This window comes from Cinclus cinclus, chromosome 4 (assembly GCF_963662255.1).
Source record: "Cinclus cinclus chromosome 4, bCinCin1.1, whole genome shotgun sequence".
In the NCBI taxonomy this organism is placed as follows: domain Eukaryota; kingdom Metazoa; phylum Chordata; class Aves; order Passeriformes; family Cinclidae; genus Cinclus; species Cinclus cinclus.
The window spans coordinates 52,917,697-52,989,785 of record NC_085049.1 but is presented as its reverse complement, the minus strand read 5'-3'; the positions used below and the strand labels follow the sequence as shown (position 1 = coordinate 52,989,785).

The 72,089-nt window shown below is 38.8% G+C and overlaps 1 protein-coding gene across 18 annotated transcripts; it reads left to right on the top strand.

Moving 5' to 3' along the window:
• Nucleotides 1-35,104: 35,104 nt before the first annotated feature.
• ATP2B1 (ATPase plasma membrane Ca2+ transporting 1) lies at nt 35,105-67,623 on the top strand. 18 transcript variants are annotated; one of them, XM_062492076.1, is made up of 21 exons: nt 35,105-35,440; nt 40,261-40,458; nt 41,274-41,528; nt 41,609-41,734; nt 42,179-42,322; nt 45,215-45,241; nt 45,588-45,749; nt 47,099-47,313; nt 48,510-48,752; nt 51,020-51,261; nt 53,743-53,980; nt 54,872-55,051; nt 55,139-55,226; nt 55,502-55,608; nt 57,450-57,641; nt 57,843-58,056; nt 58,188-58,399; nt 60,338-60,445; nt 62,264-62,446; nt 62,750-62,836; nt 67,031-67,623. In XM_062492076.1, the coding sequence occupies exons 1-21, from the start codon at nt 35,236-35,238 to the stop codon at nt 67,340-67,342; spliced, it is 3,738 nt and encodes a 1,245-aa protein (XP_062348060.1). In that variant the 5' UTR covers nt 35,105-35,235; the 3' UTR covers nt 67,343-67,623. The 18 variants fall into 18 exon arrangements, with proteins under 18 accessions (XP_062348060.1, XP_062348059.1, XP_062348057.1 ...); XM_062492075.1 differs by having other exon boundaries at nt 45,203-45,241; XM_062492073.1 differs by having other exon boundaries at nt 45,203-45,241; nt 62,750-62,863.
• The last annotated feature ends 4,466 nt before the right edge of the window (nt 67,624-72,089 follow it).

Here is a 72,089-nt window from a genome sequence, read left to right as displayed (position 1 = left end):
ATACCATACCATACAGATTGTGGTATACAAATGAAATATTTGTCTTAAACCCAAATAAATTATTTTTATATATAATTTAGATACATTTGGATGTATCACATCTCTTATTTCACTGATGATTCAAAATACAAACTAAAGTAATTGGAATACAGGTGAATGCATTTTATATGATTAATTATTTGTACTATTTGCTCAGTTAGTTTTTAATTCCTGTAGACTGATAAAATTCCTCTGAAGACAACCCTGAAAAATAGGAGATGGCTGGATTGCACCAGTCCACTAATGAATATCGAAGGTATAATGACTCAGGAGCTGCTTGAGATCCATTACCCCTCTAATTTTTCCCTTACTCTTAAAAATTAATAAATGTCTTTCTAAATTCTGTACTCCAATAGTTCAACATATACAAAGTGCTAGCTGACTAAGGATGTGTGGAACCAGGACTTCACTATTTAATTTTCTTCCTTCCTCCCTCCTTCCTACCACTTCATGAAAGAGGTGGGCACTCAGCAAAGTTGCTCATCTTTTTCACCCAGTGGGCCATAGGTAAAAAGTGGGGAAGCTGAACAACAAAATAAGTAGGACCTTCCTAGTGATTTCTATTTTTAAAAACACTTGCTGATCCTTGTAACCCTGATGAAAATGACACACATTGTGAGGATTCAGATCACATGTTTTTTGATGTATTTCAGTCCTGCAATAAAGTTGAAATATATTAAAACTCCAACACGCCTTTTTCTCATAAGGATGGCATTTAAGTGCACTTCTTTAAATTTTCAAAGGACAGGCTGCAGTTCTGGAAATTGCTGTTAAATATTGCACATGGAAGACAATGTCTGTACTGAGAGAGATATGGAAACTCCCTGACACAACAGAAGTAATATAATTTTGTGAGTTCCTTTAGGCAGTTTATGTCCTAAACCTGCCAAGGCATGTACAAGTTCAGGTTAATCTATATACCTGTTCTGTTTGGAGCTTGCAACAGAATGACTAAAAAAAAAAAGCCCAAACTAATACAAATATGAGATAGATGATAGATAGATAGATAGATAGATAGATAGATAGATAGATAGATAGATATTATATTCACTGATTTTTTTCACATAATTGTATTTACTTTTGTCAACCATAAACTCAAAAATATTATAAAAATGCATCCCAAAGTTGCAGAACATATTGCAGGGGAAAAGAGAAATGTTGTAGTAAACTATTAGAAAACTCTACTCCTCAACCTCTAAACAAAAATTATTCAAAGGAGGCAAAAAGTTATGTGATTTTTATCTCTCAGCCAACAGTGAGAAACTCCACACTCTAAACTGCAGTAGGGTAAGAGGACTGTTTTAGCTACATCTTTGAATTTCCTGGCATTATGGGTTTAAGAGAGGTGCTTTATCTTAGCTTTACTTGCCTGCCAATTTAATGTTTCATGGAGTTTTTTATCTAATTTGAAAAAGAGGAATAGATCAGAGGAAAAGGGAAAAAAGCCAAACAAACCTTATCTGTACAACACTATCTTTTTTCTGTCTACAGAGGTCTTAATTAACTCCTGATGATTTCATTTCTTGTGGTTAACTTACATTGTTTACCATAACAGTTTTGTTTCCTTTTTAAAACAAACAAACAAATAAATAAATAAACAAAACAAAAAACATTTTGTCTGGTTCCCATCTAAAACCATCAGATCTCCTAACTTTTTCTCTAAAATGGTTATTTTTGCTTGTCTTCACAGCAGAACTAAAATGGATAGGGATATGCATTGGGGAAAGAAATAGTAATAAGGAAAGGAAAAAATTGGCTTAAATAGCAAGGTAGTTTTTCTACTACAGACAGAATTTATGGTCATTTTACTGTTGTCTTGCAAATTTTAAATTTTTATTTGTTTTTCTAATTATAATACTATTCTAGAGTTTTAGCTGGACATCTTTTTAGATTAGAGTTTCCTTCTAAAACAAGATCTCTGTGTGTATGTATCTATTTGTACTTATTTATACATACCACCATTATCTTTGAGGGGGATTCTTGACCCTTTCCCGGTGTTTACATTTCCTTGTACTTTGACAGAGCATCATGATCTTCAACAAAACCACATAAAGGTGGGAGGCAGATAAACATGTAGTGATTACAAAGATCAAAGCTCTTGACTTTTTGAAGCAGGTTGTGATCATTCTGGCACTTCAACCCTGCAACTCAAACCTTATTCTTAAGAAATTCCAGGAACCACATCTGTTAATGGACCTACAGTCCTTTTCTTCCTAGGGCCTGCTGGTTTTGCAACCAGCTGGTTTTAATGGCCACTACGTATGCTATCAAGGACATCTCATAAAATATCTCCTAACTAATTTCAAAGAGCAGCTGTGGGCCCTTTCTGCTGTCCTGGTGGACAATCCTGACTGTATGGATTCATAAAATAAGGCACTGCCAGGGCTTGGGGACCTCAACATGTCAGGCACTGACAAGTGGTTGAACAATGAAATGGCCTAGTTTTTTTTTAACATCAAGCTGAGTGAAACAGTAAATAAACAAATTTAAGTTTTATTGTAGATCTAATATTGAATAGATATAAAAGCCCTTTACATGCATTTATTTTAAAATAACTTTTAGTAATCCAAGATATTTTTACTAAAATTGACATCAGCTTTAGCAATTACTAAGCACGTGCAGCTCTTACTCAATCCAGACAGAACTGAAGATAACAAAATTGTCAGTGTTTGGACTGCTATCATATACAAAATATTTTTCTGTCTTTTAATCCGCTTCTCTTGGAAAACAAATTGCCTTTACTGCTGCCTAACATGTTGTAGCCTGAAGATAACCTGCAGCAGTACTATTACTAGAGGTACCTATAACATGATATATTCAAGTCAAGCCTAGTTCGAGTCAAGGCTGCCATGTTCTCCTATTGACAAAAGGGAACTTAGAGGAAAATTCTATCAATTTTTTCTACTAGTACATAATAAAAATGTAGTTTATGTTACAAGAACTTGGTTAATTTTCCTCATTTTTATGAGTTGACAAGCATAATTTTGAATTATTTTTAAAGTTTGTTACTACTTACCTTAATATATATGATGCTATTGTTACCTGACAATAGAAACAACACTCAAGGCAAAACTTTCTTCTTTTAACTTCCCTTAGTCTACGTTTGAACACTGTAAGAAGATTAGATTTTATATATATACAAAGAGAAACATTTTTAAATAATTTTGCTATAATTTATACTACTGTGGAGAGTGAGTTGTTTTGAAGATTTGATACTACGTATTTTATATCCACACCTTTTCATAGATGTCCAAATGTTGACCTTGATAATCTTCAAATTTGTATTTGTAATCTGAAAAATATATTCCTGAATAAGTCATGCAAGGCTGAGCCCAGAGGTTTAAACTATTAAAAACTGCATGTGAAGTAGGTCATTAGTAATATTCTTCAAAAGCAATTTTAGGTAGGTGGGATAATTTCCTTAGTATCTTGAAACCAGACAAGATGATTTAGAGCTGTATGTGATCAACAAAGTAAACAAATCATTTATTCGGCTATGTTCTGGTAATCACTTATCATTTGGATGATTAATTCTTGACTAAGGTAGTAGAAGTAAGGTAGTGCATCTTTTCTGTTACTCCTCCTTGAAAGAAATGCAGAATGGGAACTGTTGCCTCTAATGACTGTGAAATGCTTCAAACCCATCTTGAACAATTGCCAAGGGGCAGAAATGCTAATGTTTGCTTAAGGAACCTAAAGCTTAACTGAATTATCTATTTCTTATCCAAAGGACTTTGAAGTAGCATTGCTAAGATACAATTTATTTTTTTCCTTAGGAAAATTACCCAGTACTAATGAGATCAGGGAGTGGCTACATTTATTCCTCGTAAGACAAATTTTTGTGAGTCAGGAGTGTGACTCAGATAGGTCAGTGATGTTGATCAGAGAGAGATATCTTGGTTACTCCTTTTGCTTCTTATCTTTGGGAGAGGAGGAAACATAAATAAGTCCCTTGTCACTTGATCACAGAGGAGAGGAACATAACATTATAATTTACAAACAAAATATTCAGTCAGTGTGAGCTGGAATAGGTCACAAAAAGGAGTGAAATTGATGAAGTCTCACAAACATCAGCTGAAAAGAGGCACTTAAAAGATAAGACCACAACTTCATTAGAGGAGTGAGAAGACTTAAAAAGCGTCATATCTAAAAGCACCCTCAGTATCATCAACCTAATGAACTAACATTTTTATTTCAATTCCAAATACGACAAACTCCCAGCAGGACTTTTGTAGTTTGGAAAGTATAACAGACACTTCTAACATTTTGAGGCTTGGGGTGATAGGTGAGCTGCAAGAGCAATGTGTGTCCATACCAAGGACAGGCGCTGGGGGCTGATGTCAAAAAGCAGTTCCTGGGAAATGAAAACAGTAGCTTATTTTTAACAAACCCTTCTAGTCGATTGAACAAAACTGCTTCCAGGACAGTCTTGCTTGAAACTTTGGCCATCTTTTAGGAATTCAAGAATGAATTTGCCATGGGGGAGAAACTACATATGAAAAGACACTTCTGTGGAGGTAGCTGGATGTTCAATGGATACATTTTAGTAGTTATTTACTCAGTGATAGCACACATCCATTCACCAGTCATTTCTTGCTTTCTAAGAGGCAGCCATGGTCATACTATATCATCACCATCCATTCTTTGTTCTAATGTTCATGAAAGGCGTCACAATTATTTTCTCCCTGCTCTTTATAGATGTATGAATTATAATTATCCCATCCTGCTCTATTTGCCCCTTCTATCTCATGCCTGCTCAAATTAATTTAACTGGTCAAATTCTCCATCAATTCCAGGATTTATGCTTTGTTGTTTTTTGAATTTTTTAAAAAATTTGTAGACATCCTGCCCTTGCTCAGGAAATACATTTCCACTCTTACATCTGCTTTGGGACTGTAATGTTGCTAAGCTGCAGAGGTGCTTGAAATGAACACGTAAAGAAGAAAAAGTTAATATATTAAGTACAACGTATATTTTTCAGATATATTTTATATACAATATACATGAAAATTTATTTATGCAATAACTGTTACTCACATTTCTTTGTTTATTCTTTTAATTTTTCACCCTCCCGATCCTGCAATATCACAGTAAAACACAAAACTGAATGCCAAAACACCCCAAAAACAAACAAAAAAACCAAATTATCCAAAATTGTTGAAAGGGAAATTGAATAGAGAAAATAAAACCAACTGTTTGAAATTATCACATGCATTCTCAAAGGGAAGCACTGCTACCCACAAATCCTGAGTTCCCGAACAGTCGAGAAAGAATTTTGAGCTGATAAAAATGCAAATGTTTGCAGATAGTCCTCTCTCCTTAAGGGTGGGCTGGAGGATATCAGGATGAAATGGAGATACTGTTTTGTCCACAAGGTGATTGCTGGGCTGCATGGGTGAATGACAGAGCATTTGGTCATTGTGCGGTCTAAAAGGTGCCATCTCACTCGAGTGGTCTATTGTTTACCTATCTACGTGTTTTAGGCAACAGATTGCTTTTTTAGGGTGGAGGATACTGGAACAATCACAAGATGCAGCCTCCAGGGCTTGTCAGGAAGGAGCATAAGGCATCAGCCAGAAGCATGGGAAACAGGAATCCTCTCCATGGTGGACCGAAGAGATTGGTCAAACAGTAGTACTGAATGAGAAAGAAAACTGCAAGATGTGTACCCGGTACAGACACATTTAGACACTCGTATCTCCTTGCTCCCACACAAATATTCCCCTAACATCTCGTGCTTTGTCTGTGCTCTTCACTTCCATGCAATTTAGTAAACTGAGTTTGAATAGGATCAGCACTAGCAGAACAGTAAAGAAAACAGTTTCATAAAGGTTAAGATTTATACACAAACTATGAAGCCTGTTTTCTGTCTTCTCAGATCAAGCCCATAATGAGATTTTGCCAAAAGCCCCCTAGATAATACAATATGGTGAGGTGGACACTCAGATCTTGGTCACCTTAATAATTTTTGACCAAATACTGTGATGATACAAATACTGTTATTCTTACTCTTATGTTAAAAATCTCATAGTAAGTAGATTACATACAGGCAATCCACTTATATTTCCCGTTCCACACTTTGTGTCTATTAAAATGTGAGATGCTTGTGTTGTTAGTGTGCTGGTCATGGAAGTACTGGCACTGATTCATCAAATCCAGCCTTTCCAAATGGTCTGCAAACCACTCTGAAATGGTACTGTTTCCAAAAACGTTAAAGATCTCCAGAAATATTCCTTTCTGCATCTTGTTTTTTCTTGCTTTATACCATTGGTGACCCACATTATAGGGAATGTTTTCTGTTAGTTAATGATATGTCTTAATCTTTAGAAAATATTAGATTTTTTTCACAAAAAATATTAAAATCATGAAGCATGTTGGATACTGAGGATTAATTTGGAAAATTTTTAAATCCTCAGGGAGAAGAGTCTGTGGAGATGTAAGAAATTTCTCTTTATCTTCAGTGTGTTGCATGTTTTTATGCTATCCCTGTATATCAATACAAGAGGAACATTAAGTGACTACTGTGTGCCTTGGAAAATGTATCCACTTAGAGAATTCTACCATAAAAGATAATGATGATATGTACCCCTCCCACCTTTGCTTCCTTCTTGTGAAGAAAAGAGGACATTATTCCCATTTCATAAGAAAAGTACTGAAGCACAACCTACCTACCTTCCCTCAAGACAAACGGAAGCAGGTACAGACATGTACCCAAACTGCAGTGCTTTAAACACATCATCTCCTTCTTAGCTGTACCAAAGCTAATTTTATCTGCCTGAGAGCTAGGAGCTATGACAGAACTGTGCAGAACACATCTGCCAGTCTTATAAAGCTGTATTGAGAAATGTAATTTCCAAGTGCCTGGGGAAGGAAGCCTCACTGAGCTACAGCCATAAGTGCAGAGGAGGATGCTGAACTGCAAACAGAATGCAAGAGAATATGTTTTTTGTATGTTCAGACAGTTTTATATTCTCCTTCTGGGAAGAAATGTAAGAAATCTCCTCAACAGAACATTCTGCAGGATTGCTTACCTCATTATTTTGATTTTTCAATTGACCTCTAGATATGGAGAGGTAAAGTAGTATTTTTAGCAACATTCAAAATGGGCAGGAGCCATTTACTGCTCACAGTCTCTTTTGATTGCTTCTCTTGAACAAGGAAAAAAATGTAACAGACATTCAGGTAAAAAAGAAAGAGACAATGAACCTCAGGCAAGCCGTAATAATAGCGTAGTTAGGATGATTTATTTATTTGCCAGTCCTTGTGGGCTGCTTTGTGCTGATTTCATCCTGTTGCTTTAACCCTCTAGGCTCTGCATCATCTCGGGTCTGAGACTACAGAGCTGCAAAATCTTCTCCATTCATTTCCTTTGCAGCACTATGATTTGAACGATAACGAAGGTGAAATAGGGTATTTATGACAGGCTCAAAGTACCTGACAGCCTGGGATGCAGCTGGCCAGTCACTCGAGCCAGATGTCCAACAGAGGAGAGCAGAGGATGTCAAAACACAGCTCAAAAACCCATACAAATAGGTTATAGAATGACATAATTTGTGGATGGGTATTTTTCTTTGGGAGAAGGGAGCGGTGGGAGATCTACTGCACTGGAAGAGAACTGAAATCAGGGTTTTAACTTCCAGTTTAATTCCCAGTACTGTTATTCAATTCCAACGTCTCCCCGGACAACTCACTTGGCCTCAAACGTTGATAACCCCATTTGCTTTTCTTTCTCCAATCGAAGAACCTTCGGCTGGAGACTGGGAAGCGCTGAATACCTGCGGCCCCCACACCTTTCCCGTTCTCGAGGGAGCTGCCAGGGTCCCCCGAGAGGCGGACACGCCTGACGGGAGGCTGGATCCGCAGCTCCCTAATCCCCACCGTGGGCAGCGAGCGACACGCTGGTTCGTGCCGCTCCGGACGCGCCAGCGGCCCCACGCAACAGGGACCTCCTGCCGCAGCGCACCCCGGCAGACTAAACGGAGCCTCGCCCAGGTTCCACTGTGCTCCCCGCGCCCGCTGCTCAGCAGCCGCCAACGCGGCTCCCACCGCCTGCTCTCGGGAAGGGAGGAGGCCGTGGGGCCACACCGCTCCTGCCTCGACGGGGACGGCACGGCACGGCACGGCACGGCGGCCCCGCGCCCCCTGGGGCAAGGGAGGACCGCGCCCCGGGCGCCCGGCGGTCCCTTAGGGCGCCTCTTCCGACGGCATCGCTCCCGCCCCTGGGACGGCTCCGGCACCGCGCACGGCCCCCGCCCACAGGGGCAATCGACGCGCCCCGGTCCGGACGGCGGCCACCCCTCCCTCCTGGGACCGCGGCCTCTCCCGCCGCCGGGGGATCCCCGCCCCTTCGAGGCGGCCCGCGACCCACGGGCGGAGGGACGCGACGCGACACCCCGCCTCGTTCCGCCCCCGTCCCGCCCCGCGGGAGCCGCTCGTGGCAAAGTCACCGACCCCCGAAGCCCGCCGGGCTCCATCAAACGCCGCGGCCCCGCCCGCCGACGTCATGGAAACAAGCGCGTCAGCCTCCCGCCCGCCAGTGGCGGCGGCGGCGGCGGGCGGGCAGCGGCGTGGGGCTCCGCCTCCGCGGGCGCCGTGCCTACCGGGGCCCCGCCTCCACCTCCCCCATTGAAGACTCCGCACGTCGGGACCCCCCTTCCTCGGCCGACAGAGGGGCCCCGTCACGTGTCCCGCACTCCGCAGGCGGCGAGGGAGGCGGCGGGGACCGGCGGCAGGGGCGCCGGGAGAGGAGGGGGCGGCGGGCGCGGGCAAGTGAGTGACCGCGGCGGGCGGGCGGGCGGGCGGAGGCGGGAGGCGGGCGGATCGCTGCGCTCCGCCCCGCCCAGCCCCGCCCCGCCCTGCCCGGTGGCGCCCGGCTCCTGTAGCGGTTGCTCTGCGGCGCAGGGGCTCGGCGGCGCGCTCGGCGCTGCCCGGTGCTTGCGGGGGAACGGAGGCGGGCGGGCCCCGGGGAGCGGCGGCGCCGGCGGTGGCGGTGGGAGCGCTCGCGAGGAGGGCGAATCGCTGATTCCTGCCGGTGAGGCGACGGGGGCGGGGCGGGCGGTCCGCGCCCCCCTCCTTCCTTCCCTCCCTCCCTCCCTCCCTCCTTCCTTCTCCTCCCCCGGCTCTACCCGCGCCGTTGCCCCCTCCCTCCCTTCTTCCCTCCCTCCCCAATTCGGTCGTCGCTTCAACCCCCCCGCCGCCCCCTCTCCCGCCCTCCCCGCGCGGCCGCAGGGTGGGGGCGGCGCGGCGGGGCCGGCCGGCCGTCGGCAGGGCGGGGAGCGCGGGGACCTTGCGCGCTCGGCGAGCGAACGAGCGGGCGGCGTCAGGTTCACGGGCGCCTCGTCCTGGCCCCCGGCCGGCGGCTGTGTCGGCCCCACGGCGCAGAGGTAAGCGCGGCGGCGGCGGCTCGGGGCGGCTCTCCTCCCGGCTGGCCGACCGGGGCGGACAACAGCGTGGCGGCAGGTGCAGCGGGGTTGCTCCGCTCCCGCCGCGGGGCTGCGAGCCGTGCCGGGCTCGCTCGGGGGGGGGGGGCGGCGCGGCCGGAGGGGCTGCGTGCCGAGCTCCCGGGCTTTCGCCGGTTCTCCCCGCAGGTAGCCGGAGCGTGCACCTGGCCGCCGCCGTGCAGCCGGGGCACGGCGTGACCTTGAGGGCAGCAGATGCGGGGCTGAGCCGCCGCGGGAGCGCACCGCCACGGCGTCGGGGACCCCGCGGCCGGACACGGCCGGCACGCCACGGCCCTGCAAGCTCCCGGCGGGCGGGCGCGCACACGCCGTGGATTAAGGTGGTGCTCAGCCCCCGCCGCCCGCCGGGTTAAGTAGCCGGGATTAGCCCGCTGCGGCAGCACGACACCGACATCCCGGGCACTTCGCCGCCCCGCGGGGGCTGGGAACCCGGCACCCGCGCAGTCTCGCCCGCCCGCCGCGCCCCCAGGGCGGTGTTTTTGGCCGCGGCTGAGTCGTACGCAGCTTTCCGTCGGAGCGGACGGGCCGGTTTGATTTATCGATGCCTGGCCGGGCTGCTCATCGACCGGCGCGGACGGGGAAGGCATGCGGCACCACTTCGGGTGCCGGGAGAGCGAAGCCCCGGCGGGCGTTTCGCCGGGGGTGAGCCTGTCCCCGAGCGGGGCCGCTCCGCGGTGGGAAGCGCCTCTGACGGCGGTCTCATCCTCGTCCCGGCGGTGCGTGTAACCTTTGGCTGCCGCACCACGTGAGTTCGGGAGCGGGCTGGAGCCTCCGCCGGAGATGGCTGTCCGCTGCCGAGCGCGGGAGGCAGCGCTCGCGGTGGGGCGGAGTGGGGTGGGTGTCCGCGCTGCCGTTTGCCCTGGCTTCCTGCCGAGCCCCTCGCGAAAGGCTGAAATCGGAACGACTTAAGATTTCGAGAGGAAGATCTCATGGAAAACGGGCTGTGGTCCCCGGGAGCGTTTCCTTTGAAGCGGCTGTGCGAGTGGTGTTCACCAGGGGCAGGAAGGGGCTGAGCCTGAGCCCGGGGAAACCTTTAGGAACGGAGAGCAGTGCTTGAGTCTGTCCCAGGGTTCGCAGACTGAGGGGCAGTGTATTAGTTCAGCTGTAATAGGCGTTTATGTAGTGCTGTGCATGATCCATACTCCACAAAAATCTTGTTTTACGTTTGACTTTTTAAAGTGTAGAGGCTGGTGACGAGAGACATGAACAGTAGCAATTTCGGGGGCTTTTTTTTTTTTTTTTTTTTTTGGTCATTTGAAAATCCACAATGCAGAAATCCTTAAATACCTGTTATAGATGGCATTTGTAAATTTCTAACTTCAGTTGGTGAGGCTTTCTTCTCAAGGTCTGTTTAGAAGGAACTGGTGATAATAACTTAGGCTGTGTCTGAAACCATCATTCTGAGAATGTTTGCTGGTATCTCACCTCACAGTGCTTGAGAGGTGACTATTCGAATCATGACCCTTCTTAGAAGTCAAGCCCACTGTACCTGTGAAATATCTTCCACCATTAGTGGATGGCAATCTTGATTTCCTGGGGAATGAAGTCAGTGTGCCTTTGGAAAACTACCTCGTGTAGAAAAGCTGCTGCATCTCTAAAACATTTCTGGGTCCTAACGAATTTGGGTTAAAATGTGTTTAGGTGTTTGGGAAGGTGTTGGTTAGATAGCTTGCCAATTCCTTGGTTCGTGGTACCGTGTGTTCAGAAGGGGGTAGCTGTAGCTATAGCCAGGGCCATTTTTTTCCCTCTGTTTGTTAGTGCTTTTCAAGGATTTCTTCTAAACACCACTGGTCGTGAATTCCTATAGAAGTAAACTTGTGTATCTTTAAACTATTGGCTCTTCTGTCAGGAATAGCTTCCAATGTACTAGGACTTTAATACTTATGGCATAATGAATGGAAACTCTCGGTGTCAGTGGAAAAAGTGGTCACTGAATTCAGTGAGGAAAAAAAACCTCATACACTTCAATGTGAAATTTTCGGTCTGGAAGAGCATCATTGTGTGGTTCGGTTTATTGCTGCTCCTACTGATGATCATTGTAACCAACCCAGGCTGAGTTAGCTGACAGAAACGGGAATCCTGAGTGGTGTACAGAAACTTGCAAGTTTTCTCAAACAAAGTTCCTATGTCAGTGCTAAATTGCAACATTATTACTTCTATCCACTCAAAGAAAAAAGCGTGGAAAGCCGTGTGGATCATTAAAATAATACAAGTAAAAACCAATTTTAAAGGGAATTGTGGACGTACTATTTGTAAGCACACATATTGTTGCTTTTGCATATTAAGCAAATGTTTTGGGAATTTAAAGCAGAAAATAAGACTTCTGTCGTATTAGCATTGAGTAAACTGTATCAGTTTCTTAAGAAAACTTGCATTACATACAGATAATGGTACTAGGAAGGGATCGCCATTCTTGCAGTGCATATTCAGATAGTATTTTGGGGGTAATCCCACAAATTAAAATCCACTGTAGTCTAAAGGTGGATTGCAAATTTAGAAAATTACTCTTTTGTGGACTACTATATAGAGAACTGTCAGCTGTTAAAATTGCAAACTTCTAAAGTAGTAGAAAGCCTCAAAGGAAATTGAGAGGCTTGAAAGTGTCCTGTAACAAAGGCACAAAGGTCTAGTAATTACTACTGTTATCTTTATTTGTAAATGTTTGAATTTATTTGGAAAGAAAAATGTGATAAATAGGAGGTAATCATGAGGTGATACCAAGGAAGAGGAAACATAGGCTGGCTAAAGCCACCTCAAAACCAGATGCTTTGGAAAAATTGACTTCACCAACATTTAAGATTTTTGAGCTGGGAACTTACTCTTAACTGCCAAGTTCAAAATGAAGCTGACAAAACAACAATAATCAATAACATGCCATAGCAAGCAAGTCTCCCTTGACATGAGGGTGGACAAGATAACCTTAAGTATCTTCTAACTCGAATTTCTTCCATTAAGGTAGACTAAATATTAATGGCATTCTTTACCACTGAAATGTGACCTCAGTAATGTCTTTCAGTGTTTGAACTTTTTTTTTTATATATGTTCTTCTGTTTCTAAAGAGAAAATAATACTAGTGATAAAAGGGATTCACATTTTATTTAAAGGTAAAGTCAGGTTTCAGTTAGCAAAATTTAATGCAGAATAATGGGCAGCTATGATTAGTCTTGGGCATTGAAAAGTAAATATCTTTTGAGAAATAAGGAAGACTGCTGGAATCTATAAGAGATCTCTGTTATGGAAAAGCAAGTTTACCTTATTACAAAAGGATCAATAAAATTGCAATAAAAGTCTTAAATTTGTATTCTGTAGTATTCTCTATGTGTCTTAAAATAAGTAATAATACTAATAAGACTTGTTAAAAGTTGCAGTTCTGGAGATAAGGATCTTTCTCTATAGAAGATTTTAATTAAAAACTAGATAAAATCTAGGAGTTGCAGAATTGTGTCTAAAAAGCTGGGATTAGCTCTTCCTACTGGCTTTCTAGAGTGTGTGCAATGGTCTCAAGCAGGTTTTTTTGGCTTTTCTATTTAAACCTGTTAAATTTTCTCTGAAGACATTTTTTTACTTCTTGCAAAGTTTAACAGAACAAAGAACACGGGAGGTAGGAGAGATTAGGTGATATTGTTGCTGGCTTGAAGAAGAAAAGTGAACCTATGATGCTCCATGTAAAGGATGGGTATTTCTCACAAGCATTAAGATTTACTAGTTTAATTCAAAATAGCTTGCCTTTATGAAGATAGGATTTCTTTACTTTTTGATACTTAATGTTAAAGTTCTCCTAATTTAGGCTTCTGTTAGCTGAAAAGATCATGTTCATTAATGGAACAGCGGAGTGATAAAACTGAGAATTTTTTGTTCATGAAGCCCTCGAAACATCTGTTAACACATGCAAAAATAAAAATGTGTTCAGCAGTTTCACACAGAAGATGTAAGTAATGATAATGAGCAGTATAGGAGGAGGATTTCTAGGAGGTGACATGTACAATGAAATCAACCGGCAAAATATTACAGTAACCCATTTTGGAACAGTTGCACTTATGCAGAATGCAATTTCTGCAAAAACACATGGTGTTGTCCAGTTTGTATTTTATTTTTAAATTATCAGGCTTTCAAATACAGTTAATTAAAAATAATTTATAGTTTTCATGACAGATTTCATTTGATGTGAACAGTATCTTTGAAGGATCTGTCTGTTCAATCTATTGATATTCCAGTAAACGTTATGAAAATTATTTCTGCTGCCACTTATAAATCTTACTGTAACTGACAGATGACAGCAGGAGGTGTTATTAGTTTAATTTTGGTGAATTGCAAAGTAGGTGTGAGGCTTTCTCCATTGGTATTTCAAAGGTCTTGTGGGAGAAGAAATCTAAGGAAAGTGTAGGAGGCATGTAGAAATCAGAAAAAAGAAATAAAAGAAAATAAAAAAGAAATAGCTTTGAAAATAAATATAACTTTTTTTTTTTTGTCCAATAAGAGATAATATGTAATTGCTGTTACAAAGCAGACAAATAACATCTGCTTTGCCTGTGAAAGGAAATGGACTGAGAAAGAGAATATATTACTCCTTACTGGTGTTTGCAGCTTTACTGTGCAGTTAAAGAATGCACAGATGCATTTTGAGGATGACATTTGATAACCTTTGGTGCTGGCCACTAAGTCTGGCTGGTTCTGCCACTTAGAGCATGACCAGTCTCAGCACTAGGGGTAGCCCTGGCTTCTTGCTGGCTATAATCTGATGCTGCTTTGTAGAAGAGAGTTAGGTAAGTTTCTGCATGGCCTCCTATTTACAGTGGACTTCAGTGGTTCACATGTTTCATTTTTTAAAATATTGTGTACGAGGTGGATGTTGCCTTAATTCCCAGTGAGCACAGGAAACACCATGTTCTTAAAACACACTTCTGAGAGCCTATCTCTTGTAATCTGCTACCCTTACTTGTGCCCTTATATTCACAGAAAGATAAGGTAGCAGCAGGGAAAGCAACACTATTGGTTTCTCACCACTTGGTGTATAGTGTCTGGCCAGAGGAGGCCCAGCATGTACCATACTCTGCATAGTTGATAGCAACAAACCCCAACTCAAGGCAGGAAAGATAATTCAGTCCACGCTGCTTTAAGGTACTATCTAACATCTGGGACACACCCCAAGGGTTATTGTGGTGTGTTCTTTTCATGATTATGTCTTCATTAAAACTAAAACTTCAATATTTAAAGATTTTGAATCAAAATGAACTTAATCACCTTTACATTACATACACTGGTGAAAGAAAAATCAAATGCTCTTCACTGGTGTGTTAGAGATGTGATCTTATGTAGAAATCACATAACTTTTTCTGTGCTTGGTATTTGACCAGTGACTGGTGGCTTGTCTGCATGACTGTCTCGGGATTGCTTCTGTGTCTCTGTAAGTACAAGGATGTGTTTTTTGTGGGGTGTATTTTGGCTTCTGTCTGAATTTTAAATAAAATAACTTGTCACTCCATACAGTGATAGGAGGAAGAGTCACTAGCTGTGTTTGATGGATTTTATTTTCCACTGTAGACAGAAATAACCATAGTGATCTGGTCTTTATTGAAATAAGGAACTTAGGCCATTAGCAATAAAGAAGTGTTGTTGTTACAGCACACCTTTTAAAAAGAATATCTGTAGAGTGTTCTGAAAAGTTGAAAAGTTGTGACTCTCCAAAAGCTTGGAAAACATTTGGTTTTGTATGGTAGGTGTTTCAAGAGATAGGAGTCTTTTAAGTCCCCAACAGTCACTTCTGTTAATATGTTTGACAGTTTTTGATATTCCAAAGTTTTGTCAGACTTTTATGATGGCCTTCTGAAGCTGCCGGTTGATCAGCATAATCCAAGAGAGTGAGAACAGAGAGAAGAATTTGTAGTTGCCTATTTGGCTTGTCACTTTGTGTGCAAAGTTTCATGGGCTGGCTGAGATGACCCCATGGCTACTTTCATTTCCATCTAAGGCTAACTGCAACAATTCCTCCCTCCTTTGTGCCATCTCTGCTGCTTTCAGTCTTCTCAGTGCACTACTAGGTGGTTTGTTGCACAATCTTTGTGTACAAACTGGCCTCTCCAAGGTGAGAAGTGAGGCTCATATGAGGAAAGCAACACAAATCGTTGGACTGGTGGTTGGGAATGTTCCTCCTTGTGCAGTAGTCACATGAAACCATTCCCTGGAGAGTTTTAACCTTTACACATAGGAGAGCTGGTTGTTTTGCTAGTAGATGGGAGAGTGGCTTGAGTGCCGATTTTCAACTAATGGGGTTCCATAAAAGTATATTTGGGTTAAAACACAAGAACTATATGCCTAGGTGATTTCTGATACTACAGTGGAGGAAAAGAAATTGTGTTTCTTGTGTTGAGCATCCAGACTTGCTTTCTAATGTTTTTACATAGAAAAGACTGAGTAGGTGGTAACAGTAAATGGGTAGGAAAGGTGGCAGGCATAGTTAGCCCTCAAACTGTTTAAGAAAGGGTGGTAGTTTTGAATCCTTTATAGTTTTTTAGATCTGTTAGATAGTAGATCAGGATCTTAATATGTGTATTGAACAGGAGTTTTTTCACTTCCATCCAGGTGCTACTGCTATAAGTGTTGATATTGCACTTCAAATTGCTTTACATTGCTTGGATCTGCCTTTTTTTTTCACTTGGGAGTGAAGCTGGTACAGAACTTCATGAAGCCTATGGAACATAGTGCAAATCAATACTTAAATTAGAGCAGTGTCTCCCAGCCTTACTCAGTTGAGGTTGTATGAAACATGAAATTATTTAAACTGACTGTCAGGGTCTGTGCCAGATGGCTTTCAAATATGCATAGTTGAGACTGACTGCTGGAGAGAGAAGGGAAGGTGCTTTACCACTGCTAGCACAACTCCTTTTCTTCTGCTTTATTACAGCTTGTGTTCACCTACTTCTGCTCTGAAATCCATGTAGTTAACATTGTCAGTGATTTTTCTTATTCTGCAATGAACTTGCTTTGCATGGTGAAACATCTTGACATTTTCACGTAGTCAGCTTTCAGATGCATTTTGATAATAGGTGGATCTTGTGGTGACTGCAGATCTAAGGATTTGTTCCTAAACTAGAGCTCTATTTCTAAAGTGAGTTCAAAGAGATTTGGGAGTAAAGGACTAAATTCTCCAAGATTTAAGAAAAGCATGGTATCTTTTTCTGGATTTGTGTCTGTGTCTCTTGTTTACTGGTAGTAGAGGCACTTACAGTGGAATTATCCTTCATACAGTCACCCACTCTGCAATGCATACCGGCTTATAGGAACCTTTTGAAAGAACATTGGTACAAACATGTGCATCCAAAATTAGATGACAGCATATAAAGCAGTGGTACTTGCTAGGTGTTGCTTGTGAGTAAGTAATTTGCGTATGGTTTTTTTTTTCTTGTTGATCCTGGTGTTGTTGAGCACTGGACAGCAGCTCCTCAAGCCATATTAGCAAAATGGTTTAGAATAAGTTGTCATGGTTGTGCAAAATCTGACACACTAAAACTTTATTGTGCTACTCTCTAACATGGGGAAAACTGGTTTACCAGATGGAAAAATACAAGGGATGTATGCTTGAGGGGAGTACTTCATATTTTCTGGGAAGATAACTGTAGCATTATGGATAGATGAACGTCTCATTCCAAAACTGCAACACTGAATTTGCATAGGCTCAAAGCTTTATATTTGCCTTCTATGGATAGTCAAATCTAAGGCTACAGAAGTTAATATGGAGAATAAGGTTGTATATATAACCCTGGGCAAAATGCTTTGAACTGGACAAAGTTAATACATGTTACTTTGAGGCAGCTATTGTAAAACAGGCTGGTTTCAAGCTCCTGATGGGGAGCTGCGAAAGGCCCTTCCTGAGCATTACTGAGCTGACAAAGTAAAAAACACTTCTGATGGCTTTCCTCTTCACTGTCACAGTTGGCAGTAGCTAAAAATGGTGATGTGGTTGTAGGGCTACTGCATGGCCTGTATTCCTGGAGTGAGGGTGTACAGGAGAGCTGAGGCTGGCTGGCACCTGTACCCTACCATGGGGAGGAGGATGCATGTAGGAAAGGTCTTGGCCACCCTGCAGGACAGGGAGCCTGAGCCAGCTGAAGGGCTCTCCTGTGCTGGCAAGGACTGGTCCATGCTGGGCAGCATGAGCAAGAGAGTGACCAGTGGGCTTTGCCTTTAGTTGTGCTTGTGAAGCCACATCCAAAAATGGCGCCTTGTTTTGCACCTCTCCTGACAGTCCGTGAGGGGCTGTCCTGCAGTGTATGGGAGGAATGAGGTGGCTTTGCTTGACCTGGAAGGCAGAAGGCTAAAGAGGGGGACCCTGGTGATGGCCTGTAGCGGGGCTTTGCAGGGAAGGTGCAGCTAGGCTTGTCTTTTTTCCCAGGATGAGCGTGGGGGTGTGGAGAAGAGCTTCCATGATTGACTTGAGCTGGTGGGGCCTGTGCTGGCTGGAAGGGGCAGTCCCTGTCACTGTGTGACCTTCAGGAGGAACCGCTGGTGTTGCTGCTGTCTTCCTTGTCGCCGGTTCTCATCTAGGGCTGTCCCCGACCTTGAGGTCAGGTGAGCGGCGGTGCTGGCGCAGGGCTGTACCTTCTGGCAGTAACACAGCCTTGGGTATTCCTAAACTAACTGCAAAGCCACATCCTTCCTCTTGCTCTGACATGGTAGTGCAGCTGCTTGATATGCGAGTTCAGCCCAGCCGACTGTGCTTAACTTCAGCAGAGCAATCCTGGCCACTTACATAAGCGTCTTAAAAAACTGAAACTAGTCACTCTGGGCTGCCTCTGTTGCTGAAGTGACACAAGAGCATCTAAGATGAGATTCGTGTGACTATTTTAGATCATGCCCTAGGTGGCTAAATTTAATATTTGGATATATATGTTTTAATTTATCCATTGCCTATTTACAAAAAGTGCTTGAAGTGCCTACCTTGGAGGTAGGTGTTCCGTTTGGTCAGGTGAATCTTGCATATGATGGGAGGAATGTACAGTTTTAATACACGAAATGCACACAGGCTTTGGAACTTGAGATAGACCCTTCAGGTGGTGAAAACAGGTGATGGGGAAGAGGACAATTTCAGCACTGACTTTTAAAAGAGCTCTTGCATCTGCTGCATGCTGTCTATTAACAATTATTGAAGTACTGAATCTCAGGGAGTGACTAATGGTAGAATCAGTAGTTGTTCAGCTGTGTACTAAATTGAAGGTTTTCAGGTTAAAAACTGAGACAACAACAAGCCTCTGTAGATCCTTAAAGGTAGCTGTAGTAATTCTAAAGTATACAGTTCTGTGGAATTTGCTGTAGAAACTTCACCAAGAGGAAGGATGCTCATGTTTCAAGGGGCTTTTCAGCCCTTTCCCCAACACCCTACTTACTTTATATAAATGGATCATGTGTCTTAACTTGCTGCTTAGAAGCCTAATGTCAGCCTCTCAAATGTAAAGTGTGTTATAAACATAGTTATTTGGGAGCTTAGCAAGGCTCCAGTTGCCGGATCAATTAGAATTTGTGGTATACTTCCTGCGAGTATGGTTTCATATTTGCTTCACTCAAGCAGATTCAGCGTAGTTCTGTGTCATGTTTTAAATGGACACTGTTGCTGGTTTATCTGTGTGGTGAGTCTGGTTAGATAACCATTCTTCCTGGAAAAAAAAAAAACATTTTTACTATCTATATTAGATTTTTGTGTACCTGTAGGAGCTTCACTGTTGTCATAAGAGGCTGCAATAACTTGGGGAGGTAGGGGATGATCAGAGTGGCTGGTATGCATCCTGATACTTGATCATCACCATGTTTGTGATGGAAGAAACATGACTTTCCTTGCTGTGGTTGCTCTGCATAGAAGGTATGGAGCAGCCTAGCTGGAGTCCTGGGAGCCCAGGCACAGCACACAAATGGAGAACACTGCAGGATCTCTGGGTTTTAACAGCAAAACTGTGAGATAGCTTTGTTGCATGATAGGGGTGAAACCTTTTAGTCAGCTATAAAATATCATGTAAGCTTTGTAAGATGGGAACTAGTTCAGCCCACTCTGACTTGTTAATTTTGTGAATCTGCCATGTGAAAATGAAGTTGAGAAGTGAACACCATTTTCTTGTAGATGGGGAGAAGAAAAACAGCCATCTAATTTGCTGAAGGGTGGTTCTTCTATTTTTAAAACCTGAAACAAGTGAAGGCTAAATTATGTAGCTACAGGCACATTCTTTGGTAGGTAGTAATCAAAATCTAATGATTCAAGCTGTCAAAGCTTTTTAAAGTTCATGTGAAGTTTAAGATGATGGAAATTTATCTTTTCTTTGGGAGGAGGAGTGTTTTGCTCTTCTTCTAGGGGAAACTTTGAGACAAAGGCATTTATTGCACTTGTATGAGTTTATGTCAATTTACATACTCATACTCATATACAGACTTTTAAATAGTGAAACTTACAGAGAGCCACCAAGAAAATTATATGATAAATGTGTAAGATCGGAAGAAATTTTATATGATTAGTCTTGTACCAATAAGTTAGGAAATGTGGACTTTATTTAAGAATAAAAACATCCAGTCAATTTTGTAGGCTAAAAAATGTGGGTGTCTGTGGAGTTTTTGCCATGTTTTGTCTCATGTTGGTCTAGGGTTTTGGGTTCATTCTCCATGAGATGGCAACAAGCTATCAATGTATCTGCTCAAAGCCTATTTCTATTTCCAAAACTGTTTCCACACCCGCCCCTGTGTCAACACAGTTCAGCCATAATTGTCAACTCCAAAGCAGGCTGATCAATGGAAATGCTAAATAAAGCAGCAGAGCTCTTGCCTCAGAGGCTGTGTAAAACCAGATTTGCCAGGAGGTGTGTGCCTCTGTGAATATCAGCAGAAAGGTTCACTGTTTGCTACCTTCTAGTCCAATACTGCTATGTGCCTTCCTGGCTCCTTTGCTTGAGGTGTCTTGAACTCTTGAGTTTTTCAGCTTGTCTTTCAGTTGTTCCCTTAAGAAATGGACAGCCCAAAGGGTTGGGTTTTTCAGAAACTGAGAAACAGCAGAATCCATAGGAATAAAAACTTGAATTGCAGCTATACGATGGTTTTTGTTGCTGAGCTTTTGGGGTCTTTTTTTTTCTTTCTTTTTTTTTTTTTTTAATGCATATGAAGCATCAGACCTTATGGTACTTGTTAGTACTGTTAGAGTTGCTCCTGCTATTCATCAGGTATGAGACTTTCAAGATCTGACAGCTGGTTGAGGATCAGAAACAAAACACCAACTCTACTGCCCATTGACATACATGTCTACGAAAGTCTGAGGAAGCTCTTGGCATGCTTTAAACGAAGTGCATTACATTTGCAGGCACAGCTCTTTTAGTGCTTTCTTGCAAGGTATCTTTTTCACAGCTGATAAGTAAAATGATGTCTGTACTCCCTCTGCTGGCTCTGCAAAAGTAGCTTTCATGAGCTTAAATAGCTGAGTAGCCCCTCTTATGAATACGCCTGCATCTGTTTCTGAGTTAAGAACAGTTTAATGAATAGAAGAGGAATTTTCCTGAAAAATGGGTCAACAAATAGTTGCTGAAAGCTAATCAGGTGTCTCAGATGCTATCTCCTGCTATAATGGTAAACACTGGTGTTGTATATACCTTTGTAATTGTAGTCTGATCTGTTTTTGTGTATCAACAATTGGACGGGGCTATCCATTAAAATACTTGTACATCTAGTTAGACATCTCCACTTTTATAGGTATTGTGTTCTATATGTACATGAAGAGCTATGATTAATAGCCTCACATAGGAGAAGAAAACTTACCTACTTCTATAGAACGCCATATACCTTGATTTGCTTATTCTGAGACTACTTTTTCTTTCTATGTGAAGACATACTCAACATAAAAATTCTCAGCCAGGACGGAAGAAGTTTGGGCTTGAATAAAGTCTTAGAATGTGTAGGTATTATGAACATAATCAAAACAATTGCACTTGAAAGTCAATAGACATCTTTACATGCCAGTGTAGTTAATTCTGCTGTCTTGTTTTCTGATATTATTATTCTATTATACTACTGCTCTGGTTATTTTTAGTTTGTGGAATTCATTGACAGTTTAACAGTTTCAGAGAAGCAAAAGGGTAACCCACCCTAATATACTGGTCAGTAACCGGATAAGCGAAATAATAAACCAAACTGCCTTTTTACCATTTGCGAGTTCAAAACATCTTTGAGCAAGAACCATGTGACCTGGAGTCTGGCTCCTGCTTGTGTAGTCTGAGATTTTCCAGATTTTTGACCCTGCAGGATGCATTTCCTGGAAAACAGTCTTTTGTCCAAACACTTTACTTGTATAATTCATAACTGTCAAATATTCCAGAACAGTAAAACTACTGTGCAAACTCAATTAAGAATTCTGTGCGGCCACTGTAGCTCTTCCTGTTGAATTTCTCTTTGGGTGTACCTGTGGCCATTTGCAGATGTCTTCAGACATTGCTGTACTGAGAAGGGACTGTTTGGCTGCAAAAACCAGACAGTTGCCCAGGCCTTCACACAGAGGTTAGAACAAGTCAACTTCTCACAAGATGACAAGCTCATTCCTCCTACCAAATATGCTCTTCTTATGCCTGCTATTATGATTGGAATTCAGAGTTTTACTGCCTTGCTCATTTTTTTTTTTTAATATCCAAAGTTCTATTTTAGTAATCATATAAGTTGACAAGTAAACCAAACCTTATGGACCTCCATAATATAGGCCATTTAATTAGGTTATGGAGGATTCTCCATGCGCAGGAAAATGCATCAATTTTTTAGGAACGTCTAATAGTACGTTTCAGAAATCTCCAAATTAATGAGTTGGAGAATCATGATCTTAAACTATCATAAAATAATAAAATAGCTTGGTTTAGGCTTCCTTTGGGCAATTTTGCTGTGATGCAATTGTTTAAATACTTGAAAATATTTGCTCTCTGAAAAATACTTTGTGACAGCTGCTGACTGATTTTAATAATAATTGCTCAACAACAAGGTGATGTTTTAGCAACTACCTACTTTTTCAGTTTTAAGGAAGAAAGCTGTCTTGAAAGCTGTTTAGCTTAATTATGTGTCTGAAGCATCACACGTCAAACTAGATTGTGACTTTGACAGACAGCTGTGTAACTACCTAAGATTGTTTGTTCTTTTACACTTAGTTTGATTCTGGATTCTGACTGTATACTCTGATCACATTGCTGACTTCCTTTATTAGATAACTGCACAAAATCAGTTTTTCCACCACCACCCCATCCCTCCCCCCCACACTGTCCAAAAAATAAACAACCCAAACAAACCAACCTTTCCTCAAATTTCATGCTGTGCTGGTGAGAGCAGAAGATTTCAAAGGCAGTGGATGCATGTGCAAAAATTTGACTCCTGTAGCAGGGGTTTGACACACTAAGTAGCAACGTGCAATTAGTAATCTAGAGCAAGATACTAGCTACTGGTAACAAGTCTGAGTGCAACATACAAAACTACATGCAAACATTCCCTGTTAATGCATGCTTTTTTCCTGAAGGTGAATTGGCAACATTATTTATAAGCTGTGCTGCTATGTCTGAATAAACATGGGGGTGATTTAGGAGTCCATTGGTGTGAATTTTTGTCTCTTAAAGCATCCCTCTCCTTGAGAAAAGGAGGAAATGGAAAATAAATGTTGTAAAATAATAGAAGTAAAATCAAAGCAAGAAGTTAATAGGTTTGAGACCATGGTAGAACTTGGCTGTCAATCTGCTTATCATGGTGTACAGATTTGAATTAATGTGTAACTTAAATGAGTCAAATTCGTAACAACTTTGAAATGAGGTGTATGGGTGGTTTTCACTGTGTAGGACTTTTCATTAAGTTTCACTTCATCTTCCTTACTAGTGTTTTCCTTACCTCAGGTCTGAAAGTGTGAATAACAAGTCTGCTACTTGTTACTAGCAGATTTTATACTTGCACCAGTTTTTTCTAAGTCTTGTCTATACCAGGTAGGTATTTTGTTGTTGTTGTTTGGGGTTTTTTTGTGTTTGTTTTTGTTTTGTATTTTTTTAATTTTTTTTCATTTTTGGGGGGGGGGGTTTGGTTTTGGTTTTTTTTTTATTTTTTTGGTTTGTTTTTTTTTTTTTTGAAAGGCTACTAAAATAATTCTTCATTGTAGAGGTTTACAGATGGATTCTTTCCCCTTATGTTTCCCTTGAAACAAACTAATTAAAATAAATCATCCTTAAGGGGACTGAAAAGCAGGTTTTTTGGAGACCAGTCCTAGCACAGCTGGTTCCTAGTAGTCTGGTTTCTCTTCTCCAAATGCTACATATCTTTCAGGCTTAAGGGTCTATTGAAAGTGCTGAGAAACCAACTGATGGCATCTTTTGAGGAAAGCAGGGATACAGGAGTTTGCTTAGGAAAGTAGAGCAATAGGAACAGAGAAGCAATCTCCCAAATTACCTTCAGAAAGACTGAGTCCCTAACTGTGGGAGTTTGGGTGCTTCATGTTATATTTTGCTTCATGGTGCTGCATCATTTTTCGTTTGTTTTATGATACTTGATTTTCTCATTCACCTCCCTCCACTGGGGAAACAGGCATTTCACTGAGTATTACTAGCCTCAGGCTAGAGGAAGCTCTTGTCTTCCTTAATCTGCTTTACCTGCCTGATGCATAAGAGAAATTTGTGAGTTGCATGGTTTAGATTAAAAATATAGTTGGCTTCTGACTTAACAAGGGTTAGTCTGAGCCCTTACTCATCTGTATAGTGAAATAATCTCATGCTGATCCAAGGTGTGGTACAGTCAGACGTGCAATGGCGCTGCTCTTTTGAGGCAGCCTGTTGGAAGCCATGAGCTGAACATACAAATCTTGGTTATTTAAAGAGCTTGTGCTATCAGCAGTGATTACATGCACAAATTCAGCAAGATGCTTGAAGTTTGTCACTTGAGTGGAGAAGCTGATACTGCCTTTCCCAACTCCCTTTCTTTAGAGACACTGTATGCTTTTGGTATCACTAAAAACAAAATGATTGCTAGAGTTGCACACTGTTGCAATGTGTCACTGTAAAACAAACACTTGTGGGAAGTAGCATTGTGTAGAAGGAACACATTATTATCTGACTTTGCTGAGTCAAAATGATGACCTGAAGTCTTCATGGGTATGTAGGCTCTTGGTACTGATGGTCAGCTGCAGCTGAACTGTGAGCACTTGGCTGTGCTGAATTCATTAGGGTTTCAATCTAGATACCATCTTTTGGAAGGACAAATATTAAGCTTGTTAAACTAGCAATTGCTACTGAGGATTCAGAGCTACCTTGTCAGAAGACTGACACCTTGCTGTGTATGCTGAAGGTAGTTATGCTCCAGGCATCTGAGTGCTTGCTGGTTTATCACTTTAGTTCTGCTAGCCTTGTGCTTTGATAGGGCAGGGGTGTGAAGGGAATCAAATAGCTCATCCTGAGCACCGAGTAGGTTCAGTTGGTTGCAGTGAAGTTCTTCAGGGCATGGACTTTCCCTACCTGGAGGGGTTGTGCCAGAGCTAAATTAGCTCACCTCATAATTTGAATGATTGCTGATTGCACTGGAAACAGAGCTGTCTGCAAAGTACATTAGGATCCACTGGTGCTAGCAAAGACTTAAGGCATTTGGTTTATGGAGAAGGGATTTCCTTTACTATGGCATAGGACTTAAAAATATTATAATGGAGCACGGTTTTATTTGCATTTGTCTGGAGTTACTTTGTTTTTTCTAATCATTAATCAAACACTGAAGTCTTTGTAATCTCAGAAACCTTAAGAGTTGTGCTCAATAAAGTTCTTCACAACTGAAGACTTCGGGAATGAAGCTGTGATTATGTATTGCACATAGACAGTTTGTATAGCAATTTAATATAGCCTACCAAAACTGAGAAATTAGTTAAATTTACTAAATCTGCTTGAGCCATTGTCTGACAGTCAGGTGAATTTGCTGTTCAGTCAAAACAAACAATGTCTGCCCTTCACTGAAAAGTGATGCACCATGCTATTTTTTTGGTGGCCAGTTGCTTGGCTTGTGTCCTGGGTTTGCTCAACCCACTACAAAGTGAAACATCAGAGTGAAGAAGAACCTCTCCTTGAAGGGAATTTTAATGTCTTCTTAAAGGTGGCAGCCATATAGTTCCATGACAAAGATGCTTCTAGCATCAGCTGAATGTGTGTCTTGTCTCTTGATCTGGCATGTCCACATTGCTTGTGTGACTTGTGCAAATAAAGGAGCTCCTCCTGGTGTCTTGTGGGAAAATTTGTTCAGACAGTAGAAATGCTGCTATTTAAATTTCTTCACTGAGGTGGGGAAGATCCTTTTGGGATGACAGCTTTCTGCACCACACAGCTATAAAGAGCCCACTCACAGATATAGAACCATAAAATGCATGGCTACCATCACAACTAGTGGGAGGATGGAAGCTTGGAAACATGGCAAGGTGCTTTCTTACTCCTTGGATCCTGGAAAGGGGCAGATTTCGTGGCTAGGAAAAAAAACTGTTTTAAAAGATCATAGAAGTACATCGAGAAAGCAAGAGCAGTGAGAAAAAAAAAAAAAAAAAACAAAACGAAAAGCATTAGTAAAGGTAGAAGTACCAAAACTGTTTGAAGTGCTGTATATCCCATGAGAGATGGACTTAGAGCAGGACCCAAAATGAAATACCTTCTCTCAGTGGCTGAGGTGCTGTATAGAAGAGTAGAAAAGCACACAAGAAGTGTGTGTTCCAGGCCCGGGGTTACCTGTGTGACTGTTGCAACAGCAGACTTCCCATACCCTGTTACTTCATTAATGCAGCTGGCAGAGTCCATGGCTTTTCCCACTGCAAAAGGATAAAGGTGGCAGGTGTAAGTTGCAGTGTTGTTAGTGTCAAATAATGAGAGCTGCTTCAGGACTGTTCTGAGTGGGAGTGTTACATCATGTCACTGCAGCACAGCCGTACCTTTGGTCACCTGAGGATGGGACAGACTTGGTGCTTTGTTACAGTTACAAAGTACTGTGATGGGAATCTCAGTTTTGTACTGAGGTCTACTACCACTGCTTACATATTCCCTGTCTATGTTAAAGAAACAAACTCCTGAGAGAAGTATTTATTATCTTATATTGGATGGGATTGTTGTGTGTGTGCTGATCACAGAGCAATTAATTTACCGTTATTCTGCAGGCAGGTGCCAATAGCTAAATTTCAGCCATGTGTGTAAAACTATCCCAGACCAGCAACCAACCCTGCATGGGTGATAAAGTTTGGAGTAGCTGGAAGTGTGTGACAGTGCAGGGAGCATGACAACTTAGCCTTTAAGTGGGTATCAGACTTCAGACAAATGGAAAAGTATAACCATGAGGAAAAACTAGTTTTGAAACTGGAGATGCCCCTGAGGGATGAAGCAACATGGAGCCTTACTAAATCATAAAATATGTCAGGTAATACCATGAGCTGAAACCTACTGAACGTGCTTCTTGCACTGTACCAGAAAGAGGAGGGCCAGTAGAATGGATGAGTGAGCTAAGTTCTCAGAACTTAACAAAAAGAACTAAAGGGATGAGCAGTATAATAATAATAATAATAAAGAAATTTGCAAGAGATTTCACTCTTGTGTTTCTGCAGAGCTGTACACTGGATTCTCAAATTCAAATATTGAGGTAAAAAAAACTCTTACAAACAAAAAGGACCCCTGGACCTCCTGCCATAGCCAGCAGGAGCAGCAAAGTTGTGATGTATTTCTCAGGTGTGCTGCTCAGGTGTGTATTAGTTATGGTATTTGAATTAAAAAAACCCTCTGTCTCCTTAGGAAGTGAAGATGGCAAAAATAATTTCAGTTTTTCAAAGGGATTTTCTCAGAATGACTCTTTAAACCAGTTTATTTGGTATATTTCTGGCAGACAGGAATTAATGACATTCAGGGGAAGATAGCATAGCTTTCAAAATATAGGTTTCTGAAGAAGTAAGGCTCTTTGAGGGTTAGAGGACAAGGGTATACTGTGGTCAGGTATTTCCAGAAGGTTTGTGAAAAATCTGAAGATGATGTTTCTCAAATTGACTTGTTACAGGCCAAGAGCGAAGCTTCTTAAACTTTGGCCACAAGAAGATAAAACATGTCTAATTTAGCATCACAGTGTGGTCTCATTGAGATGGGTGACCAGACCTGAGGTTTTTGTTTTATTTTTCTTGCATTCCAGACCTTTCCTTGGTTGGGATGGTGATTTTGAGGATTTTAAATTGATCCTTTACCACATAATTATAATGATTTATATATTACCTGTTTATGGTTCAATAAGCATATAGACTGTTTTGTGATACTGTTTGTACATATCAGTAAGCTACTCCAAAGTAGCAAGAAAAGCCTTAAAACTTTACCTAAGTTAATTTTACTGCCCTAACAGAAAGGAATTGATTATATACAGAGTGACTTTATGGAAGTAATTAGGCTTCATCTCATAGGCATAAATATTTCCTTGTAGTTTCAAGACTAATTTTCAATTTCTTTTGAAGTTTTCTGAATACAAGAAAAATCAGGTAAAACTGGACTTTTGCCTTTTGCCTGAAGGATCATAAATCTAAAGAGCTTTTTTGCATCTCTTTGATGTCATGAAGCATGATCACAGTCAAAAACCTACTGCTCTGCATAAATGGATACTAGCATAAAAGCATGCTTTCTGGAAGAAAAAAAATGGAGAATGTTGAAATCAGGGTGAAATGGTAAATATAAGTTCTGTGAAAAAAAAGGTGAAAAGATTTCTCAAGACAAGTCATATACCTGTAGGGATAACTGAGGAAGTCAGCTGCTGGTTTGCTGACATTGTCATCTGAATCCATTGCACTGAGCTTTAAATGCAACAAATAACTGAAATCCAGGCATCCAACTGTCTCTGTTGGATGAAATTTGGTACCATCTCACTTTTCCTTTACTTAAAACTTAGTTGCATATAGTAATGCCATATGCCTCTAACACATACCTGTCAGGGTTTGTGACCAGAACACATTTTGTACTTTGGGAATACTAGTAAAGTCTTGTAGTCTTACAATCCATCATTTTAGTGAGTTGGTTGCCATGTTACTACCCTGTCTTTTTTTATAGGGTGACCAGACATATTTGTCTTGTCATTTTTGTCTATGTGATTTTGACAAATGTTGATAAGAAAAGTGTTATTCATGAATCTAGTAAAGTGAATATTTGTTAATGGATAATTTGTTTATGGACTTTACTACATTTTTTTGAAGTACTATAAGGCTTATAGATTTACCTGTTAATATGACGGATCTGTTAAAAAAAACTTAGTTTGCAGCATAATTATCCTAAATTGTGCAGGATTAAGAAGCTTGAAATCGTCAGCCATATTATTTAGGACAGTGGATCTGAAGGAAAGGAAAATATTGATGGGCTTTGGGCAAACATGTTTTTTCTTGTATTTTAAACACCAGCAGGTTGGTCTTCAGCTGTCATCTGTCTTAGTCAAAATTTTGGCAGCTTCAAGTCACCTCAAGTTAGATGAGGAAGCTGACACACACGGTAAATGCATTTTAGGTACTTGAGCGCACTCAAAATTATTTTGGATAGGACAGAGTCATATTTAGAGGTTTAAACTTTTTTCACTGGGATTATAGTCTTAAACTGGAATAACCTTGTATAACAAACAGTCCTCTTCAATGTAGCCTTTAGTTTATAGGGTCATCATGGAGCAGAAAGTAGAAGAGCCTAGGAAAAGGAAGTACAGAAGAAGGAAGCTCCAGGGCCTGTGGGCGGCCAAGAGAGAAGCTGCCTGAGTGTTGATCAGAGGTGTGGACTGCAGAAAAGTGCTTTAAATGGTTGAAAATTTGATGTTTTTGCACAGTTTTGTTTCAAGAGTTTGTTGTCTTGTGGACAAGTCAGCAATGTAATATTATATAGGTGACTATGAAAGGCTAGTATTTCAAGCACATGGAACACCTGACACTTTCTTCATTGATCATCACAGTGGTTTTGTCCTCTGGGATTTTCCAATATGTCTCATTCTGATGTTCCTTGAAAGTGGCTATAGGTTTATCTGAGGCCCTTCTTGTGGTATCAGTCTGTCTATTTTTGGATCAGTAATATCTATCTGGTTACTTCAGAAAGCTAATGATTAGTTTAAACTCTTGATAAAATAGTTTCCTACTGAAACTTTTCTATCTAGCACTTTCTGATCTTGCTTGTTAATCCAGGTGTCACTTCAGGTGGAGCTGAGTGTTTTGTGAGTGGGGAGAGGCCATGGCTTGGACAAGGCAGGGCAATACAGGCTGTGCAGATGGTTGATAGCATAACAAAATGTCTGCTTGCTTGCTGGGCTCTTGGCAGAGGCCATGGACCATGGTGCTTTGTAAGAGAAGCTTATGTCCTTCATGCCATAATAACTCATCTTCAAGACTCATGCAATTTTTCCTTTCTGCTACGAAAATGGGACAAAAATTATGTAGAATCTGTGTGTGACCCCTGCTAATTTGTACTATTACCAAACTGACTTCAGACTACTGAAGTCCTAATTTGTTTGCTGTCATTTCTATAAGAAATAAATTTTGGGTCTTAAAGGAAAGAAACCATCAATGAGTGAAACAGTTTCTAAAAGTGTCAATCACAGTAGGCAGCAGAAATCACTTAGATTAAATGCCATAAATCACAGAATAATTTAGGTTGGAAAAGACCTTTAAATGTCATCTTGTCCAACCTCCCCGCAATGATCAAGGGCAATACCAGTGCTTAAATCCAATGTAGAATCTAGGCCAGTTTTTATTTCAGATAGGTAAGTACATCTGCTTCCCAGGAGATTAAGCTTCAGAATTAAATCAGATTTCTCTTTGAAAACTAAGCAAAAGTCGTGACCTTTGATGAATTTACTGTTTATAGCACATAAGCTGTAATAACCAAAACTTGTCATTACAACACTGTTGGACATATTTAAAGCTGAAGATGATATGCTAAAAACTTTGTGCCTTTTGCCTCTTAGTTCTTCAGTCTGCTTGTCTTTTCAAAACCAGGCTGTCTGAGATGTTTGCTTTAAAACAACAGCATGTCACTGAAATTATTTAACTCCTCTTTGTTCAGTTAGGCACATTCAACATACAGAATAGTGACTTGTAAATGCATACTGTTATGTATTAACATTTTGCTTCATTAGCATTCATTCATAGTCCTTGTGAAACAGCTGGTGAGTTTCTGTAGCCTGTCAAGTAGGTGGGAGGATCTGTCTCGTACAGGAAGAAGTTTGACCCTTCAGAGCATAATAGCTCAGTCAATTTCAATATGATTTCCAGGTTACTTTCTCAGTTACAGTTACTTTTCATTGTAATAATATTCCTTTATAATAATATTGCAGACAATTTCCCTTCTTTCTTCCCCCCATCTCTCCAATGTTATGTGATGGCTTGAAACTGTGGATCGCATAAATTGTGCAAAAGCATATTATAATTTTTTCAGTATCTTCGAAGCTGTAGGCAGGTTAAAAGGCATGACACCTGAAACATGGGGACAGTTTTTATCGCAACAGCTTCTTGGTATGCAGATCTGTCTGGTATTCTTCGAACTAATTAGATTAAACAAAGGCTTTCCTGAGATAATCACTTTGCAAGCCCTTTCCTACATTACAGGGCCCAATTTTAGTGTGTTGCTGAAGGTCAAACACTAGAAGCTAATGCTCGATATCTGAATGCATACTGTTCAAGTAGTTGTATAAATTAAATTGAGTGACAAAATTTATAATTGCTGAAGCATTGACTCTTGAGGCATGTATGTGCTTAAGTGTTTTAACGTTGATAAAGAAAATTGTGTTTCCTTGTAGGTTAGTGAAGCAAGTATTAAATGTAAATGTAATCATAGGAAAAGCTTGGATAGGGGTCTAAGTTATGCTAGGTCCTGTGCATCTGGACAGTTGTAATTGTGCCACCACAGGAACACTTACAAAAATGTGTTGCAGCTTCTAATTTGGTCAGCCAAGAATGTTCTGGTAGCATTAACAGGCAAGTAATCTATAGTCTCTTCAAGCTTTGCTAAGCATCTCTACATGCAAAGTTGTGTTTAGAGCTTTTCTTTCTCCAATCCAACTATAGAATCTTTTGATGTTTTTGAACTTCCAACATTGGTAAAGTTGTCTAACCTTTGTTTAATGGGTAAGTTGCAAGGTCTTCTCAGAGGGATTTACACAAGTATCTGAATCCTACCTGTGAGAGTATGTACTGCTACTGAAATGTGCCTCTGCAGTTCAAGTTATTTAGTCACTTGCATGTGACAGAGAATAATAGCTTTTAAAGTTATTCCTAGTCTCAGTGATATAAAGGGATAAACGAAGTGTCAGTGATAAAGGATTATTCAAAAGTTGATGTATCTATTGAAAGATAGACATCTTAATCTTTTTATATGCAGCTTGTTTAAGCTGGATGCTAACACAACTTCAACTGGATTAAACTTTAGATAGGCTGGAACTTCAGCAGTGGTGTGTAAATAAGTTTTAGCTTGATAACTGTTTCTTGAATTTATAATCTGAGATATTAACAGATTGGAAGTTTGAGGTGAGTTGCTTTAAACTATAGTGCTTCAGAGCTCATGCTATTCAGTTATTTCAAATGGCTGATGCAATAATTGAGAACTGAAAAACTGGTGAAAAAAATTAAAATATTTCATTAGTTGGGATGACAAATACTATTATATGATCTTTGTAGCTTTAAAATGCACTTTATTTTATGCTACTAAATTCCAGTCAATAATTTCATTATGCATCACCACTAATGTTACAGAAGTGGACTCTTGGTACTTGCTGTAACAGGAACTGATTGAATGTTGCGAGATTTTATATCAAAACTGCATTAAGGATATTTCTTAAAGTTAGTTTCTTTGCTGATTCCCACAGAAAAACCTGTTTTAAACCTAAGTCCATTCTATACCTGTATGACAAGGAGCCATTGTGCTCTCTGTTAAAATGTCCTGTAAAAATGGACTACTAAAGCAGATCCTGGTCTGATTTTGTGTAAAAATCGATAATGTTTAATCAAGTTTTTATGATCTGGAGCAACATTGCACTTGCTCAGTATTCAGAATTTGAAGTCTTCACACTGTTCCTTTCAATTTTCCACAGTTCTTTGCTAACTAATGGAAGTACCAAATAGTTTGTATCACTACTAGAGCTGATCTGTAGGACTACACTTTTTTCCTAGTTAATGCATGCTTATTGAATTTGCCCGTGAACCCTAGGGTTCATATGGGGTTGTTAGGATGGCATTTAGAGCATATAGAAGAGAAGCCCCTTCAGTATAAACTTATTAATGACTAATCTGGATTATTATTTATTAGTAAAAATTGATATAGATGCATAGAGAGGCTAGAACTTGAGTGTGAAGCACACAGTTATGAGTTATGACTAAGCAGAGTTACTGCTCTTAAGCTCAGCTGCATGTGAAAGCAAGTTTTGCCCACTCTATGCATATATATATATGGAGAGAGGAAGTCTTAAAAATTCTGAGGGCAAGTGAATAGTGACTAAAGCTGTAGCTTATCCTATCCTTTTTTCTTGGATTTGGGTGAACTTGGGCATCAAGTACAGGGCTCCTGCCAGAGGCTTGAACAGAGCTTTCCTTAATGAAAATTGAATCAAGTTTGATGTAATTGGTTGTGGGGCTTCTGCTGGTTCTATTTTTACCTAATTAGCAGCTGCAGCATCTTCTCCATAGCTATACAAACTCATTTGCCTGATCTGCTTCTTGTTATACTGTCATAGCCTATGATCAGATGCCAGCTGATAAATCCTTCTAGGCTGCCAGCTGGACAACAACATACAGCTTTTGGGCATTAGGTAACAATGTGATGTGTCTTTAAAGAAAACTCTTTCATACACGGTTTGCTTGAAATTCTTCACTTGCAGGATAGTCTAACAGAACTCATTAGAGTCTTAATCAAAACTACATCCTAGCATGTAGGCTAACACCATCATCATGGACTCTTCAACTGTTGCAACATTTTCTTGCAAGTAACAGAGAAAACAATGAAGATTTAAAATTAATTTTTAAATTGAGAATTTTTCTGGTATTATAGAACATTAGAAGTTTTATGCATGTGAATATTGATTGCTTTATGGTTTTGTCACTCTCTGGAAAACAGCCATGGACAGTGGTTTTCTCAGAATCTCCTGAGACAGAAAGAGAAGAGCAGTTGCAGTTGTAGAAGTTGTAGTTCTGCCAGAGATGGGCCTGTCACTTGTGGTCAGGTGACATAAATTCAGGGGCTTACAGTGTCAGCGATTGCTCCCAGTGCAAAAAAAGTACTGTGACATGGTGCTTTAAATGGTAAATTTAGTATAGCTGCAACTGATTGTTTCCAGAGCAGAAATCTGAATCTTTCCTGGAACCAGAACCTTAAATTTCTGGGAACTGTGTGTGCTTATACCTTTACTTCAACATAGACTCAGCAGTTCAGCCAAACAGCCCTCTAAGCTGGCAGGGAAGTAGCTAGAAATCTTGTTTGCTGATGCTTTGCCTTCATATTGTTGCCTTTGCTAGGCATATGACACCTGAGGATCTTGTTGGCCTGGAGCATCCAAGTTATTGTTCATCTGAGCCTGGCAGTCAAGTTTCGTGGGGGAATATGTTGTTACACATGTTCATTGCACTCCATGATGCCAATAAAGCTGACTTATGTGGTTAGATGTTTGGTTTTGGCACACAGAAAATCTTCACACAGGCATGAGGAATTTGTGTGTGCACTGCACTGCTGTGTACATGCAAGATGTGTCAGCTGGGCAGGGATTATATATAGAATGCTTGTGCAGGTTCAGAGTCCTGTGGCTAGATGATAATTTCTCAGCTACAATTCACTGATCATCAGACAGAAGAACTGCTCTCAGTCTCCTCATCCCTTCTGTAGAAAGGTGGTATTGTGCATTTTTTTCCCTCTCTCCAAAGAATTAAACAGAAATACTCTGTGAGGCTTGAGTTGTGATTGAATGGGCTGGAGCAGGGATAAACAGTATGGGCAGAAAAAATTTTTAAGAGCTAGGTCTGCCTGAAGATATAATCCTACTTAGAATAAAGTATTTCATGTGTGAGCTATCTTAGTGTTGAAGTTGTTTTTCTTGAGTTATTTTCTTTTCCCATGTCTCATTAATGGGAACACAAGAAAGCTTGCTCTTTCCAAACTGAGGGGTGAGAGCATTGTTTGAAAGTGGGGATTTTTAATGAACATGTTCTTTTCCCATGTGGCATCACTTGTGGATGCTACAAGCTCCATTTCCCAGGAAACAGGTTTAATTTTAGATTTTTTTAAAGGTTCCTGCTTGATGGTGAGCCATATGGACATATGAAGGAAATGCCAGTGTTAAAGGCAACAGTTGTTATAAAGTTAATGATTTAAGAAAATCCAATTATGCGAAGTTGTTTAGAGATGAGAAACATCCATTTTCTTCCTTGTTGCTCTTGCCCGTGGAATGCAAAGTAAAAATATTATAGGAAATTTAAAAATAAATTTTTTCCTGTCACCTTAGTACAAAAAGCAATGGTTGTCTTACAATGCATTTCAGTGTAGCTGTTGTGTAACCAAATGTGTATTTATTCTCTCCCTAGACTGTACATGCCTTTTGGCTTTGGGGAACAGAACACACCATGGGACAGCCTCAAAGATATCTCTCCAGACGGGCTCTCTTGCTTGGGTGATGTGTCTGCTCTCCTGACTGTCTTCATACCCGAAGGATTTATTTTCCTTTTGGAAATATTTTAAGTTGAAATTTTGTTCCTCACTGGAAACTGTCCACGCTAAAGACTGCATGCATCATGGGTGACATGGCGAACAACTCGGTTGCATATAGCAGCGTAAAAAATGCTGTAAAAGAAGCTAATCATGGAGATTTTGGAGTTACTCTTGCAGAGCTCCGTTCTCTTATGGAACTTCGAGCTGCAGATGCACTGCATAAAATACAGGAATGCTATGGTGATGTACATGGCATCTGCACAAAATTGAAAACTTCACCTAATGAAGGTAAGTAAATGTTAACACTTATTGAGGAAACTCCATTTAGTAAAAGCCTTAGTCAGCAAACTGCCTTTTTTTTTTTTTTTTTTTTTTTTTTTTTGATAGAACAAAGTTTGTAAAAGCATTTTGGTTACCATAACAAAATATCGCTTCTTGTTCCTTTAAGACAGAAGTACTCCACAATAATAAATAAGCAAGGGTTCTTTTTCTTCTGGTCTAACTGCATGTGAGATGTTGTATTAATGAAGCTGCACTAGGAACAAAGTTCCTTGGTGTAGATATCTGTTGCGGATAGCTATGCAACATAGCAGTGTTCAATTCACTGTGAAAATATCAATTTTCTGAATGGCTCATATGATCTATAGTTCACAATTCTGATCATGCTGTTGTAGAGCCCAGGGTTTTAATAATCTAATGCAGGGTTTATTAATCTTTCTGTGTGGCTACCAAGTTCTTGGATTTGCTAATGCAGCAATTTTTAAAACTGATTACTTGTTTTCTGTTTGTGCTATGTTGAATTCTTAATAGCAGGATCTAGTTTTTAAATCTGCAGTATTTCTGTAGATTTCATTTGAGCTAGGCAAAATAATTATCAATATAGCTTCAAGCATTAACATGTATTCTTAGAAGAAGTTTTCCAAAGTGATTACATGATATTATTCCCTAGAAATAAACATCTCTTATGGAGTCTTTACCATGTTGGACTTAGTGGCATTCTGTAAAGTGTAGCTACATGATGCTTTTGATATCTGGAGTTATTACTCCAAAATAGACTGTACAAATGTGTAGAAATAAAGAAATAAATTCATTAAGTCTCCTTCTTGAGAACCTTCCAGAAGTTCTCCTTAAGACCTGGCTTTTTCTTGCTGTTTTCTTCCAACGTAAATGAAAACTATTAAGTGTATTTTTGAAAGATGAAAATCGTACTGCGTAAGTGTCTATGTACTGTAGTACTTGCAGTAAACTGCACTTAAATAAAAATATCTAAAAACATTAGCTGAAACTTATTGTGAAGTCCTGCTGTTGAGAGCAATTGAGAAGTACCAAAATCAAGATTTTGGCAAATTGTAGTGTCTCTGCATTTAAGGACTCACACAGATTTTAACCAATGTGGTGTCATGTTGGTGGCAGTAAAGTACCTGCTGTCTTAACCCTGGAGAGCCGTTGCTTTCTGTTCTTCAGAAATGCTATGGAAAGATTTGCCTTCTTGGACCAAGAACAGCCTACTAATGCCGTAAGGTACCTCTGGGTACATCTGCATTTAGCATGTTTTGGCTTGATCTGCTTTTGAAGCCAGACTCCTGATTTCCAGACTCCTGAAATTATCAGTACATGAACAGGGCTCCTCTTAACAAACTGAGAGCAGCCAGCTGACATGGCTGAACTACCAGTGGATGGGAGTAGACCAATTTCAGGATGAAGAAGTTTGTAAAACATGAAGAGTACAAACTTCTGTTCCTTGGCAATTGTAAAGTACAGTGCATGTGTGTGAAGCACTGTAGTGTATAAGCAGTGTAACACATCTCAGGAGCAATAGGCTCTTGTTACCCTGTTGGCCTGTTGCATAGTATTGAAAAGCAGTTTGCTTTCTCAGTGAAATGGATGTAGTTTTCTACAATTGGGAATTGAACAGAGAGTTGAATTCTGTTGTATAGTTATCTGCAAAGCTAAAGGTCCATTATTACTGCAAGCTATGTGGACATACAATTTTACATAGCCACGATGTACTAAGCACCAAATACCTTGTATACTGCAGGATTCACTTTGTTTCTTAATGTAACAAACAAGCAGGTTGACACATGGGAGTGATGAGTGTCAGCGTACTGAAACTCAAGGGTTTGATGTCCTTTCCTGCAGATTGATTGTGCTGTACTGAGGGCTGTGTGATCAAGGGCTTTCACTTTCAAAAGGATTCGACACTTAGATGTACACTGCAATCAGTTACATACAGTCACTGACTTAATAAAAGGTCACCATCCCTTTTTAAGTGTGAGAGAAGCTCACAAACACACCAAGGACTCAAGAGTTGAACGTGTTAACAGGCTCAGAAAAGGTCAAGATGAGTTAGAACAGTGTTCAACAGAGGTGTCCTTTTGGCTCTAAACCACAACATGAAATTTTAGGACAATCAGCCTCTCTGTCAGGTAACCTGCTATAAACTTTCTGGAGGTAGTACTGGAGAGCTCTTGTAAAGGTAGAACTATGTCTCCACTTTTGTCAAATTCAAATCGTAAGTATAGAAAGGGAGACAGTACTAATGGAGAAAAGTCTAGGGAAGATCTTGCAGAAAACTGTTATGCATTATGATAATACTAGCTCTCTAAAACGTTGTGTCTATACCTGCAAGTCCCTTTGACACTTTTTCCTAATCAGATGCTTTCTTTATGACATGACACTCTTAGCACTATTCAATTACCAGTGGCTTCACAGGAAAAGTACAGGTAGTTCTGACATGGTACACAGTGGATGAGTTCAGCTTGTTCCATGTTTTGCTGTGAAGTTGTTGACAATGTAGGACAACGTCTGTTTTCAGGCAAAATTTGGATCAAACTTATCTGATTTGAAATGAGAAATGGGAGCAGTCCTTTACCAGTATTACTTAAAAAAAAAAAAAGGCACTGAGCAGACTTTATTGCTTACATGTAAACAAATCTGCAAAATGAATGTTTGACACATCTTTAGTAGCAAAAGTCTGTCTTATATTTGGGACAGATAGAGGTGTTTGTAATAAAATCTGAAAATGAAACATTAACTAGTTCCTTACCTAACCCCAAATAACATTAAATTACTCTGGTTAAGACACATAATTAAGAAAACAATGGCAGTAGTTTTGACCTCAGAACTGTAGATTGTAAACTGTGAAATTGCCAGCTGTGTGGTAAATGTAGGAAGTTCAGTAATGGTGTATGGTGTACTATAGTTTATACTAAAAATACAAATGGTTTTTATCTTTGCTAGGCTTATTTACTGATCTTCACTTAGTGGTTCTGATAGTAGCTTGACTTTATGCCTCATTTGGAAACACTTCATTCTTCAAAGACCTTTGCTGTATATTTCTGATGTTCTGAACTGTGGTACTCTGTAAAAGGAGGAAGAGAGTGATGTTGATAACATTATGTATATAAATTTCCAAACTCTGCCATGTAAAAGGAATAGAGAAGTAGTATCTTTTGCAAAATAGCAATATGGCCCAGCCTTTTGGAATGACCATGCTGTCCTGAGTTTCTGTAGACCCTGTAATGTATAGTTTAATTTTGAAAATAGTCTTGCAGTGCTCTTTGAATTGAGAGTGAAAGTAAGCACCTTAAAGCTTGAACTGCAAGAGGTATAAGGTTATGGCTAACAAATACAATTGCTCCTTTGTATTTAGCCTTCAAAGACATGAATTTGAAATGAATTGAAGACTGTTAGAACAAATGTAATTTATCATATACACAGAGTGTGTTTAATTCATTTCACTTTTGAAGAGATCTGCATGTAGTTTGCTTTTCAGTTAAGTGATTCCATAGCAGTTGTTAGCATTTAAAACGGAGCTTTGCAGTTCAGTAGCCTTTTCAAAGTGTCTTGAAATATGTGATGATTCTAGGAAGTGTCTGCTAGAGCGGTTAAACACCCCCTTATTATGAAAGCCAGCTGCAGTGGCTACTGTTCTTATTTATGACCTAGTATGTTTGCAACGCCCTTGTCACTAAGCATTTGGGTTAGCTAGTAAAAAAATTGCTACTAATAAAATAGTTGTCTAAGCTGGTTCTGATCATAACTTTGGGGGTCAATATGGTTGAAGCATCCAGACCTTTGCTCTGAACATGCCTTGAAATTTAGCAATTTTGATTTGAAAAAATAAGCTAGTAGCTTAATTATGAATGGTGGGTTAATCAGCTGGAAACTTTTAAAGGAGTAGCCAGGAGGTGTGCTCACAGAAGACCTTGTGAGTGCATGACCTTCCACTAAAAATACTTAGTATTCCTTTAAGATCGTGGCAAACTCTTGAAACATGCTGTAGCCTTTTGTGTAAGCCCCTCTCTCTAGTCTTGTAGCGTCCCTTAGGAATAGTGCAAGAACCAAGACTGAGGACTCAAATAAGCCATATATGAAAGATGATAGGTACAAATCTGAGGAGACAGACCTGGCATAGTGCTAAACATGGGCCCTCTCTGTGTGAGAAGAGATACAAAGAAAGTGAAGCTGCAGAAGAGCAAATAGCTACCCCCACTCCAGGTGGAAGCAGCATCATAAATCTTTCCACTTGATGCCTGCCAAGCTTCAACGACTTTTATTAGTATTTTTTATAATAATTAATATTGAAATACAATAATTATAAGAGTTACATTTTTAATTATAATAAACATCTCATTATAAATGTTACATTACTTTTAGGATCCTAGGATGTTGTCTCTGAATACAGAATCCCTACACTGGGAACCAGAGCTGCCTTCAAGGGCTGTGGTCTTGCTAAAGCTTTATGGTGCTACTCAGTCTCAATAGTAGTAACTCTACTAATGATCTTGTCTTGCAAACTTGTTTACTTTGAACAAAGGTATGTGTGTTATTATTACTCTGTTCCTATGTCATATTAAGTGACATATTAAGCAGGTAGACCATCAACTTTATTTTGGCAAGGTGAGAATTGTAAAATATATCTGGCTTTCTATAGTGACTGATTTAAGGGTATTACTTATGTAGTTATGCTTGAGATGTGGCTTTTTTGTTATTGTTACTAAAATATGAAGTGGGACTTGATTTCATGAGTGGGAAACATCAGTGGCTTCCTAATGTGAGAGTGAAATGTGTCTAAGTGTCACTAACTTTATCTTATTGTTAAATAGGTTTAAGTGGAAATCCAGCAGATATAGAAAGGAGAGAAGCAGTGTTTGGAAAGAACTTTATACCTCCTAAAAAGCCAAAAACATTTCTTCAGTTAGTATGGGAAGCACTACAGGATGTTACGCTAATTATATTAGAAATTGCAGCTGTAGTATCCTTGGGCCTTTCTTTTTACCAGCCTCCAGGAGGAAATGAATCATGTAAGTAAACTTAAAAAGTAGCTATCTACTTTTATTATACTACTGACTTTCCTGGTTCAACATGCCTGTACTGTAAATCTGATGTGAGACAGTAAGTCACTGGAAAAGCAGCTTATTGTTCCTTATTGAGAGCACATTACTAAAACTCTAGCTTGCCTTAAAAGGGCAACATGAGATTTCCTTGGTCATGATCTGGTATTATTCTGACAAAAGATAAATTGCAAGCAGCAAGAAGAGGGACTTGTTTGAAATCCAGTCTCTGTGGAAGTGGGGTTTTTTAGCTCTGCATCAAATATTTAAACAATTTATAATTTAGTCATGTGCTTTCTTTGGGAGTCAGCAAGGCTTAAATTTTCCTTTATTTGTGATAAGACACTTATAACTTTATAATTCAAGGAAGGAGGCTGTATTTATACTTCTAAACAGAAAATAAAGGGGCTGGGACTTCATTTAACTGAATTTTTGCAACGTTATCTGGTTTGTTAAGGCAAATGTCAAGTGGGATTTGTTGACAAAGCAGAATGTTTTTACCAGTCTGGCACTCTTATGCCATCATTTAACAAAATAAGGACAGGTAACTTTCTCTATCAACTTCTTTCATGTTCAGATAAGCAGGGTGCTTTCACATCCTCAAGTTGCTCTAGCTTTCAGGTCCTTAAGCTTCTTTGTATGTTACCCTTATGGAAACAAAGGTAAAATTGCAAAGAAAGCTAGCATGGCAAATGTTTAACAGCTATAAGTTTTTTTGTTTGCCAAAACATTCGTTGTTGAAATATCTTGTGAAATTTCTTAAATCTAAAACCTGTCTTCTGCAGTATGTGGATCAGTAAATGTTGGTGAAGAAGAGGAAGAATCTGAAGCAGGTTGGATTGAAGGAGCAGCAATCCTCCTATCTGTAGTTTGTGTGGTATTAGTAACAGCTTTCAATGACTGGAGTAAAGAGAAACAATTTCGGGGGTTGCAGAGCCGTATTGAACAAGAACAGAAATTCACAGTCATCAGAGGTGGCCAAGTCATCCAAATACCCGTAGCTGACATAATTGTTGGAGATATTGCACAAGTGAAATATGGTAAACATACTTTTAAAGTTGAACCTTCTTTCATTTTTAAAAAAGGAAGTGCTGTCAACAAACCCAGTGATCTCTCGTAGGTGACCTTTTACCGGCTGATGGCATACTCATTCAAGGAAATGACCTCAAAATTGATGAAAGCTCACTGACTGGGGAATCTGATCATGTTAAGAAATCTCTGGACAGAGATCCTATGCTGCTGTCAGGTGTGTAGCATTTGACAATTTTTGAATAAAGTAATTTATTTCTGCAGTAAGCTGGTTATTTAAAATTTTGAGGTTAAAACTAGCAATTTGGTTGTGGTTTTTGTGTTTGTTTTTTTTTTTTTTTGCTGTTGTTTGTTTGTTTTTTGGGTGGTTTTTTTTTTTTTTAATCTCAGTTGACTCCTAGAACTATCCCAAACCAGTCCAACATGTACAAAACTTTGTTGGAGTGATCAGACCTATACAGCTGACAAACATTTTGTGTAGTTATTTATGGGTTTTCTTTCCAGATAGCTCTGGCAGGTAAAGCTTTAGGGAAGCACAGTGGTATGCATACATAGCTCACTCATTCGAAGTCAAGTTTTAAAGCTTGGTTCTTCAATGTCCTTTTGTGCTTTGCCATATAACTGCTCGAGTCTCAGTAGAAAACCCAATTCAATCTTTCAGGTACACATGTGATGGAAGGCTCTGGAAGAATGGTGGTTACTGCTGTAGGTGTGAACTCTCAGACTGGAATCATCTTTACTTTACTTGGGGCTGGAGGAGATGAAGAGGAGAAGGAGAAGGAAAAAGAAAAGAAGGAAAAAAAAAGTAGGCACATTAATCTCAAATACCTTGGCGGTGGTGTGGGAGTGGGGATGGTGGTGAATTTTTGAATATTACTGGATAACAATATTTTCCAGTCATTCAAAGCCAGAAAGCTTTTTAAAACACTCATACCTTCTGTAAATTTCACAGGAAAAACAGTTTAGGTCCAGTGACCTGAGAGTGCACCACTACTAATAGGTCTTGTTACATAAAATTTAGTTAAATTTCAGATCTCATTGATCAGTCAGAGTTTGGAAAGTTTGCAATTCCTAACTAGCCATACATACCATGTATAAATAAGTAAGTTCTCATCTTGTGAAACTTCAACTTGCATTGATGTCTAATAGCAAATCCTTGTTTATGGAAAATAAGTTACTATAAAGTTCAACTTAATCAGTATCTAGTTCTGCATTTGACAGATGGAAAATGCCCCTTATAAGGATTTCTTCTGTAACACTTGAAGGGAAGAAGCTTAGGTTTTTCATACTGCTGAGCTTGTGGATAGATAACTTAAACATGCATGACTGATTTTGATACAAAATGAGCAGACATTTTCTGTGGCATTTTGAGTAGCATTTCTGCTACTCATTTTCTTCAGAGCTGAAATTCTGAATGCTCAGAGACACACAAGGCAAATTGCTCATGGCACTTTCTTGTAACTTAGATTTTGGAAGGATAAGGGGTTTGTAACTGAGCATATTTTGGAGCTCTTCTATGAAGAATGAAATAAGCTGTCTTCCTTATTATAAGGTCACTTATCTAACCTTAGCCTTTAGCCCAATAATCAAAGCTTAAAAATGTTAAGCAGTAATGTTTTGATAGTGCTGCTCACATGTGGCATGTTCAGGACTGAGCTTCAAGGTGGAAATTTTTCATGAAAGCATTATGAAGTCTTCTGTGTGGGACTAAGTCTGGGACTTCTTGGCACTAGAATCAAAAATTAAATTATTAGCCAAAGCATAGTATTTTTTGTCTCAGGGATACAAGACAATAAAGGAAAATTCACACAAAAATGTGTTTAAGATTCTCAGAGACTCTTCAAACTTAAGATTCTAAGATTCTTCCAACTCAATAGGCAATTGCTAAAATGTGTGCCCTGTGCAGGATTGGGATTGAAGGTTTTTTTGTCTTGTCCTAACCCACAAATACTTTACAATTCTGACTCTTCTTGAAACTTGAAAAAAAACCCAAAAAACCCCAAAAAAACTAGTGAGTTTCTTTACAAGTTGGAAAAATTGTTACAAGAAGAATTGAAAGTTCTAAGTTAGTTTCAAGCTGGAGCATGATAGCAAAAGTAAAAGCTGACCTGCAACACTTGCAGTAATTAGTGTGAAACTGTTGCCATCCTGTGCTCTTCCTCTTGGAGAGGAAGGAGAAAGAAACAAACAGCAGTACCAGCTGCTGCAGGAGATACGGAGAGGATTATAGCTTTTATTAATATTCTGGCAGTGTTTATTATTCTAAAAGCAGAAGTTTCTTTGACAAGTAGTGTTTTGGCGTATCCTAGGACCCGAACACTTGCAGGGTTTTTTTTGTCTCCCAAGATAGACAGCTTCCTCTTTCCCTTAAGTTAGGTGCCTAATAAGATTCTCCTTGATAAAACTCAGGTTAAACTAAATTAACTGATCTGTGAATGTTAAGGAGATTAAAAGGACTATATTTAGCTGGCTGTAAATGGCATGGTTCAGAGTGAAAGCAAATGTATGTACAAGGAGTTACAAGTGACTCAAATGTAGAACTTCGCTCTTGAAAGAGGAAGAGGGAAACTAGAGGAGAACAAATACAAAATTAGGAAACAATGATGAGTTCTTAAGAAGTCTGAGGTGGCATCTTGTGGAGAAAGTGAACATGCTCTGTGTTTTTTTTCTGTTCAGCTTTGTGAGAGCACTGGGAGAAATCTTATCTATATGTCTAGAGTAATGGTGTAGTGGAGGTATTAAATGTCATGCCAGTCAGGCTGCTTGATAATTTGATTTTCTATCTGAGTACTCTTGTAAATTTCAGTCTACATAACCTAAGGCCAAAGACTTGGTGAATTACCAGTAATACTGAAAATGTTTATGTAATGGTTTAAAAGTTCCTCAATTTTGCGCTTTCATTTCAAGTTACCACAAACTGTAATTATAACCCTTGCTTTCTCTACTTAGAAAGAAGGTTGTCACTTACTAAGCCCCCCAAAATAACATGTGTCAGTCTTCCAACGACCTTTAATATTTCACTTATTAAATTATTTTATTATTTCACTGTCCTTCTTTATGTTCTCTTGTTGAGCCCTATTTCTGAACAGAGGTGGGAGTCATATTTTATTATGAACTTGGGCTATTCTCACAGTGTTGTATGCTGCCTACAGATTATGCTTACATGTAAATAGGGTTAGCATAGATCCAGTAACCCAGTGCTGTACTTCTGCTAAGCTTTGCTGTGGATTTGTGAATATTTTATACTACAGTAGCTTCTGCAGTGTTTTACAAAAGCACTGCTTCTCAAAGTGAAACCCTGTAGTTTATTTACAGAGGTAGTCAGATATTGGTGGCAGGTACTGGAAGAACACAGCAAGACAGAGGCCACCAGAATCACTTGATTGTCACAAATATGTTTCCTAGAAAAATGTGTCAGGAAGTCTTTTGTAAAGCTTTCCTTACAAGTGTCAGTATCAAAAATTTGTCCAAACTTAACCCAAGTAGATTAACACTGCAGCAATCTTTATAGGAAAAGTCCAAAAAGTGCCAGGAACTGTTTCTGGGAGCTGACTTATATGTATTACTTTTTTTAAAAATAATGTGGTTTCTTGTTTTAGCAGTATAATGTAGTTATTATATAAAAACATATATAAAATAATGAATTCTGTGCAGCCAGATTAAAGCACGTTTTCCTCTCTGACAGGTAAAAAGCAAGATGGAGCTGTTGAAAACCGTAACAAAGGTAAATGGAAGTTCTCTGATTTTCTTGAAAGTCTCTGTTTTCTAATAGCAAAGGTGATGAATACAGACTTTTTGATAAAAATGCATATTGAATCCTTAGATCCAAAGTGCTTATGGTAAAGATGACATAAGTGAATCTGCCCAAAACAAATGCTTCACTGCACTTGATATTCTATCACCTATACACAATATACTTCTTTAAACATTCATGTGTAGTATGGCCTCTCTGGGCACAATATAATACTCCGTGCTATTATATTTAGTGGAGCTTTTTAGGTATCCTTGATTTGGGAGACTCAGCTAAAGGATTTAGGGAGACTAAACTTTTCTTTGATCTTAACTTCTAGCTAAAGCTCAGGATGGTGCAGCCATGGAAATGCAACCACTGAAGAGTGAGGATGGTGGAGATGGAGATGAGAAAGACAAGAAGAAAGCAAACTTGCCAAAGAAGGAAAAGTCAGTTCTCCAAGGCAAACTCACAAAGCTCGCAGTTCAGATTGGCAAAGCAGGTACTATGTCTCAGTACTCTCCTTATGTTGATGTCACATTAAAAAAAGTTGGAACATGCGTAGTTTGTGAGGTGATAAAATAATCAAACCTCTCAGGGCTGGTACTTAAGTGCAAAATTCTAAGGCATGTAAGTATGTTGTTGTGCCTGAGTATGCTGATGGCTCCTCAGGCTATGTCATGTGGATGGCTTTTATTTTTTCTTAATTTAAATAGGTTCAGGCTTTCAAGTGCCAACTTCTAGGAGGGAAAAATCCAGCTTCATAACATTGGACAACATTACAAAAGACCTTTTTTGGTTAGATATAACATTTAGCAATATACCCAGAGAACTGTAAATTGAGTGAAGTCTGGAGAACATGGCACAGTCAACAAGGTTTTCTCTAGTACTTTCAGAGGCTTAGAATTTTCCACTTAACATATGCTTTGCTGATATGTAATATTTTTATTGATTTCCTACTTTTATAACAGCTACTATTCAGCTGCCTTGTCAAAATATTTGGTAGATTGTTGCCACTTGAAAGTAGGTTAAAACAACAGTGAAGTTCAGTATAAAATTTATGCTATATTATCTAGTGTGTAATGGTTTAATTCAAATATTTCAGGATTTATTTTGGTCCGAGTTGTTGAAAGGTTCAGTCTGGAAGGAATTTCAAGAAGACCTGTAGCCCCACCCACAGCTCAAGAAGGGCTGACTTTAGCATTTGTGTCATTAGACAGTTACAGCCTGAAATGGAGCAATGTAATTTTTAGCTGTAACACTCTGCAGTTGCGTATGGCGACATTAATTTTTTCAGCGAGATTAACAAATTCCATTATTTGTTTACTGTAAACTACTGTCCTTGTCAAAGATTTCTTTTTTCATATCTTCCAAGAAGGTCTTATGTACCTTTTGACCCATTGTAGTTCCCCTCACAGCCTTAATACTCACCTATTCATGCATGGATTTTCCTGTCCTCTTGCTTGGAGGAGTGCAAGGAAGCACTCTACTGAATCAATCAGTCAGCAGAAAATTGGTGAACACCTCCTGAATTTTTTCACTTCTTGTTCTGCTTAGTCAGTTGACTTTTTACATATTCATTGGTCTGTCCTGTTACTAATTAGCTCCATGCTTTTCAATTAAATTGGAGAAGAAAAATTTCTAGGGATTTCTAGGTGAAATGCCTGAGTAAATACTTGCATTGGATGCTGGAACACCTCTGAGAATTACCTCAGTGTTTTGACTTGTCTGTTTGAAACCTTAGTTCTAAATTAACATGTCTAAAGATAGAAGTATTTGCATGTGTCCATAATCTATATTGCCAAATTTTTTAGATAGTTTCTTAAAACTGTTTATTCTCTTTTTAACAAGGTTTGTTGATGTCTGCGATCACAGTCATTATCCTTGTGTTATATTTTGTAATTGATACCTTCTGGGTTCAGAAGAGACCTTGGCTTGCTGAATGTACTCCAATTTATATTCAGTATTTTGTGAAGTTCTTCATTATTGGAGTTACAGTCTTGGTGGTGGCAGTACCAGAAGGTCTTCCACTTGCAGTCACTATATCTCTGGCTTATTCTGTTAAGGTAAGTAGGTAGAGGACAAATAGATTTTTAAATGTAGGTGGGTGTATTCAGTAGCTGTTAAATGCAAATTTAGTTATGCTGCATTAGAGCTAGATATGAGAATATTATATAATATATCAGACTGGGAAGAAGATTTACTTGTTTTCTGAACTGCATAAGAATTCTCCTGCAGTACTTTCCTTCATCTTTGAATGAACACCCACTGACCAGAACAGTGAGCATTGCCAGCCTGTTGTCACCAGCTAAGTGGGCTCAGTATGTAGCATTGTAGCATCTGCCTACAACAAGCAGATGTCTTAGAGTTTGCAAATATCAAACTTTTCTGTAAATCTGAACTTCTGCCTAGATGATGTGGTAAACAACTGGTATGAAAGCTTCAAGTTTTTTTTCTTTTTTATGACTGAATGTTAAGTGTAAGGCATTTTGTTTTCTGCTTATTGTACAGCATATTTTTTAACTTAAGCTCTTTGTGTTGTTAATTTTCTTACTGCATCAGCATGCTGAGACTGATTTTTTAAAATCTAATTGTAAAGATGATGGGTGCTTAGGCTGTGTTCTAAATTAATGACTTACAGCAATTACTATTAGTGGCCTCATTGTATCATTTGAAATTCATCTTCCTCTTAGAGGTGAAAATGCTATACAAGCCTGCTAAGGAAAGAATTTAAAGCCATATTTAATCTGTGAAACTCATGTAAACCTCACTGTTTTAGTTGACACATTAGGGTCCCACTTTGCATTTGATTATAAGTCTTAATCAAGGATCTTTGAAATCTGTTTTAACTGATCTTCAGATAGATCAAATAAGCTGCATTAGACTTTCCTTGTAAGCAGAATGACTTTTTAAACATTTTATCTGGTAAAGCTCAAACCTTACCTCTTCTCCATTTCTAAATATCGTCATAAACACTTTGCTCTTAAAAGTCTGAATAGTATCAATAGCCAGTGTCACATGCAGGTACAGGAGATTAAGACTGTATTTATGTACCTTGTTCAAAATGAAGTTTACTGCAACATAATAGACAGGGGAACCTATACAGAAAGTGGCAGCTGCAAGCTTTTCCTCTTAAATATGCCAGAAGACTTAATGACTGTGTGTTTTCTAAAAATGTTTTGTAAGATAGGACCCCATAAATTAGAATTTCTGAAGTGAGGTAATGGTCATGGATTGCTGTTAATTGCTTTTATTTCCTTAGAAAATGATGAAAGATAATAACTTGGTGAGACATCTGGATGCATGTGAAACTATGGGCAATGCAACAGCTATTTGCTCAGATAAAACGGGAACGCTGACTATGAACAGAATGACAGTGGTCCAAGCCTACATCAACGAAAAACATTACAAAAAAATTCCAGAACCAGAAGCTATTCCAGAGAAAACTATGGCTTATCTTGTGACAGGAATTTCTGTTAATTGTGCTTATACTTCCAAAATACTGGTAAGTGGATTTCATCATTTCAATCAAGATAACTGAGTAACTTTGGCAAAAGATGCAGATTGTCTGATGGCCACAGGCAGTTTCATTGTAAATGTGAGCCACAATGTAGGATAAGGTATTTTGTACCTGCTGTAAATTGCTGAACCATTCATTTCAAACTCAGTGGGCAAAAAAATCTTATTTCAGTTAGGACTTATAATACGAAGATAAAATCTTAAGATGATTTCCTTTCAAGTGCACAGTTGTTTGTTTTTATAAGTGGGGCTGTTTACCCCACTTGAAGAGTGTCTTTGCTGGATTTGAGAGCTGCTTAAAAATAAACATTAAACAATCAGTATTTAAGAGTAGTAGATGAAATAAAACAATGAAAAAATGTAACTACAGGTAAGGATTTTAATTCTGCATACTGCTGTATAAGTTTGTAAGCTTTAGAATGGTAACATATTGGCCAAAATCATGTTTGAAACTTGCAAAATGCTTTGAAATTAAAGACTAATGGACTGCTATACGTTTTAAATTAGTGGATTATTTAATGTTTTGTGTGGATTATTTTTTAAAACTCTAAACATAGCTTCCTTGCTGTAGTTATTCCAACATGTTGTATAACTTCATTCTTTAGGCAGTAAAAATAATAAATAGGATTTTAGTAAATGAATTAGCATTTCAAGATTTTGCAGAAGCCTCCACTATGAATGCCTTGTATGCACAAAAAGCAGTGAAAACTCCATTCAAAAGCTACTTATTAACCAAAAAAAATGGTATGTCTGCAAGAATTTCCATAATAGCAGTACTGGACAGCACTGATTTCTCTGAAACAAGATGGAAATATCATGAGTTACAGCATGTGAGGAGCTTCACAGTGTCTTTTCTAAAGCTCTTTCTGTATCAATAAAAAGGTAGCTGTATGTAAGCTGACCAAATCCCTTATTACTACAATTTAAACTGAATTACATCCACTGCAGTAGAGTTAGTCTGCTTTACAGACTCAGAGAGGGCTGAAAGTGACCTCTAGAGAGAACCTCTGATCCACTCCTCCTGATCAAAGCAGAATCAGTCAGAGCACATTGCACAGGGCACCCTGTCAGGTTTTAACAATCTCAAAGGATGGAGACTGCGACCTTTGGGCAGCCTGATCAGGTATTTGATCACCTTTAAGAGTAAAAGGTGTTTCCTTATCTTAAAAACGGAGTTTCAAAAGCTGCAGTTTGTATCCATTTCCTGTTGTCCTCTCACTGGACACCACTAGAAAGTCTGGCTGGACAGTCCTTACCATTGTTCCAACCAACTGCCTTATTCAGGCATTTAAAACACACCAAAATTTTTCTCTCCCAGAGTGCTGTCTTCTCCCGACTGAACAATCCCAGCCCTTTCAGCTCATCCTCATATGTCAGGTGGGGCACCCAGAACTTGATGTCTTAAACTGCATGTTAAAGTGAATGTTTTGAAAGTGCAAGTATTCAGTACAGACAAATTAAAAAAATCTTGCAGCTCTGAACAATGAAAGTGGACCACTGATTTATGATTAATGTAATTCAGCTCTAGCACCTGAGACATGTCAGATTGAGTAAGTGCTTCTCCCTATTTTGCTGCAAAAAACCCCTGCAGTGTTATAGGTATATAAGCTTGAGTATTTTGAGAGAAATACTACTTATAGGACTAGTATCTGCATATCCCACATTGTAGAGATAAGAATCTTTTTCTGATATTAAAGGACTGGAAACTTGTTTCTGAACTCTTTCCAGTTAAATAGGCCATGGCCTGGAAAACAGAACTTGTAGTGAGACTTAAGAAGCTTAAAGACTTAGTTTGTTCAGAAGAGCGCTAACAGGTGATGTGGTCATAGTCTAAATCATTGAAGAATTATTATAGGAGCAGATACCTTAATTTAGCAGAAATAATACCATTAACTTGCTAAAGACAGTGTATGTGAACTTATCTGTGCTTTTAAAATCCAAAATAATTGTTCAGGGCCTACACTCAATTGATCAGATAAACATTTAAAGTAATGGAAGATGTCTTTTAGAAAGGTCATGTTGGGATTGATACAAACTTAACGGGTGTTTTCTGATGGATTGAAGGATCCTGAATAGGTATAGAAGTTACTTTTAAAAAGCAGCAGTATTACTTTGGATCATATAAAATAATTACTGAAAAAAGGAAACCTTCCCATCCCAGAACTGAGCTTGTCCTTCCTTGTTTTCTGAGTGCTGTGCTTCAGTGGTTTTATAAATTAACCTAATCAGTGATGGTTCTTGTTCTTCTTGCAGCCTCCTGAAAAAGAAGGTGGCCTACCACGTCATGTTGGAAATAAAACTGAATGTGCCTTGCTGGGATTGCTCTTGGATTTAAAACGTGATTATCAGGATGTAAGAAACGAGATACCAGAAGAGGATTTGTACAAAGTGTACACCTTCAACTCTGTTAGAAAATCAATGAGTACTGTGTTAAAAAACTCTGATGGCAGTTTCCGGATATTCAGTAAAGGTGCCTCTGAGATAGTTCTTAAAAAGTAAGAACAACTACTGTTGTGATTCAGCACTTAAGTTTGGCTAAATGTTGTGATAAGTGGGGAGACTGACCCTTGTGACTGCAGCTTCACAGCTTGTGTGCTTCTGTTGTTTGAATTTCTACAGTAAGACGGGCCATTGGCTCTTTAGTTACTTTACTTCAAACACCCCAGCCCTACCCCTCAAAAAAAAAAAAAAAAAGAGAGAAAGAAATGGTCGACATACTTTAGTTAAACTATTTTACCTTTAGGTGTGATTGATCAAAATGCTTACCTGCCTTCTAGTAAAGTCCCAATAGCTGATGTGCCTAAATGCCAGGAAGGGCTTGTACCTTTGGAAAGTGCTTACTATTAGCATATTACTGCTTAGACTGGGCAACTGTCTGTTCAAGTCAATTGTTTTAACAGGAGGTTGAGCTTGAATGTTCAAACAACTTGAGGGATTTTAATATGACAAAGCAATTGCTTCTTTATCCATCTGCCCACCTATAAAGGATTTATTAGAATGAGATTAGACTTAGTGAGTGATTAAGCACCACTGGGACAAACCTTTATAGATGTGAAGTCAGCTGTGGTAACTCCTAACTAGGTGAGGAGAGACATCAAACCTGTATACATCATGTTCTCTAGGAACAGCAGTTGGTAGCCAGGCCTATTTTGGTTCTAATGTCAAACTGTTTCCAGTCTGAGTAGCACATAGATTATATTCATCAGTTAAATTTACTTCTTTGCTTGTTAATAGCAACCCTAATCATTATCTAGCAAAGTAATAATGTACTAAAGAAAAAATATGAACTCTTCTTTCTCCTCAGCTTTTGTGCTGAGAACAAAATGTCTGTCTTTAAATGACTCTTCTTCCTTTTGATGTGGAACTTAAAATCTGTATTTCTTTTGCATAGCTAGATTTTAAGTCAAACCTTATCAATTAATAGGTATGCCTATATTCACATTACTTCTACCTTCTGAAGTATTTGTAACTTACAATATTGAACCACTGAACTGTAAGAGCTGCCAGAACTCAGTCATCCCAGACTCATGTAGTACACTTGACTTTATGACTGAAAAAAGAAAATAAATAATAATGACATTTGGCAAAGAACAAGAAAACCTAGACTAATTTGGATGTTATAGGAATACTGAAACTTGAACATTTATAAGACACAAATGAGTCACTAGTAAGTGTAGAAGAAATGCAGAAACTTTTGCAAGTAGAGCAATTTATTTTTTTCTTTCCTTATCACTAAATCAAATACTTGAAGTGAGTTTCAATGGGGTCTTTGCATAGAACTTACTTATATGTATTTAGTCATTTTGGAATGTTTGAATTTGTCACCAGCCTTATGATTTCAGCTAACGCTAGATATCCTTAATGAATGCTGACATTTGAACAGATAAGTGAAATCAGAAAATTCACGTAGACTTCAGATTTTAGTTATGATATGAATTTTGAAGCTCTAAGGGACTGCTTAATTTTAATTTTCGGTATGAGGTGGAAACTTTCTGGGAATTCCCTAAGTCCTTGGACTATTACCTGTTTCATAACTGTAACACTTGTCATCTTTGCAGGTCTGCAAGGTCAGAACTTGATATTTAATGAAAGTAATTAATTACTTCCCCCCACCCCGTGCTGTATACATACTGATCTGTAAAACTAATGCATAATGCTGTTACTTTATGGCAAAATTTTGTGAAGGACACATGAGCAAGATTGAATTTCTTGTTCAAAATAATTGGTAGTATTACATTTATGGCATTAATACTGGTAAAGTATAAATGCTGTCTGTGAAAGCAGTGGCATCTTTGGCATGAAGAAACATAACTAAGAGAGTATGTACTGAATGCTAAAGTGCATACTGATGGATCTAGTCTCCTATACAAACATTTTAATCAGTTTCAATATTTGTTTTTAACTTAATGTTTCACATTGCCTCACATACCAGATGCTCTCTTAATTCTCTCCACTTAGACTGGGCGGAAGGGCTGCAAACTTTTGTTCTTAAGGGTAGCAGTACCTGAGTTTGCTTATTAGTGCTGTAAGTTTAGTGCTTGCTGTTGAAGCAGCACGTGCCTGTTCTCAAAGTGTACTTACTTCTGAGACTGTATTGCTGTTAACAAGATGGGATTATTTTATTGAGCTTGAAACTGGATTGCTTGACTCAACTAGTGCAGACACCCATCTGTTTATATACCATGGAGAAATGGATACTTTTGGGAGGTAATTGATGTGTATGTGAAATTCACTGGGCATTACTTTCATCCTAGGACAACTGGCTCAGTTGCCTTTCTACAGAAAGTAGGTCTTTCAAGTGAAGAAATCAAGTGCATTTGGAGAAGACCCACCTTAGAGATACCACTACTGGCTTTCTGTGCCTGCATGTCTAGTGAAAGCACATCTTATAGAAACTTCTTGGAGCTGCCTAACAAGTCAAAGAGTGGGCTGAACTTCAGGTTAAAATTTTATAACTCTTTGATCTTTCTTTCCAGGTGCTTCAAAATACTGAGTGCTAATGGAGAACCAAAGGTATTTAGACCTAGAGACCGCGATGATATTGTGAAAACTGTAATTGAGCCAATGGCTTCTGAAGGTCTCAGAACCATCTGCCTGGCATTCAGAGACTTCCCAGCAGGGGAACCTGAACCAGAGTGGGACAATGAAAATGATATCGTTACTGGTCTGACATGCATTGCTGTTGTTGGGATTGAAGATCCTGTGAGACCTGAGGTAGGGTCACCAGCTAAGCTGCAGTGATTTTGTTACATGGCATTCATGTTTTTTATCATGCAGAGTACAAGAAACTGAGCTGCTATTGTATGCCTTAAGCAATAGTTAATAAATGAAAATCTAATTTCTGGAAGGGAACATTAATGGAACTATAAAAGCAGATTAAAACTACTTCATGTCACTTATGCTGTGTTACTGAAGCTCTGTACAAATTAATAACTTAAGGTACTTACTGTGCAGGATCTCAGCAAATGAAACAACTTGCTATTCTTTTACCACTTGGAGTATTAGAACTTTGGTTTGGATAAGATTAGCCATTGTGCTTATTACCAGCTTCTCATGGGGAATGATGGAGAGGTGAACTTGGCATCTGAGAACTGAGGGCAAGGAGTTTGAGTTTGGCTTGTGGTTGAGGTGTAAGGTTTTTTAATTGCGAAAGCTTTTATGCCACATGTACGTGGAAAAATGGGACTGATCTGGACTATTGTCACTTCACAGTAGAAATTATGGGTGAAGTAATGGAGTATGAGCTGTAGTTTATTTCACATAATCAGAAATAAAATGCCAGTACTCAGTAGAGCCTAATGTCATGAATATTCTTGTGGTATTTTTGAATACTGCAGTATTTGAAAAATTGCAGGAGGGAGGGGAATAGACATAGCAGTAGCACAAAGCCTCTTGCCAGAATTGCAATTTGTGTGATTTTTAGGAAAAGAATTGTGGTGTGGTACTTTTTTTTTTTTTTAGTGTTCCATAATTACAGTCTTCATTTTACAATAACAGTTATTCTGTACTGAGCCATAAACATTATTTTCACTCACATGTCTAGATTTATTTAACTGATGTACAGCCTCTGAGCCTGTGGAGTTTTTTTTTTTTTCTTGCTTACAGGTACCCGATGCAATAAAAAAGTGTCAGCGTGCAGGCATCACTGTGCGTATGGTCACTGGTGATAACATTAACACTGCTCGTGCTATTGCATTGAAATGTGGTATTCTGAATCCTGGTGAGGACTTCCTGTGTTTAGAGGGCAAAGACTTTAACAGGCGAATACGCAATGAAAAAGGAGAGGTAAGCATACTGACTCTCATCAAGTGGAGCAAACACATACTCTAAGTCTCCTACGTGTGTAAAATGTAATCAATGCTCTTTCTGCAGATAGAGCAAGAGCGAATAGATAAAATTTGGCCAAAGCTTCGTGTTCTCGCAAGATCTTCTCCCACTGACAAACACACTCTAGTAAAAGGTAGGTAAAAATTCTCTGAGCTTCTAAGTAAAGCTAGATTTTTTTCCCACTGCTTCTAGGAAAAAAAAACTAGGACTGAACAATGGGAAATGTCTGTGAAGTTGTTTCCAAATGATTTTTTTCATTTCTGCTTGAGAAATGGAGCCAATGATAACTTTTTTGGTGACTGTTTTTTTATGATGGATAAAGACAAAAAACTGTGTTTCTCTTTTAGGTTAAGTCTCTGCTGTGTTGCTCATTTAGAACTGTAACACTTGTATATAATTTTATTTCAGGTATAATTGACAGCACTGTCTTTGACCAGAGGCAAGTTGTAGCAGTAACTGGTGATGGTACCAATGATGGTCCAGCTTTGAAGAAGGCAGATGTTGGATTTGCTATGGTACGATTTTTTAAAAACCCTCAGTATTTTATCAAATCACTTAAGATTACAAAACCTTGGTTCATGAACCTAGTATACAACTATGTTAATTAAGTCAACATTCTAACTTAAATGTATTTTTATTTGATGGGAAATGTTCTTGTGGCATTCACCACTGAATAAAACTTCAAAGATGCAGATCTCCAGTTACATGCAAATTGAAAATATTTTACAGAATAGCTTGTTGCAGACTGCTGGAACAGACCACTGAAGATTTCTGAAACATTTTCAACATAAAACAAAGTTACTTTAGGCTATAAATAGCATAATAGTTGTTGATTTTGAATAAAACTTGTATCTGATTTGGAATGAGCTTAATCATCTGTTTCCCGTTCAAGTATATACAGAAACAGGGAGACCATAATGAAAGAGACTGCCAGCTGATGTTCAGAATGGCTTTGGAGGCCATATCTTGTACATCTGGAGTACAATTGAAGCAACAGCATTTTATGATAGTGTAAGATCTTCACTCGTCTGAATGATTTGTTAGACTACGTGGCTTTCTCAGCTACCCTTTCATGTGGCTGCCAAACAGTGTTTTGGCTTTTAAGTGCTTATACTGCATAGACTCCTGCCTTAATCATGTGGGTTTCAGCTTTCTTTCAAGGCAAGAGTAATAGATTCCTCAAGCTTTCTTTTGCTAAAGGGATTCTCCTCACTCTTTAGTGTAAGAGGTACACTTTGGTCATGGCAGGTCACTGTAGTCTTAAAAGCAACTGAAAGGAAAGAAAGAATGAAGACCACACTCTTCCTGTACCACATGCAGAAAAAGTAACACTGACTCAGAGTCTACTCCTGAGAGAAAAAATGGGAAAGAGATTTCACATTGTTCTCAAGGAGCTTTTTTCAAAAACATAACTTGAAAATTTGACAGCCACACGTGAAATATTCTCTAGATTGTAACAGTCTTGTCATAACAAGTATCTTTGTTCTGGTACAGTACAGCTGCTGTAGTTGCCACTGTCAGGGGCAGATTTGTTTCTCTGTTTTGAATGTTTTCTGCAGTTGCTATCTGTATTCATCTGTGTAAGGAATTATCTTCTCTAACTGCTTACCTAAACAGTGCTTAAAATATGCCATATGACATCTAAAGGTACCTTTTAAGGTGTATGCATAGCTGTGCAGGTCACTCATATCCTTGACAAAACAATATATATCAAGAATAAAGGTCATTAAATTTGCTATTGAGTTCATGGGTTTGGGATGCCAAAAGAAAAGATTTTTGAAGTAGGTGTCTTCAGGCATCATTATACAGAAGCCAGCTGTTTGGGTACTGTAGGAGACCAGAGATGCTTAAAATTTAAGAATATCATGTTGCTTTGCAATGCATATGCAGTGACATTGCAAATTCTACTGTTCAATGCTGATGCCCTTCTGCAATAGGTTTTTGGTAATGTTTATCAAGCTACTGTATTGCAAGCACATGTGTTGCCTGCTGCTGGAATCCATAGGACAAAATAATTAGGGCAGAGCTTGAACTGTAGCACTGCTCCATCTGGTGGCCTTCAGCTTGAACAGGGTTCAGTAACAACGCTGGGAGAACTTAACATGTCTTTACTGTCAACTCTCAAATTTATATTAAGGTCTTTATTTTAAAGAAAGCATTATTTTGTTTTCATTTTCCCAAGCTTGCGCAAAACTTTCAAGTAGAACTTGTTTCAGTAGGCCTTTAAATGCTTGCTTTAAAGGAGTCCTTCAGATGTGGGGTATCCAAGTGAATGCTGACCAAGGACATAATAGCTTTTGTCATAAAAAGTCAGTGCATCCTGTTATATTTCATAATGCTTTTCTTTTTCTATTAGGGTATTGCTGGAACAGACGTAGCTAAAGAAGCTTCTGATATTATCCTTACAGACGACAACTTCACCAGTATTGTTAAAGCAGTTATGTGGGGACGAAATGTCTATGACAGCATCTCCAAATTTCTTCAGTTCCAGCTTACTGTCAATGTAGTAGCAGTAATTGTTGCTTTTACAGGAGCATGCATAACACAAGTACGTACCTGTGGGGGATTGTTTCAGCTAATTAAGGTTGAAAAAGTCATGACTGATTAATTCTTGAGTTTGAACTTTCACTTAAATAGTAGTCCAGAAAACATAATGCTCTTCAGAACATGCCAATATTGTATGATAAATGAATTAAATTCCTGCAATTTCTGCTCTGCTATTGGAGGGTTTATATATCTATCTTTATAGGATTCTCCACTTAAAGCTGTGCAGATGCTGTGGGTAAATCTCATAATGGACACATTAGCCTCTCTTGCCCTGGCAACAGAGCCACCCACTGAAGCTCTTCTGTTGCGGAAGCCTTATGGTAGAAACAAACCTTTGATTTCTCGTACAATGATGAAGAACATTTTGGGTCATGCATTCTACCAGCTTGTAGTGGTCTTCACACTCCTGTTTGCTGGTAAGACTACTGAGGCTTTACAAAGTTATTCTGAATGTTGTAGAGAGGTGTGTTTTTAAAACTACTTTTTTTGCTGTAGTGTGTGTGTAAATACACTAATAAAGCTGTTCATAAATGCCTTTTATATACAGGTGAGAAAATTTTTGATATTGATAGTGGAAGAAACGCGCCTCTGCATGCTCCTCCTTCAGAACATTATACTATAGTATTTAATACATTTGTGATGATGCAACTTTTTAATGAAATTAATGCCCGAAAGATTCATGGTGAAAGAAATGTTTTTGAAGGAATCTTTAACAACGCTATCTTCTGTTCTATTGTGCTGGGGACATTTGTTGTGCAGGTAAGCGGATTCTTGGAGGGTAGGAGGGAAAATGCATTTATTGCACTAATGTACTTGCTTACCTTGGAAATGCCAATCACTTAGTGCCAAAGATCTAATTTCTGCAATGTGGAAAACCTTCAGGGTCAAGCACAAAATAAGTTGTAAGTGCAACTTGATGGGAGTTTTCAGGTAAGACCTCTTTGAAATTGGTAATGCTGGAATGTTATATTTGCAGTTACCTTTTGAATTTTCTAGTTCTTCGGTTTTATCTTAGTGTTGTAGTCTATTGGCAAAGTACAAAGAAGCTGTATGTGTCATCTATTCATTCACACCTTGCCCCTAAATCTTTCTTATAATATCTACTGTGTAGCTGAACAAGAACCCATTTAAACAATTATAGAAAAAGCTACAATTTCTTTTATTTTCTCAATGAGATTAGGACATGAATAAGCTTTATAAATTTAAGTATAATTTTTTTACCTTAATGGTGCTGGGATCAGTGATACCTACTGGTATATATTGTAGAGGTGCTGTTTTAAGTGAAAAAAGCCCTAATGTCTAGGGACCTTCTGCTGGGCCACCAGGGGAATTCATAAAAGCTAGTTAGTTAACTTAATACATGCTAACAAAGGAAATGAAATGATCTTCAGTTGGTTGGGTCCACATGCTGGTATTGAGAAACACCAGTTTAAAACAATCTACAGAAAATAGTTCACAGGAAATATTTTCACCCTCTAAATAACCTTCACTTTAATTTGTCAGAAGACATAACAAACAAAACAGTATACTATTTAATTTCAGAAGCTATTTTCATTTTGGATTAAGTTATTTGGGACATATAACCTACATAGTAAGCTTCTCCTTAGACTTGATAGTTCATGAAGTTGATGGAAGTCATATCAGTTCAAGCATTGGAAACATATGCACCCCTTCACATTAAGTCAGGGAACTTACTCTCTCAGGTTTAGGTTCTTATAGATGGCACTTCTTCAGAAAGTTGCTGTTATTTTTGGGGTTACATATGCAGCAGATTGACTATTGTTGTACAATAAAGCCAAACATTTTGAAATTACTCCTGACTGCCACTGTGGTCCCTTTATAAATTTGGCAGACTGAATGGCTTCCCAACTCCAGATTTGTCAACTCAGTGGGTTTTTTTTCTTTGTTTTTTTTTTTTTTTATTTCCTCTTTCTTTTTGGGTTTTTTTTTTTTTTCCTGAGTTAATAACTGAAGATACTCCGTGCTTTTTCAGCTGTCATGTATCCTACTTAATGGTCAATACTGTCTCCTTTCCATGCCTGCCCTGCTACTTTGAATTGTTGATTCTCCAGGGCAGACTTTCATGCATATAATTCCTATGCAGAGATACCTTGCTCATTAGGGCCCATACAGCTTGTAATAGCTAAGGCAGTAGGAGCTCACTTAATTTAGCTTTTGAGATCTCTGCCTCTTTCCCCCAGTATTTACTACATGTGGTGATTTAAATTCTAATATTTAACACTGATGTGATGCATAGTAATATCCTGTAGAATTACTTCTGAGACATTTCATGTCTTATGGATCTATGGATTGTATTTATATGAGTTTATGAATCTTGGACTTAGTTCCAAGATGGCTGTTCATAGCAAAAGTAATCAATGTGCATTTGTAGCATCAAAAACATGCTGTAATTGTGAAGTGAAGGGGAAAAAACTACAAGCAAAATTGAGGCATCAACAGGTTTTCATGAGTGTGACATTTCAAGAATAAATGGGTACTTCTTGAAATACTGAAAAGTGGAAGAATATGGCTTAGGTTTGGAAACTTGGTCAAACTGCTGAAATAGTGAAAGAATATGCTTAATAATATGGGAAATTCCATGTTCTCTTGGGGAGCTGTCTGTTGTGATCTTAAAGCATTAGGGAATTTTCTAGTGCCAGATCACTGATACATGCTTAATTATGTTTTTCTTCACAGATAATTATTGTGCAGTTTGGTGGAAAGCCTTTCAGTTGCTCAGAACTCACAATTGAACAGTGGCTGTGGTCCATTTTCCTGGGCATGGGCACACTACTTTGGGGCCAGGTAAACTAGGATTTTTCAAAGTGCCAAATATCTACTTGCAACAGTATACTTTAAATAGAAAAAACAAACAAGCTGTCTTTAGCATTCAGATCTTTCAAATGGACTACCTGAATATATGAAGACTACTAGTAAATAGTAAAATTGACTTGTTCAATAGCTGGAAAGTTCTTAGTTGAATATTCCTTCTTCAGAATGGGTCAATTACTTATATTTCATAAGTAGATGCTGTGTCTGGTTTGTTTAGCAATTTATAACTAGAAGCAGCTGTTGTTACCTTTTAAATATGAAATTGTATCTTCAGCGAGATATGAGTACCAGAAAATGTGGTAAGAATACAAGATGCAATGAACAGGCACATTTAACTTTTGAGCTTAATTGTTTTCTTGAAAAATCAGAACTGCTAAACTTAACAGTATTTTCTTCATTTAAAAACCTCCTGGAGTAGCAAGAAATGCAGCAAAAGTCAAACCAGCTTTCTCTTTAATCCTCATTTGCATAATTGTGACATAAGTGAAAAGTCTTCCCACCTATTAAGCCATTACATTTGGACTTTTATTTCCTTTCCCCTGCCCCAGAGTGTCATTACTATTGCATGCACAACAGTGCTTGTAGCAGCAAGCTGATTTACGTGAAACTTTAGAGCTACAGAGTTTTCTATTATTTAATGACATAGTTGTCTAAACTTTTCATACCACATGAAGAGTTTTCCATTACAGTTTCTTTCCTTCCACTAGGTAAAAGACACTTCATGTTTCACCATAAAATTGGTAGGATGAATTTTAGTTGTAAATACATACATAGAAATATATTCTTAAAGTGACTAAGCTTTTTAACAAGGTTCTTTGGAAAATTAATTATTTAAAAAAAATCAAATAGAGTCACTCTGAGGTTTAAAAGTATCCTAGAAGAGAATTGAGATGGCTTGAAATACCTTTGACCCAAAGTGTCTTGCAAGGACAAAGCTTCCCTGCTTCAGTTCATGCTGCTCTAGCATCTCATTAAAGTCAAAGAGCTTTAATTTTCTGAGAATAATAGAAACTGAAGTGTGAGCTGGGAGCATTCATAGTAGCAGTTTCAGCATAAAGGGCTGTTTATCTTGCTTTTGGAGCAGGCATTTTTCCTCTGCAGCTGCAGAAATGGTTTCTAGGTTTGTGATGATCAAGGAAAGCAGTCTTGGGATTTATCTGGATCTGCTAGATATAATGTACCAAAATTCAACTATCCTTAACTACATGTAGCTTTTGTTTAAGATATATAAACTGCTGTACACCAAGTAGCAATGTAACGGCTTGAGATACATACAATTTCAGAAACATCACTCACCCTTGCAAATGGACTGATATCTCCCAGGTCACAAATGAATGATTGTCTCTTCTGTATTTCTGAATTAATTGTGGTTACTTTAGATGATGGAAGTCCCACTTGAGTTGACATGTCATGCTCATCAAACTGATGAAACTCTAAAATCTCTAGATACAAGTACCATCTACAGGATTAATGGCTTTTGTAGCTTCAGTACTGCTCCGTTCTGGTATTGTCAAGTAATGTCAATGTGGAATTCTTTGTCCCTGGCAAGTCTGTTTTGTAGTCCAAGTTTAATTTTGCACCTTGGTTGAGGTAGTAAGTATATTCACAGCTTTGCAGCTGTTCAGATGGAGTGATTGTTTTACACTGATATACTCATCCAGCCCATGTAATTTAGTTTCTTCAACTTTGCTAATTGTATGCAGCATATCTGTTTAACCTTAAAACTGGTATTACTGGTTTTTTTCTTGTTAAAAAAGTATAATCCTGATTTCTGTGTTTATCCACTGCTAGTTGATTTCAACAATTCCAACCAGCCGACTGAAATTCCTTAAAGAAGCTGGTCATGGAACACAAAAGGAAGAGATTCCTGAAGAAGAACTAGCAGAAGATGTAGAGGAGATTGATCATGCTGAGAGAGAATTGCGTCGTGGTCAGATATTGTGGTTTAGGGGTCTAAACAGGATACAAACTCAGGTATGGTCTTGAAAAAGGTAGGATGCAGTGGGTGTTCTGAGGGAAATCTCTCCATTTTTGACTAAGGTGGCTGTTCTGACTGGTGTGACTGAGACTGTCAAAAGGGGGTATGGATGGATTTGTAATCCCTCAGGGTCCTCTGTTTTCTTCAGCTTTAAATGCAACTCTTGCCTGTGTATCTGCTCTGTTTTTAAAAAGTGCCTTTTTTTCTTTACTTTTTGTGTGTTATAGATGGGATGGTCCTTTCTCTTGTTCTCTCTCTCTCTTGCTGAGCAAGCTGTCACAATCTCTGATTCCTTGCAGATGGATGTAGTGAATGCTTTCCAGAGTGGAAGTACCATTCAGGGGGCTCTAAGGCGACAACCCTCCATCGCCAGCCAGCACCATGATGTAACAAATATTTCTACCCCTACACATGTAGTGTTTTCCTCTACTACTGCTTCTACTACTGTGGGGTGTGAGTGTGTGTTCCTAAAGTGCATGAAATTAACATTTCCTAATTCACATACCTAACGTTTCTCATTTTCTCCTTAGTACTTAAAATCATCGTTCAGGCTTTTATAGAGCTCTTCCACAAAGTGGAGTCCTCGAGACTTTTTTTTCTTAGAGGGCTGAGAACAGGTGGAACAGTTTCAACAAAAGACTTTATTGCGAAAGCTGTGAGCCTGCACATCCTGTGCCTTCATCCATTCGTGTACAGAGGGATTTTTAAGATAAAAAGGGAAAACTGTTGTAAATTTTCGAGTATATGCCTCTTAGGATGCCTTGCATTGAATAAGTGAATTAACTGTAAAATCATGGACCCAGGTCAATAAAAATAGATCTCTTGCACTGCAGCACAAGCAATACTTAAGTAAGCAAGCTGATTTGGAAGCAAATGGTATGTTGAAGATATGAATGTAGTTAGAATATGGAGCACTAAATGCATTTTCTTTGTAGCCTGTAAGGAATTTTATGAATCTCTGCTTTCATTGGACCTTATTTACTGAATAACAACTTTTTCAACATCAGGATTCAGGTGGCGAAACAAGGCTTCTAAAATGCATACAAGTCAGAAGAAATATCAATTAGCAAATCTAAAAAGGAAAAAAGTTTTAAGCATTAAATGGCAAAATTTTCATTTGAATTTGAAAGGTTCTTTTTCCTCTCTAGGTTCTTCTGGGAACAGGTTCATAAGCCATCAGTGAAAGTGAAGTTTGTCTCAGCTAAATTCTACCCTCTCTATATTGTGCTTTAAGTGGCATTTCAGTTTCAGCCTTCCTCTCTGTAGAGGCTGGAGATTTATTCACTCTTGGATGTAGGCCTAAACTCTGGAGCCAGAAGATGCAAAATAGTTGTAGTTGAATACTGATAGCCAATATCTTTGTACAGAGTTTTCCATTTTAATACAAGCTTAACTTTTTTTAACTTCCTAGAGACGGGTTAAATAATTGGTTTTTTTAAAAAAAAATAATTCGGAGAGGGCTTCCCCCTTTCCCTCCCTGCTTAAACTTTCAGATTACCAGATGGATGAAGACCCTTAATTTCAGGAGCTGTCTAAAGTGACATGATCTCTTCAGATTTTTTTTTTTAATTTATTTTTTACTTTTGGGATTGGCTAGAATTCACCTGTGAGTTTGCACAAGTATTTACCTCTGTATTTGTTCTCCATTGGCAAGACAGATATTTCCCTACGTTGCAGTAGTACTGAGAAGCTCAGCTCACAAATTTGCATGCCTCAAGAACACAAAATGAAAAGTAGATTTAACACTTAAGAGCATACAGGATTGCATCTCCTAGTTAAAATGCTAATTAGTAACCTGTATCCCTAACTACACTCCAGAACATTAATTAGACATACAGAATTCTCTAGAGAGCAATGACATTCCATGCTGCTATTTGAGCAGAATCTACTGGGCACTGCAGCATCTCATTGCATCAAATGATCAATGCAGATACAGAGCTACCATAGCAGAGAACTAGTTTTTTATCCTCACTATTACAGCCTTCTGCTATGCCCTTCAGAAGAACAACTTTTGAGAACTAATATAGATTAATGGGAAGCAGATGTGTTATTGTCTCTTTTTTGGAGCTGCTTGTTGGAAAATAGTTCTTATGAAGTAAGGTTGCAACACTTAAGCAGCCATCTGGCTAGGAGGATTTGGAGTGCCAACTACATTCCTTGCTATTCTGGTACTAATATGAGGAAGGCCTGATGACAGTATGAATTACGCTTAACAAATTGTCTTGTTTGCACCTCACTTACATGATTTATTTATAGTTATCCCTCCTGTTTAATTATCTTGAGTGTTTGAAAATAAAGCCTTCAAAACACTAGATTTTCCCTTTTAAAGTGCTGAAAGTTTGATTTCTGCCCTTGTGGCTGTACTCTGAGGGTCCTGGGCTTGCTCTAGTGACTAGTCCACTTGGGTAATATGCATTCTGCATAGCAACCAAGTCTTTATTGTGAGGGTATGCATATATTCTATGATAATTACGGATGTCCTCTTAAACCAAAATTGTTTTTCATTGCTGCTGATGTTCTAAATTCTGATCCATAAGCAATGAAAAACAGTCCCATGAGACATTCATATTTCATTTTGAAACATAAATGGCACAGTGGGATGTACTGTGCCAAATAAAGTAATTGCAAACTTTCGGTCTGGCATTCTCACTGCTGATTTTCTCTGTTAGTGCCAAGACAGTTTAGGTACCTGTTTAAACCTTGTATAATGCGCCAAGTCTTTGATAGCATGCTCAGTTTTTTTTTTTTTTCATGCAATGAACAGTAAAGTACTAGATACTGTTGTAATCTTTCCTCCAGCACATTGACTTTCTTTTCTATCCTCCCCTTACTGGTAGTTATGTCCTCCCCCTTGACTGTGTGCCCCATCCCTGTGTCCCTTTAATCCCTGTGCCCTCTTCCCTTGTCTCCATGATTAATTGGGCTCAGCATGCACCTGTAGTACAATAATGGGGACATGATCACTTTGGAGTAAAATTCTTTGTGCAAGTGGTCTGAGGGAGCAGAGGTGGGGAAACTATGCTACCTCAAGAGGTCCAAGAACATAGTCGGGGCATGGGACTTTATCAGGCTCTGTGGTTCTATTTAACCTATTTGATTTAACACATTGCTTTGGGGGAGCCCTTCTGTGTTTACAGGGAACTTCCCTCGTGTATCCTAGCTATTTTGAAGTCTCTGCTCTTGATCTGCTTGACCTTCCTTCATTCTTTCACCTGGAAGTAACTTCATTTTTTTTCTGTTGAGGAACTCTTGAAGCACTAGTCATGATGCATTTCTCAGCTTCAAACAAGTCATCTTGGATGTGCTAAAAAAAGCTTTAAATTTGACTTGCTGTTGGTAACAGCAAGTTCTTGTTTACTATGGAGTTGCTCTGCTGCTTCCTATTGAACACTATTTCACACTGCTTTGCTGGAGACTTGCTCAGGGTAGAGATGTTGAGAATTGACTAGGGAGTCAACAGTAGGGGGAAACTATTGTAGGAAAAGCATTGGACAAATGAGTCAATGACTTCCTCCTCACCTTATTTGTTTTTTCAGTTCAAGAATGAATCCTGAATTTCTCTAGTTGGTCAGGGAAACATGGGATATGGGAGAAGGGGGGATGTGGGCAGCTGGTTTCATCATTCAAATAATGGTTCGGAAAGTTTAAATTCAAGTCTGCCTGGATACGCAAAATTTGCAAAACAAAGCTGTACTTTCTTTTATATATATTTGAACTATGAAAGGTTTATTTATGAATTCTGTTAGATTACCTTTCTGATTCAAAAAATATTAAACAACAAAAAGACACGAAACAATCCTCACCCTGGAAATGGTGTCCATGAATTCAATGTAAGTTGAAGACTCGCAAAGGCTGATCATCCTGTTTTTCTCATACTTGGTGCAACTTAAGTAGTCTCTTCAAAGTCACAACCTGTCCTGGCTATTAAACTGTACAGTACAGTATCCAATTTCCTAGTTCTGGTCTTAAGTTTCCAAAGCCCTGTTTACTAAGGAGCTTTCTCTAGTGTGGTAAATGGCTATATACTCGAATATTTACAGCTGTTACAGTGGTATCCTTATTTTTGCATGACTTCGTACATGTTTGTTCATTGTGACATTGGCTTACACTTGCTTGGCTTTTTCATAGTCAATTGACATCCTAATTCCTAGCATGAGAATCAGTGACCCTTTTATCCCCTAACTTATTTTCAGCCTCTCCTTGCCTTCCCTCCCTCCAATCCCACCCAAATATTCAATAAAACACTCATTGAGATTTAATTTTTGAGTAAGTAAATATTTGTTGGCCTCACTTCTGAAAAATGCTTAGCCCATGTTAAATAATCAAATAATTCTAGTGCCATGTCTGAATTTTAGGGCCCTTCAGCTTTTTGCAGTGCTTTCACAATTTTTATTCCTACTGTGTAGACTGGCAGTGCTCTACTGAAATGCTCTTCATTTTTTACAGTTTATTGCAAGTTCCACTGCATCATACAAATTTGATTCACTCATGTCTCGCTGTTTGTGGATTCAAAGTCATAAGAGCCATGCCATTATCAGTAAATCTGTATCATTTCATCAGTATTTTTCCTTTGTTTACAGATCCGAGTGGTGAATGCATTTCGTAGCTCCTTGTACGAGGGGCTAGAGAAACCCGAGACACGAAGTTCAATTCACAATTTTATGACGCATCCTGAGTTTAGAATAGAAGACTCCGAGCCTCATATTCCCCTTATTGATGATACTGATGCTGAAGATGATGCTCCAACAAAACGCAACTCTAGTCCCCCTCCCTCTCCCAATAGAAATAACAATGCGGTTGACAGTGGAATTCACCTTACAACAGACAAGAACAAGTCTGCTACCTCTTCATCCCCAGGGAGCCCACTACATAGTTTGGAAACATCACTCTGATTGTAAGCTGAATGTTAACACACTAGCTGCATTGTAAAGAAATTGAAACTGGGTCTCTTCACACATTATGATGGACAAGATGCTATTCTTGTCTTGGACTTCAACAGAAGAAACACTTGTACGAATGTAGATTTATTTTTTTAAAAAAAGCTTTCTGCCAGACTGGAGGGTGCTTTTCTGGGGGTGGGCGTAATAATGAACTCTGACAGATAAACAGTAACTCAGCATAAGTGACCTGTGGATCATCTGTTGTACTAAGAATGGTCCTGAAGAGTGTGTTAGCAGAGCTTTAGTTTATCATGATCCTTTTATGAGGGGAAAGCTGGGAAGGGCAAGGAGGCCCTGGATCATTGAATTGATACTTTAATTTCTGCTGTTGGCTGTTAATAATTTGGATTATTTATGTTTATAAATGATACAGATCTGTTTACAAGGTTTGTAGATACTTTTTTGTTCCTGTTCATAGATGGGAAGCTTCCTTATAAATGATGCAGAGAAGACAAAAAACAAAAAAAAAAACCAAAAAAAACCAAAAAAACTAGTCCTTCAAATACTGCTGTATTTTCAGGAAAAGGGTGTTTCTATTGAAACTGTACTAAATTTTGCCTGCAATTTACCTTGTTAAATATTGTAGATAAATTGCTACTACTAATAGCCAAATAGATAACACTAATGCTTTGTAAAAACATGAGCAGTGGTGTTCTAATGAAGTTATGGCCTCTGTCCTAATTAGTTTCTTAAATACATTTACTACTTAATGGTTTTGAAACAACTGTTTAATTTTTAAAAATTTTGAGAAACTTAATGAATAACTTTTGTTCAGAACTTAGTAGGATTGTTTAATGCAGGACATCAATACGTGATGGAACTTGCTTGAAATATTTCTGTTATCTCGGGCAAAATGGATTAAATCAAAATACATCAGAATCTTAGTCCTTTGTTTTTGTCTAATCATGTTAGTTTAGTGCTGTCTTGGTGAACTGTGAGTGGAACTGTGATTTTTTTCTAATCTATAGAATCCTTCATGCAGCATGAGGGCTGTTGGCATTTTGAAAGGTTGATAGTGGGTAGCATACATGTTCTCCTTTTTGTTTTTGAAACTTGTTTGTAAACATGAATAAATCTGCCCTTTTGTTAAAATAAAATTGCAGCAATGGTTTCTTATAGATTTTTTTTTCTCAGCTCCTTCAATGGAAATACAGAAAGTACTCTTTTGTGTTACTGGTTACCTTTAAACTGCAATTTCAAGATGGTAACAGCCCCACTCCAAATAGCTCTTTGGGTAAATGGAATCATGATGGCTGCCTCCAGAATGAATGTAAGTTAAGGTACTCAAAAGTCTTCACTGAGCCAAAAGGATGCTCCTGGGGAATTATTAGGTCTGCCCGAAATTCCGAGACTTACTGTGAGTACCGTGTAACAAATGTATCTCTGACTGCTTAGGTGAGGGAGACTGAGAACTGACATAAAGCACAGGTGAAATGCACCAGAACTGACTGACTAGAGATTGGCAGAAGAAGTTATGGTGTGCCTCTGCTGTATTGTTCAGACAGCGAAGGATGATGAAACAGTACTTGGTCTGGCACTTACTCATGTTTTCTAGGTTCAATAGTACTAAAACAAGCAACAGAAGACATGAGTTGTATGATTTTCTTTTTCCAGCTCTGTAGTGTTTAAAATAGCAAGTGAATTTTTTTGTCAAATAATCCAGAATTATGGACATTTTTTAAAGTGGTCCCTTCAAAGGACTGCAAGAATTAAATTGGTAAATGAGGAAAGAGATGACACTAGAGCTAACTGCAGAAAGGAGCTGATTGGGAAGCTCAAGCACATCTTTCCCTTGTGGTGGGGTACATGCATGCTCGGGGTTGTCCTTCAGCGGATCTTGTTTGACCTGTGGCACTGTATCCCACTGTCAACCACTCCTGAATTCCATCTTTTCTATTGTAGTTCAGTAAATACGCTGAATTCTAGGCAAGGGGGTCGAGGGTGGGGGGTTGCACTTGACACTTTGTATAGTAATTTCTCCCACATGTTTCTATCACTTTTCTTACATCATAGTTCTTATCTAGAGCGCCTGGTAGGGGGTCAGTTTTTATGTAAGCTATTTTCTCTTTACTACAGAAGTCAGATGAGCACTGGCTTAAAATAAAAGGAGTTTTCTTTACCTGTGAAGTACACTGCCATGTGGAAAAGTATCTTCATTTAACTTCATTAATGAGTAATGATTTGACTTCATTTCAAAATAGACTTTTAATTTTCCCCTCTTCTCTAGGTGTGATCATGACTGCATGTTATCTTTTTTGGAATAAAATCTACACTTAAGCCTTTTGTGGGGGGTGGGAGGGTGAATGTAGGGTTTGTACATTGCTGGTCCCTCTTGATTCTGTTAACTTCACTGTGCTGTTCTTACAGGAAACTTCCTTACGGAAATAAGGAAAAGTTGTTTAAGAGGGGGTATGCTTTCTTTGTGATCTCAAGAAATCATAACATTGCCTAGATTATGAAATGGTTTTCACTAAGCTCATGAGGCCTTCATTGCCTTTCTGGTTGTAAGGTTTACTTTGTCTTTCTTCTTGTAACTGAAATAAATAAAAGTGCTGTTCATCTCAGTCTGTATGGGGACTGAAATTCTTGAATGTCAGTACAGTACTGATTTAAATCTGAAATGCATGCCAGTTCTATAGAACAGCTCTTGCTACAATTTTGCACTCATTTGCTTTCAAGAGATCATGGTATCAAGTGTACATGATTGAGCAGTAGTGACTTTGAACATAAGCTCTGTTCTAGACTGACTACTCTTTGGAGTGGCTTAAAATGTGCTTTCCTGGGTGGGATGTCTACTATAGTTGTGTATTTGTTACGACACCTCGTCTTGGCTCTGTAGGAAGGCCGAAAATATTAATAGAAGAGGACTCATTCGTTTTCTCTATTGCCCTTAACAGGAAGAGGAAAATGTTGCATCATGGAGTAGTTTGGAAATAATAATGGAGAGAAACACCTTAACACTAAATGAGTGGGTAAATGCAAGGGTCTGTAGCAAGTATTAGCAGCCAAAAAAAAAAAAAAGAAATAACATACTTGGAGGGTTTCCTAGAATAACAGTGGATTTTCCAAATGTGTTTTGAAGTAAGCAAACAAATGCTATATTCATGGAAGGATAACTTGTGTATACTGAGTATTGGAAAGTGATTCCAAAGGCCTGATAAATTCAATTTCTACTGCAAGTAGTTCTAGCCTCTGCAGAGCTCTAGAATAATCCAGATTATAGTAAGCATTACATAAATTAAAGTAGAATATCTTAATGTCTGTACTACTTTTCTAATGCAAATACTTGGATTTAAAGAGATTTTTCCCAATCTGCACCCTCTCCTCCAGCAGTGCATTTCTTCTGATCTTACAGGTTTCAAGCCCTCACTGAAGTACCTTAATTTTGTTGGATGAGCCTGGCCAGCATGAAGGGTCTAGCTCAAATTTATCTCAAGACTGATTAGGCCTGCTTATTCAGGGCCATGTCATGAGAAATTCTGGACCAGAATAAAAAGCCTTATAACTGTTCCTGCCCATCTTCCCCCCCTGAACTGTACACAGAAATATGTAACCACATTCCTCGGGAGGTTGCAGCATCCATCAAGGAGATATGACTTAGTGTGTAAAACAGAAGACTCCTACAGGTACTACTTGTTGTTTGTGCTCAAAGATGACGGTTTGCTAAGAAAATTATGGGATGGGTTTTGACAGCTGAAAAAAGACAGCATGTAGCAGGTAGCTCACTGGATAGCTCTACTACTGTTATATACATCTAACATAAGAGTTTTCTACAAAATCTATATAATTATCATTTTGGAAAGGGTTCCTTGACTTGGCCCAGACAGGAGATGGTGGGAATTTAGACTTGGAAAAATAACTAACAGCAGTACTTCTGGAAACTAACAACTTTTGGTGGAAGTGTACATTCTGGAATACTGGAACATCATCTCATATTCCAGTGTAATGACAAGTGTCTATCCAAATCTGAAGCAGCAGTTGCTCACTAAAATGGAAATATGCATTCTGGATCCCTTTGAGCCCTTGCGAATGTAGCAGCATCTAACTATTCTGAACATTTTCATCTGCTTTCCTAGGCTGCCTCTCTTGCAGGGCACGAACCTGAATCTTGCTGAAAGACTGTAAGTATGATCATACAGAAAACTTTTTCTTCCTCCTTGGCAAAGGCACAGTCTTGCAATCTATGGCAACTGCTCAGGCACAGAATGAATACTGGCTTTTCCTGTTTTAAAGCTTTCAGTCTCGTAGAGAATCAGGGTGTACAGTTCAAATACTTTGTGTGAAAAGCCATCCAAGGCCTTTGACTTAATATACAACAAACCACAAAGACACTCTACAAATAAACCCTAGAAGATAGGTTTGTTATCTTTGACAATTTCAGTTTTACAAATGCAGGATTTAACTTCACTTTCTGAGTTTTCCACAAGTTGGTTACTCTGATGGCTGTTAGGTACAAAGCCTCTTCAGTTATGACCAAAGGTTGTTGAAAGATCTCCTGAAGGTAAGCCTGTATCTGGCAGATGTTTGTGGGGAAATACATAGCTCATTTTGAATACTGTTCTGACAGCTACTGCATAGTGTTTTGTGCTATGTATTTTAGGCGAGAATCTGCAAAATGAACAATTTACAAAATTCAGATCCATGCAATAGAACCTGTCAAAGGATACATGAGTTGGGCACAGAATACATGAAACAGGAA

Coding starts and splice junctions, on each gene's coding strand:
- ATP2B1 (XM_062492072.1), top strand. CDS start 35,236: ATGGGTGACATGGCGAACAACTCGGTTGCATATAGCAGCGTAAAAAAT. Junction 45,750..47,098: donor AGTTCAGATTGGCAAAGCAG/GTACTATGTCTC, acceptor CTTTTTAACAAG/GTTTGTTGATGTCTGCGATC. Junction 55,609..57,449: donor CAGATGTTGGATTTGCTATG/GTACGATTTTTT, acceptor TTTTTCTATTAG/GGTATTGCTGGAACAGACGT.